The 72,089-nt window shown below is 38.0% G+C and overlaps 1 pseudogene; it reads left to right on the forward strand.

Moving 5' to 3' along the window:
* Positions 1–16,926: 16,926 nt before the first annotated feature.
* Positions 16,927–43,578, forward strand: LOC149181581 (uncharacterized; annotated as a pseudogene).
* The last annotated feature ends 28,511 nt before the right edge of the window (positions 43,579–72,089 follow it).

The raw sequence follows: 72,089 nt of genomic DNA on the forward strand, positions 1-72,089 counted from the left end.
ATATAATCAGCTAATTCTGTCATACGCATTTGATAGGTCAATTTTAACTATCAGGTCTCTTATTCTTCTCCTCTTTATGTTATTCATCGATTCCTGAGAAACCTCGATGGCTCCATGAATCTGTTTTCCATCAAGGAACCCAAATTGTTCCTTCGATATATGGCTTGAAAGAATTGGTTTCAGATGAACAACAATAATTTTAGTGATGATTTTATCGATACAGTTACAAAGAGAGATATGCCTGAACTCCTTAAAGAATGAAGGGTCATCAGTTTTAGGGATTAAATCTAGGAAAGTGGTGTTGAATGGTTCATAAACATAACTTCTGAGTCTATATTCCTCCACTACCCTAGTAAGTTCTTCCCTGATTAGATAAAAAAAAATGTTGGAAAATTCCACAGTCCAGTCATCAAGCCCTCAACTCTTATCTTTCTGCATATATTTTATTACACCTTTGACTTTTCCTTTTGTAACAAGAACCATTAACATCTCATTTTCTTCCTCCTCCGCATATCTAGGGAACAATTGAGCCACCCTTATAACCTCTGCAATTGAAGCCTCTTATGGGCTCTAACCAATTTTTGAAGTGGTCCCTTCCCATAGTTGTTGATTCATCAAAATATTTTGCAATGCCCCCATCTGCCCAATTCATTTCCTGGGTAGCATTTCTATTTTTCCTTCCCTTTGCATAATTTTGAAAGAATTTTGAGTTCTCATCACCAGTTGAAAGCCATATTTCTCTGCTTTTAAGTCTCCACTGTTCTTCAATATCATTAAGAATTTTCCTTCTTCCTAACTCCAATTGTTTTATCCTTTCCCTCTTCTCCTTAGTCTCATACCCATCCTCTTCTAGGCTCTCCAAGGATTCTAGTTCTTCACTAATAGGATTTAAATTAGCTTCATCCCTTATCTTTTTCTCTTTAGCCCGGCCTATCATTTCCTTTTTCATTATTTTTAGATTTTCCATGAAATACTAAGCTAAAGATGAATCCTAGTGTCTATCTAGTGGCCTCCAGGAGGATTTGACTAAAATGTTGAATGAGGGCTCTTTAAGCCAAGCTGGGTTGAATTTGAAGGGTGAATCAGGCTTCCTACTGGTCTCTTTCAGCGCCAATAGAATAGGAAAATGATCTGATTCTCCTCCTATTCCAACCCATTACCTGAAAAATGGAGGTTGATTAGCCATATCCTCTTTTAATAGGAAACAATTCAATCTCTTCAGCACCCTAGCTTCCCCTACACGCCTGTTTCTCAAGGTAGGTCTAGATTTTATTAGGTTCACATCAATAAACTTTCCTATATGAAGCTCGTTCGAAAAAAAATCATCCAGAGGGTTGGCTTGGGCCAAAGGACCCCATGTCTTAGACATTTGCAATGAAAAATTGAAATCCCCCCTTGACCATATTGGGATTTTTCATAAAATATTTAGAAAGAAGGTTATTCCAGAACATAACCTTGTCCTGACACAACCCATAAATGTTAATGAGAGAAACTTTTGAGCATAGCTCTGATGAGTAGACCTCAGCCCCCAACACCAGATCTGATCCCCATGAATTTAACAACTTCATACTATTATCTTTGAAACCCATGGCGAAACCCCCAAATCTCCCTTTTGCATCAACATCACAAAGGACCAACTCGACATCATTTTACTAAGGGAATTCCTCATGATTTCACCAACTCCAAGAGTTTCTTGAAGCATAATAACATTAGGATAGTAATTTTGAAAAAGAGATTTTAGAGATAGCTTCTTACGGGTGCTAGCAAACCCATGGCGATTGAAGGACAAATTAATCATTAAATAACCCTAGCAGGGGACTACACTGCTCTAAGTGCCCCTTTAGTGATAATTGTTTTCCATCAATAATTTCTAATTTTTCTTTTAACTGAGCCATTGATAGGTTATTCTTCCTGCCTCGAGTCTTACGAGGCAATAAGGGCTCCTGGATGCCCCCTAGACCTCCTACAGATGCTAAAGTGTGAAGCAGGTAAGTTCCCTTTGTGGACAGAGGCAACCCCTCTAGCCCTAGAGTGGGTCTAGTCACAGCAAGAACAATATCAAAGCAAATTCCCTTAGATAGTTAATGTCATGAAGGCCTACCTTCAAATCCTTGTTTAATTAAGTTCTCGTTGTGTTGCTCCAACACTCTTCTAATCACTTTTGTACCTGAAACAACATACAGAGAACGGCAATAAACATAATAGAATACAACAAAAACGATCTACTTAAAGGTTCAAGGAACTTCAAGCTATTAATATGAAATTTTGACACAATATATAGGAAATAATTAATTGATTTGTATTAACATGAACATAAGTAAAACTTACAACCATGCCTTGATGTTGTAGGTCTCTTTGAAGGGTCCTGTTAGCATGTCTCTGCAAGCATTCACTCATGAATTGTCTCCCAAGAGGATGAATAACTCTCTCTCCTACCCAAAAGGAAAAATTATGATGCTAGAACACTCATACAATCAAGCCAAATCCACACAAAACTATCCCAGGATAAGTTACATTAGAAGCTACTTCCAAACTCTACTCCAACTCCCTCTAACCATCTAACTCTCACTAGCAGATCTTAGCTATGAAGGAGGTATTTATAGGAGGAGGAGCTTCCATAAAATATGGGAGAAATAGCTTATCCCTTCGGGAATTTACACAAAGGGTGGAACAACCAGCCCAAAGGAGAGAGCCGAGCTCATTTGATCCAACAACCAACCCTAGGACCGCCACTCAGAAGCTTCAACACTTTGTTAAAAACAAACTCGCCAAAAGTAGCTCGTCGCGAGTGAAACACAGGGACAAGGCGATGACATTGCTAAGCTTAGTTAAATCTTAGCCATCTTCACAGGTGGAATAACTAATGACCTGTGCTGACCCAAAAACAAAGGTTAAAAAGGGTCTGCTCCAAGAGTAATGAACTGAGGTATTCTTCCTTATATGACAAGGAAGACACTGACACATATTTTGCAACATGACACAAAGAAGATGTCAATAACATGGACTAGCAGTGTCCAAGATCAGGGAATGCAAGGTCAGTGACAAACTACTGTGTAACATATGCCCCCTAAAGCATGAAGGCGGAGAGAGTGGGAGGGGTGAAATGCTTTACGAATCCATAACTGAAACAAAACACCATCGTAGAGAACCTGCAAACGCAAGTACAACTGATATCTCGTATACATAATAGCATAGTGAAAGGAAACACATGTGCATAAGGCATGGGCGTAGCCATCCAAAAGATAAACATAAACGATCTGTGGTATGGATGCAGCCATCCAATCAGAAGGACCATATAAAAGACTCAGGTATGGTCGCAACCATCCAATCAAAAGAGTCATGTATACAATCATGAACCAATCCATGCAACCTGGACTTGTGTAATATGAGCCCAGGGTCTTGAATCCCAACCCAATCAAGGTACAAATTCTAATATGTGAATAGATGTGTTGAAGTCGAGCATACTAGAAAATCGCTTGATTACCGGTCAATGATGTAAATTGTTAACAAGCGCGAGAGAGACCACCAATAATGTCAATGGTTCTCAAGGTACTGCTAGTACAATCCATGAAGTGTGAAGAATGATCTGAAGTTGAACACCCATGAAATCACCCGATCAAAGGCAAATAATGAAAGCCTGTTATTGAATGCGAAGAACTTGCCATTAAAGCATGCAAGATCCAAGGTACCAGAAAGGAGTCTCTAGATCAACGTCCCGGATAATGAGATAAAGTCGACAGGAAGCGATCGGTCGAAGGAGGGCCATAATGTTTCCCACATCATCGACACGAGACAAAGGAACAAGATGAATGTGGATGAGATAGAGAATCTGAGGAAGGTGTGTAAGGATACAAATTGCAGAAGAATTATGCTCTTGATCATATCGATGACACAACTCCGGTGTTTGGCAGCATTTTGGTACCAAGGGATCAAAGGTCATGATGATGCAGCAAGGATCATATGGAATGAGGCAAAATGGATAACCCAAAACCTGGAAGGCCAACGATTAAGTGAGGATACCCCAACCCGACACGAAGTAGAAACAGTGTCGATGTTCAAGAGTGACAACCTACCGTAATAATTAATACAACTGACAAAATACTTTCAAATTCCCCCACACCATTTCTGGTGAGTAACCCAATTATTTCTTATCACAAGCTTGAAGGGGATAACATATGCTTGCCCTGTAAGTTCATCCTTCGGACGAATCCGGCCTAGTAAGTTTAATGAGCCCTAGGAAGGAGAAACTTGTGTTCGTCATGGTGATGAATCTAATGTCATTTAATAGTTTAAGGAGTCTGACAAAGGTGTAACTCGGTATCTTTTTCGTGTTTAGAGAGTTTGAAAAAGACATGTAAAAGAAAACTCCACATGGTCCCTTTTCATATGTTTGTGTCTCTCAGGCCTGAAAAGGTAGAAAGCAATACTTGAGAGAACCGCTTGACCATGTCAGCCAAGGAGTACCTTTTTCATAAATAGTGCCTCCCAGCCCGAAAAGGGGTAAACTTGTATTGGGTGCATGACGTTTCGCATCCGTTAACGAGTTTGAAACGACAAGGGCTCGGCCATCCTTTTGTTTTTAAAGGGTCGAAAAAGCGTTGAAAGCGGACCCCCCATTTTTATTCTCTTTAACAAGTCAAAAAGGGAAAAATAATCAACAAAATTTTCATCTTTTACGAGTTAGAAAAGAGCTTAAAGGTGACTCATCCTGGAGGAACGAGTGATATAAAGGGTAGCAACTAGTTCTGACAATGGTGGAACTGCTCAAAACCTATAAAGGTCAAGAGGCTGGCTAATAAAAGCATTCATTGCTACAGTCCCTCAAGAAAGGAAAAACAACCAAGTGAAAGCATATGATCGACCAAAGAGATGGTGGCGATGGAATGAAACAACCAAGGCTCATGTAGTAGAAATTAGTCGATTAAAGCAGCAATCATGAGATGTAAATCGCATGGGTTCATTTTTACAGAAGCTTGAAATGAAAAACTATGCTTGCTATAAGTGCACGTGCCCCCAGCATAATGAATCAAATCGAGGTACATGCCCCCCAAGCTTCATGTCGTTCAACTAGGTGAATGGAATGAAGGTTCACTTGTGAGATCTTGGAAAGACTCAACTAGGATTTTACGAGATATTAATCAAAGACGTTATTTAGAAAGGGAGTTTTTTCATTTTTTTATCAGGATGACATAGTAAAAGAACTATCCTCAAGACCCTTGTTTCATTTTTTAACGAGCTTGACACAAGACAAGGAACTATGCTCCAGACCCTTGTTTCATTTTTTAACGAGCTTGACACAAGACAAAAACTATGCTCACACCCTTTGCTTCATTTTTTAACGAGGTTGACACAAGACCATGAACTATCCTCATCTCTTGTTTCATTTTTAAATGAGGTCGAAACAAGACCAAGAACTCTCCTCATCACCCCTTATTTCGTGTTTTAACGAGGTTGACACAAGACCAAGAACTATCCTCATGTATTGTTTCATTTTTAAATGAGGTTGACACAAGACCAAGAACTCTCCTCATCACCCCTTGTTTCCTATTTTAACGAGGTTGACACAAGACCAGGAACTCTCCTCATTTCTTGTTTCATTTTTTAACGAGGTTGACACAAGACAAGGAACTCTCCTCATCCAACTGTTCATGGACCATATGAGAACATGACTCCCAAGAGGTCTTCACTAGATGGAAGGACCACGATCCGAGAGGAATACATGTCATTTGGTACCAAAGACAAATCGGGTTCCAATGCCTCTAGTACATAATGTACTATACTATCTGTGTGATCATCAGCAAATGTGGAGATGGAACGGGTAGCCACATAATTAACCTGTGGCAAGGAAGGTACTGCTTGCAAACAAGAGCCGATAGGGGACGATGGTTGCAAAGGAGACGCTTGGTGACCAATGAACAATAGTTGATCAATAGTCACAATTATTCCTTCATGTGGAAAACAAACCACACAGAAAAGTGAAGAAACAAGAGCTCCCATGACATACACATAGTCGTGTCCAAGGAGGAGATTGAAATATAATGGACCTTGGACTACCATCACGTCTATATAGACGGTCTTTCCTCCCAAAGTAATAGGGAACTGTGGAAGGATCCCTAAGGGTTGACTGGTTCCTTATTTGAAAGCCAACAGATTCTGGGTGACAGGCACAAGCTGTGGGGAGCCCAAAGCTTGCCAAGTAGTAGAAGATATGATGCTAACACACGCACATCTAATATAGTGCCAGGTACTACCATATTACATGCTTCTACTGTGATCTGGAAAGGCACATAAGATGGGAGGCAGAAATTCGTCAATGGACCCCAATCAAAAGAGACGACAAAACTACTTGGTGGGGGTATCATATGATTTCCCCCATGCTCTACAGGAATGGACGGGAGGGTCACTCTTTGATTCATGAGAATATGAGGAGACAAGAAGAATCTGGGCAGTAAGATCACCACACTCTTCTGGAATAGAGTGAGCAACTGGTGGCGAAACCAAGTCGACACTCGTTTCGACCAATGTTGGTCAGGAACAGTCACAAGAGATTCATGCTCAAGAAGAGCAAGATGGGAAAGAGATGAATCCAAGTCAATCTCTTTACCAACTGGGAGAGGGTTAGAAGAAAACCTCTGTTAACCAATAGGGACTTGGGGTTGAGGAGCTGTAAGGTTTTCCAAAAATTTGGAAGCTTTATCCATAAGAGGACAAAGGTGAAGAATATGCTCTCCTTCACATAGCCTACAGGGGAATCTAATCTTCCCTTTCTTCTTACCATCACTAGCCAAGAGTGTAGCATCGACATGATCTCCAAAGGTCGATGGGGATGGTTGATCCAGATTTTGAGACCATACCTCTAAGACTCTGGGAATGCCAGGACAGTCTTGGAGGAGATGGTCACCCTTACACATCTTGCAAGGGAATCTGACCTTCCATGGAGGAACAAAAGGTTTGCCTATAGGAGGTGCATTTGGAGTAACAGCCACACAGTTGGCCTCTTGCTTAGCTGACTTCTTCTTCTTCGTCTTCTTCTTCTTCTTCTTAGCCTCCTGGTTACTAGATTTGAAACTTTCACCAAGCGAAGTAGAAGAGGAAGGTGAAGAAATAGGGGAAGAAGGCGAGGGGTCAACCTTGGAATCATCGTGACGCAGTTCGAATGAAGGAGACAGCAAGGCAGGAGTTGGGACGCTTGGGATCACTGAGGTTGAAAATAACCAGACAGGTAAACCAATGGTTAACCTAGGAGGGACAACATTGCCATATAAGGAGCACCAACATTTCCAAAAGAAGGAAAAGGACCAAGATTCTCTTCCGATGGGAACCCTTGATTGGTGGACTCTGGAAATGTTGCCATTGGAATCGACTCTAAATAACTACCAAGGAAGATAACTTTTACCAGGAATATTTCGTGGGAAGTTAATTTTATAACATTGAAACAAAACTTTGCCTTTTCATGTTTTAAGAGTCGAGAAAAGGACAAAAGGTGACTCTATCACTTTCGATTGGAAACGAGCTCGAAAGGACAAGTGCTCAAACAATCTTTTAAGTTTAATGAGTCAAAAATATCAAATGACTGCTCTGGAACTCTAGGCAAAAGGTTTACTAGACAAATCGTAAAACTGCATATACACCTTGGTATTAAAATGAAAGAGAAATGACCAAGGACTTCTCGTACGGCAACTAATCTTCCCGAATGTTGTTTTCGGTGTGTTACGATTTGTAAGGCTGTAGACTCAGCTTCCTATGGATAATAGGATTGCAACCTAGTGGTGTCTCCCATCATATACGCGACGGTACAGGGAGCACAAGTCTGTACTAGCACTTATCGAATCACAAAAGGAGGAATCACCCAACCTTAGTGAAAACAACAGCCACTAGGTTTAAAGACGCCAGAACACGTCTCTAGCCTAGACCTCTATATATATGAGTGTTAAGTTCCAATGCATTTTTAGATTAATTCGATAAATTTTAGCAGTTTATCTTGAATTAGATCTTGGTTTCAAGGCCCTACCGAATGTATCTTCAAAAAACTCCTAGAATGCAATGAAATGAGTAAAGAAATCATTTCTTTTCAATGAACAACTAACTAAAGAAAAGTGATAGGTTCATTTCAAAGCAATCAAAGCAACAAGAAAGCAAATGCATGAATGGCACTTTTTGTTATTTCGCAGGAAAACCAATCAAGAGGAAAGAGAAAGGCTTCTATCTTTCACTAACTTGCAAGCAATCTAATTAAGAAAATGAAAAATACGTCCTTTGCTTTTCAACGTCTAAATGTCAAGAATTTACTAATGCAAAAGATTGTTCTCATTTCCTAATTCAAAATGAATGCGATATTTTGAGTTTTCGAATAGATGACAAGCAATCAAATGCAAAACTCAAAACAATGCTAGTTTTAAATCCGTTTCAAATGAAATCATTCAATAAGTAAAGAGAAACATTCCACTCAAAAACTAATCAAAGACTTAAAACAAAGAATATGTTTCTTTTTTCAAAAACTTGAAAGCTTTCTAACTGACCGAGAAGCAATGTGATCTATGCCAAAGTGATGGAAGGAAACCAAACAAAAAGGACTTGAAAGTTTTGGTAACCAAATGTGTCATACCAATCAGGAAGATGAAAGAACAGTCAATAAGGAAAAGCCTCAAACAAAGAAAGGGATCTTTTCAAACACAGCTTAAAGGTCCAAACGAACAAGCAATCAAAGAAAAAGCTAATGCTTCAAAAAACCCTAAGGTGAATAGGTCACACAGTTCAAAAGGATAAATATCAAGGGAGTGAAACCAAGAGTTGAATATTCTAGAAAACAACAATTTGACACAAAAAATAGGCAGAAGACAAGCTTAGAAGGATAGGACACACTGGCTAATCAACAAACAAAAATTCAAAATTAAAACCTACAGGAATCTTCACGAGCGTCAAACTGACAACATGCGTCGACAATGAAAAGTCGCATCCCCTTAACTAACAACTTTGCGATGCCATCACAGAAGTACACCAGAGAATAGCTCCAAGCGTAAATCAAAGCTTGCCACGACTGTGAGGCGATTTAAGCATGCCAAACAATAGAAAGCGCAACTAATTAAATAGAGAAAACGCAACCATCATCGCGACTGTCATAAAATAAAAAGTGACGACCCCAAATCAAATGAAAATTTTAAAAATTCAACTGAGGAAAGGCCAGACCTATCACTTATGATAGAGGGAAGACTACCAGGAGTAGTCAAACAACCCACAATATGGAGAATTCTACCCAGAAAGTAAAGGAGACAATAAACAAGCAAAGCAAAATCAAATCAAGAGACAAAAGACACAGTCCCCAGTATGGTTGCCAACTTATGATGCAGGTAAGTTCCCTCTGTGGACAGAGGCAACCCCTCTAGCCCTAGAGTGGGTCTAGTCACAGCAAGAACAATATCAAATCAAATTCCCTTAGATAGTTAATGTCATGAAGGCCTACCTTCAAATCCTCATTTGATGAAGTTCTCGTTGTGTTGCTTCAGCTCTCTTCTAATCACTTTTGTACCTGAAACAACATACTGAGAACATCAACAAACAAAAACAATCTACTTAAAGGGTCAAGGAACTTCAAGCTATCAATATGAAATTTTGACATAAGATATAGGAAATAAACCATTGATTTGTATTAATATGAACTAAAGTAAAACTTACAACCATGCCTTGACATTGTAGGTCTCCTTGAAGGGTCCTGTCAGCATGTCTCTGCAAGCATTCACTCATGAATTGTCTCCCAAGAGGATGAATAACTCTCTCTCCTACCCAAAAGGAAAAATTATGATGCTAGAACACTCATACAATCAAGCCAAATCCACACAAAACTATCCCAGGCTAAGTTACATTAGAAGCTACTTCCAAACTCTACTCCAACTCCCTCTAACCATCTAACTCTCACTAGCAGATCTTAGCTATGAAGGAGGTATTTATAGGAGGAGGAGCTTCCATAAAAGATGGGAGAAAGAGATTATCCCTTTGGAAAGTTGCACAAAGGGTGGAACAACCATCCCAAAGGAGAGAGACGAGCTCATCTGATCCAACAACCAATCCTATGACCGCCACTCAGAAGCTTCGACAATTTGTTAAAAAAAAACTCGCCAAAAGTAGCTCGTCACAAGTGAAACATAGGGACAAGGTGACGATGTCGCTAGGCTTAGTTCAATCTTGGCCATCTTCGCGGCTGGAATAACTAACGACCCGTGCCGACCCAAAAATAAAGGTTAAAATGGGTCTGCTCCAAGAGTAATGAACTGAGGTATTCTTCCTGATATGACAAGGAAGACACTGACACATATTTTTCAACATGTCACAAAGCAGATGTCAATAACACAAACCGACAGTGTCCGGGATCAAGGAATGCGGGGTCGGTGATAAATTACTGTGTGGCATAAAGTAAGATCCCTCTTTTCCCGAGATCAAAGATTATAGTGAGGTTTCTTAGCGGAGTCCATAGGGAGAGAATAAGCCATAGGGCTGACCGGAGGAGACTTGGCTAAGTTAAGTGTCGGGATATATGTTATTATATTGTCCAGGGCAAAAGACACAAAGCTGATAAAAGGATATTCTGACATGAAAGGCTTGGAGGGACCAGGGCTAGGGAGAACATTTAATAAAAATTGAAGAGAATCATTTAAAGAGGAGAGGGGGAGAGAATAATTACCCCCTAATTGGGGTGCTGGATTGATGGTAACCACCTCATCCTGAACCTCCTGATGGTGTTCCTTCTCCAGTAAGACTTGTATCCCCAACCACACAATCTGATCTTCTTGTATCTCCATCGGTACATGTTCACCATCCTACTGATTCCCTGTCTCCTCTAACTGTGCATTGTCCTCCTCTACAACCTGTGGATGACCCTTTTTCCCTGGATCACCTCTTTTTCTTCTTCTCCTTCTGAACCCCAAAGGACAATCACGCGCTAGATGACAATGTTTATGGCATCTGTGGCATCTAAAGGGTTATTGATCATAATCAATGATCTAAGCGTAAGAATAACCTTAAAGTTGAAGGTGATTTTTTATGTCAAACACTCCCTTAGGTCCAATCTTACCAAAATGTGTGCCCTACTCCTGTTTCTTGTCTCCACAAATGACATTTTTGCCACCAGGAAGAGACCCAATGTGTTACCTATGTCTTTGAAGACATCCTTCGTCCAGAGCTACAAGGGCAAAGGCGGAACACGAACCCATACTAAAATCTCTTCTACCTTTTCTCTCTATGCATCAAACAGAGGTGTCCACCTCTTGAATAGGATTGGCACTTTCCATAAGCACCAGTTGTGTTCCAAAACCCATTCCAACATCTCGCCCTTATTGAATTTGACCATGAACCAACCCCTAGCCAAAATAGTCACTTCTACCTATTTATTCGGTGCCTCACCCCATGCCTTGGCTTTCCATTCTAATATATACTTTGTTGAGTAGTGTTTCCATTTTTCTCTTCCAACCAATATTAGTTAAGAGGCTTCCATGGCCTTGTCTAACTGGATATTGACCCTGAGAACCAAGTTTGGGTATGCCGGTTTCTTTCTTTTAAATTTCCCTTCTTTCTCTTCGAACCGGTGTTCTGGTCATTCTCGGATGTTCCTGAAAGTGACTTCCCCTCTCGCACATCGTTCTCTTCCTCAGAGAGTGGCCCTAACCACTCCTCCATTGAAAAATTCCAAGGAAAAACCCCATGTGCTATATGTTGCCCCACCACTTTTGGGACGAAGTTTTGAAACCGCTCCCCTGCCTCTTGGGAGGAAAAACCTTGAAACCCTTCATTTTCAAGTACCAGCAATTCTAAAGAGGGGCCACAAGCCCTTTCCTTTCCACTATTTCCGGGTAGGTTTGTTCCTGCTCCTTCTTTTAGTGCCCAAATCTCTTAAAGAAACCCTTGTCTTGTCGCCACTTCCGGACTGAAATTCAAATAGAGATTAGACATCTCACTAGCCTTCTGGCTCAAACAAATTTTACATGCATGAGATTTGTTCATCCTTTTACCCATGCCCAATTGGCACCAGATCCTTAACTAGGCAAGATTTTAAGCCCTCATTTCCCGCAGGCCACTGCTTATGACAATGTCTTCCAATCCTCCCGAAAAAAGACTTGAGATAGGAAACAACGAGAGGGTTTTTGAGCTTACTAGTATCTCCGCTAACTCCCCTACAACCTGACACACCGATGCTGCCATTGACTCCCCTGCAACCCGATCCACCAATGTCGCTACTATCACCTGACCCTCCAGTAGATTGATTCAGTACCCCATCCGTCTGCTTTTGAAACGTAGGGTTTTCCTGCATCTAGAAACCCTGAATTGCGTTTTGTGTTCTAACCTAGCATCTTGACTCCCAATTTTCTAGCTAGGGATCTAGTTGGACGAATCACCTTGGTTATGTTTTTCTAAGTAGGCTCTAGGCCCCAAACCGATAGGATGTCTTCCAACTCGGGCTCCAGGTCGAAACCGTCCCGGGGGTTCACCATATTTGTTGTCTTTGTTTGTAGGGTAAAAAGATAAATGTAACCGCTCCTGCTGTTGAGCTCCTGAGGCGGGCATGTTCAGTTGAGGGTGACCACCAGGATCAATATTGAAATACACAGTAAGACTTTCCTATGAAACTGCTTGTCTATCCTTTTTTGTTTCCAACCAGCGTCGTTCCCTAGGTAAAGTGTAATGTTTCCATGTACGGGCCATGTGTTGGATGGTCCCTGCCACCGAACGCCATGCATATAATGCTCTCTTCTGCCCATCCTCCTTCCCGATCCGACCCTCCACTAAAGCCCTAATCGTCATTACAACGACAAAAATAATCAATATTGTTGGGTCATAATACAACTTTGAGCCAATTAATTTCATTGTGAGATTATTGTCTATTGTTCATATGTTTATTCATAATTAAATTGTAATAGTATAGTGATAACACTTAAAACAATGAAATAATTTGAGAATATAAAGAAAATAGGTTACAACAATAAATTTACCACATTATTCACATAATGAATTCAAAAAGGAAAATCTAGTTATAAGTGTTATAAGTGAGTTATTTTCTTATCATATATAATATGCAAATACATTAATAAAAAGAAAAAAAAAAGAAGAAAGAAGAGAAGAAGAAGATGATCAACTGAGGAACAGACAACTCAAAATGAGGCTACAAAGCCATCTACTTTCTCTCTTATGTTAGTAATATCATGGTGCTTACATCCACTTCACAATGTAGTGATTAAAGCACATTTTAATTTTATGGAGTTAACTCTAGATTTTTTTTGGAAATAATTGAATAAATAAAACAACATTGAAGAATTAGAACTTAGTTTACAAAATTTGGCTACGAAATATCATTTCAATATTTAAAACCAATGTTTTAAATCCAAAATAATTTTTACATTTATAGAGATCTATAATATTGCTCTAAAATGATTTCTACAAACTTATATCCAAAATCACCAAGATAATCTAATTTTACAATGAAAATGAAAATAGTACTAAAATAAATAATAAATAATACAGTAATGTAATAAATAATAAATTATATAGTGATGTATTTTGGATTAAAATATCACTCTAGACAAATAAAAACATGACCAGGATCATTTTTTAACTTCATATGTAACAAAGCCCTATGAAGGCACTCAAATGAAAAGTTGTTAGCATAAATTTGATGATGCTAAAGACATTTACATGCTTAAAAAAGAAGAAGTGAACGTGTGACGTTATGTTGGGGATGGTTTGCTTTTTTATTACGCCCGAAAGATAGGTGTTATGCGGGGTAAAGAGCCGCTGCCAACTCAGAAGGTAACTCTTTTGAATGTAAAGAGTCAAAAAGTTGAAGTTGGCCGGGTAACCCCACTCATTCACTCTTGCGGGGGACCCGAGCAAGTGCCATCCGATCTGACATGCAGGGCACAGTTCAGTTCGGGGAGAGATGAACTAAGTTTGAATTTATGTGGAGTGTAAATTTGGATATTTAGATATTTCTTATACTTAATATGATGCAAAATATTTTTATTTCGCCTTATTGGATACACAAAATCTGCAATTTAAATCTCTAAACGGATTCATAACGCCAACCATTATATTCTATTTTGTAATGTTTGCAGATGAAAATACGATGTGGGTGGACGTGGAACATGCGTTGTGGGTCTACATGGTAATCTTATCACATGGATAAGGTTTGGTGCAATAAATACTGCATTTGACTATCTCTTTTATTCTGTCTTTACATGCGAAATCGTCGTCATTCAATTTATAGAACTTCAACAAATCTAATCAACTATTCCAATATTTGTGACTAGATTTTGAGTAAAAACTCATCAAAATTACACCTGCAAATAAAAACATAAAAACTGAACTATAGTGATTTGTTTGTTCGTTCGTTCAGGTTTGAATATCGAAAATGATAATTTATTTTCCAAGAAAATTACAATTTAAAATAAAAATAAATATATCTTTTTCTCTTATCCAAAAGAAAAATTGAATTAAAGCGATTTGTTTGTTTCTCATCCAATTTTCAAGTTTGAAAATGATAGTTTTTAATTTTAATTTATTTATTTTTTTACCTTTTTTTCTCTCGTAAGTCAAGTTTCTATTCATTTATCAAAAATGGAATACATCTATATCAAAATGCAAGTAGCCTCGTCCCGATTAGATTTGTTAACCACTGCTAGTAGCATATGGAAAATAAATAGAAGCACAGCTAATGAAACAATCCACAACTTAGTAGGCCAAAAGCACCAAAAAAACAAATAGAACGAGTAAAACACATGTAACCATGCTCAGTCATCAGAAGTAATAGACCCAAGATTATCCAGTCCAATCCCTGGAAGGGGAGGGGCACGATAATTGCACTGGACATGCTGCTCAAAATGAGCCATTCATGTTTCCAGTTTTTCCACCTTTTTAGATAGCAGATTCTCACCGCACCATACCACCACGATCCTCTCCCTGACATGGCATTGAAAGTAATGCAATTGGTTGAGTGTAGCAATGGTAGCTTCATGTTCTTCCTTCCTAGCCTTATCATGAATTTCTAATCGATCCAAAACAATCTGGACTAGGTCCCAACAAGTCTCAGAGCAACGCCGCCGACCAGCAACCCCTGCATGCCTAGACCAATGCGTCCTGCCTCGACCACCAGCTTATCATTCCCCATTGCATGCCCACCTTGAGCTGCTCTTGAGCCACCCCTGCCACCACAGGTGTTAGGCCCTTGAGACGAGTTGAGCATGCCATGTGTGCAACAGGCACTCGAGTTGGTTTTATGCGACGAGAAGACACCATCTTCGGTTATGCGCAACAAGTCAGTTTTATGCAACGAGAAGACACCATCTTCGGTTATGCGCAACGAGTCAGTGTTATGCGACGATCGCACAGTTCAGTTAAAGAGATGGGCTAGCGCACCCAACGAGATGCGAGGAGTGGGAGCATTCGGTTAAACGCGCCCCAATGGAATGTGCGATGGTGCGAACAAGTTGGAGGAGCACGCCGGGGCGACCCATGTGTTGAACACCCAGGTGAGCATGTGCAGACGAGCCACAAGAGAGTTGAAAAACTGGAAAATATGATTCGACTAAGTGTGGGAGCACCACAACGAGTTTATATGGTGAAGTTGACGGAGCTTGGGCCAACATGCGAAGGAGGACACTTGGGCGAGCCTACATGCAAAAGTGGACCTAGATCGGTTGGGCCACCAAGTTGATGGGTGTTTTGTGTGGAACAAGTGGTCGGCCTAGAGGTAGGTTGACCCACTTAAACACTTGGACAACGGCTATAAGAAGAGGAAGGCGACTTGAGAAAAAAACATCAAGTCATCTCAAGCAAGTTCGAGCAATCAAGTCACTTGGGCAATAAAAAGCAAAAGGAAATAAAGCTAGGCGCAGGCGCAGGCAAACAAAGGGCCTAAGTGGCCGAGATTTATGAAGAGAAAGGGCGAGCTGCGGAAGGGCGTGGGCAGGCGTGCACGGAGAGGCAGACAAACTGCGGAAGGGCGAAGGCAGGAGGAAACGAGCACACGAGCTGTGGTGGGCGCTGTTGAGCGAGCGACCCGACCAAGTGGGGTAACTCGACAAGCGAGCGCTGTTGAACGAAGTGATCGGGTGGGCACTGCTGAACAACGCGACTGGGTTGGGCGTTGCTAAACGACCTGACCTACAGACGCTGTTAAACAACCGGCTAAGTGGTTTTGCACGACAACATTGGGAAACCCTACACAACAAGGTGACCTTAAATGACCTGTGCTACGATGGGCACTACTAAATGAAGGCTACCCAACCCAGTAAGGTGGGCAACCGGACACGAAGCAGGTGAACAACAGTTTTTTTAGAAGGTTTTCTACAAGGAAATTTGGAGTTTCCAGCAATGACTAAATTGTACTTATACTTGTAAGATTATTGAACTATTATATTATTGGGCAGGCTCTATACTTGGGAGTTGCCCCTCTCATTAAAAGAAAAGTATTTCCGTCGTGCATACATATGAATGATATGATGATGATGTGAATGTTTATTTCCGTTGTTCAATGATAATGCTTAGAAGAATTGAAGAAAATAACTAAGTGTTGAATGGTTAGGCGTATTTTGTACTCATAAGTATTGGTGAAAAGAAAGTAGGTAATGGTGCCACACCTGCGTGTGTGCGGTTGAAAGACCACCGCCGGGATAGGGGCGTGACAGTTGATATCAGAGCTTGATTCAGGGTGAGTCGAGTTTTGATTGAAGTGAAGCATATACCACTGCACTTCATGACAGTTAGTTTCAGAGCCTGGATTTGGAAAACGAAATAAGGCAGATACTTCGTCATAGTTGATATCTCTTGGTGATAGTCGATATCAAACTTTCCAGAGGGCTTTGGAAAGTTCGAAAGGGGCAAGTGAAGGGCCAAGTTGAACGATAAAAGAAGTGTATTGTCTTTACTAGATCACAAGCAAAGCTAATGGCTGATCAAGCGGAAGAACCTCAAGTTATGATGGGGGAGTCTAGCAGGGATGCGGAAACAATTTTCATGGATAGAGTGTTGGACAAGATGGAGGAGTTAGCTTTTGAAGTGGCTTCGATGAAGGCCAAGAATGTTGAATTTCGGGATGGGTACACGAAGTCGAAGGAAGAATTTGAAGACCTCAAAATCTAATACGAGTATACAGAGTGGATGTATACACATATAAAGAGAGAAGTCAAAGATATTGGAACTGCGAGAGATTAAGGTTTGGCAGAAATCCCGAAGTTGCAGAAGGAACTTGGCGATCCTCGAAATGAGATAGTTGTTTTGAAGAAAGCAGTTGGGCAAGGATCTATTGGAGGAGTTTCCCATGTGAAGGTCAAAGAACCCAAATCGTATGATGGGATGAGGAGTGTGAAAGCTCTTGGCAATTTCTTCTGGGATATGGATAAATACTTGGAGTGTTTGGGTATAGCTGATGATGAGGCCAAAGTTAAGGTAGCTGCTCAATTCTTGATGAAAGATGGACTAGATTGCCAATGGTGATGCTGAGGAAAAATCTTCTTGGGATGACATGAAGAAAGCTTTGCAGACTCATTTTATTACACAAGATGAGACTTGGGATGCAAGGACGAAGATTAAATACATGAAGCAAACATGAATCCTACAAGCATATTAGCGGGAGTTCTCAAGTGCGATCTTAGAGTTACCTGATATGGCAGAAAAGGACAAGGCATTCAATTTCATCATAGGATTGAAGCCTTGGGCAAGCAATGAGGTGAAGAGTCAAAAGATCAAGACACTAGAGGAAGCATTTGTAGTAGTTGATCACTTGGTATAACATTATGATGAAGGAACCAAAGAGAAAAAGAATAAGACAGATAAGCTGAAAGAGAAGTCTACAAAAGAAGAGCTTTCGAGATCGAATGACAAGTCGAAGACGAAGAAGCCTCTGAAGTGTTGGATTTGTGAAGAACCACATATGGTGAATAATTTTCCTTTAGGACTGAAAGTGGCAACAATAGCACAAGTCGATGTGAATAAGAAGAAGAAAGAAGAACCATCCATTAGAGTGATGCATATTCTAGGAGCTGTAGTAGCTACAAAATCAGTCTCACGACAGGATCCTGAAAGGAACAAGTTGGAGTATGTGGAGATGAAGATTGGGCAAGGCACTGTACTCACTATGGTGGATAGTGGTGTGACTCATAACTTCATGAGGGAAGAAACTGTGAGGAAGATTGGGTTGAGGTTTATACCAACTCAAGCATAGTTGAAAGCAGTGAACTCTCCACCAGATTCAGTGATTGGTATAGCAGAGAAAGTGGATGTGAGCATAGGTGAATGGATTGGGAAAGTTGAATTCACGATTGTGCGAATAGATGACCATGAAGTTGTACTGGGTATGGAATTTATGAAACAATTTGAAGCTATGATGGTGCCACACTTGAAGAAGTTATATATTTACGACAGGGGTGATGATGATCCCATTGGTGTACAAACAATAGGGGCTATGACAGCCGAATGTAAATTGACAGCGATCAATGTGGAGGAAGTCAAGTGAGATGAAGGAGTCTACAAGAGGTTGTCTTGTACAGAGGAAAAAAGTATGGAGCAATCACAAGTGATTAGAGCACTGTTTAATAGTATCTTGGATCTATCAAGTAGACTAGAGGCAATGGAAGGAGATGGAGATGCTAGACTCGAGATTCGGACGGAGAGTTGGGAAGCATACATGCAGAGATTGGAGGAGGAAGATCCAGATAGGTGGATTGAGCTACTAGCTGAGGAAGAGGGAGAGCCTTCGGCCTCCACTTCCTCCCTCTCTTCTTAGACTAACATGGATATGAGGCTCATTGTTAGCTGCTCATGGCAATGAGTCTCCAACCTTTTTTAGCAGACCTTGGAGTGATATGGACACAATTGGCAATGTAGAAATTTTGAATAATTTAACACATATTCACAGAGATTATCCTGATCATACAATTATAAGCGGAACATGTATAATACATAATCTCCTCTACGTTGATCATCAATTTACAGAAGCAGAAACATTCACAGGCACACATAGAAGCATCAATCAAACTCATTAACACAGTATGTATCCCGGGGAAAGCATCTCGCTAAAAACCCCACACTATCTGTATATTATATTGATTGAATCATGTAACAATACACAACATAATACTTCTCACAAGTATCTCCACCTGTTACACACAATACAGCTCAGATTTGATCTCCAAATCTCCCTCGCTGCTTGCCTGCCTCCACTGCTCAAGAATTGATGAGAATAGCTTCCCAAACTCGATTTTCACCTCCAAAATAGTCACTCACTCTTTGTGGACGTGAGAAAAAGCTAAAATGTGGGCCAAATACGTGAGCAAACTCATTGGCATACTCAATCCATTGATTGTGCAAGATCTGATGCACAATTATAGTCACAACTGATAGCAATCTGATTCTCTACCACCTGTCCCTGTTGAACTGAACATGCACTGACATGCAACTGAGTTAACTGATGTATTCTATAGTTGTATTATGAGTTAATAACTTGTGAATTAATTAATAACTAATTCACCCAACTCATCTCTAGTCTATTGATCAGTTAGACTAAATACAACTAGTTTAACAAGGCTAAACTGAACACAACTCCATCAACTGCACCTCCAGTCCACTAAACTCAACTCACTTGAGTTCTAACTGAAGTCCTGCATGCAAATATTAGTCATCCCATAGGTAACCATGTATTTCCTTGTGGGATCTGCATGTACCACATCCGTAGCTCATTCTGAAGTGCTCCAAGAGAATAAGATCAAGTTTATAGTCCAAATATTATTATGAGACAATAATATTTGACTTTTCTATTTTTGACAGCCAGTCTAAAAATAGACTTTGATCACTCACACTGTGATCATTCACATTTTGATCAAAAATAGAAGTCCATCTATTTTTCCCAACTTGACCAATCATCCATAAACAGCAACCTGCAATCCATAGACATGATCCATATGTCTAAAAATAGACATAGTCTAAAAATAGACTTGCGCCAAAAATAGCCTGCGGGCCCACTTAGTGAAGGCGACTCTTTTCACTAAGCTCCATCATCTTGTTGCAATCTCAACAAGCATTTCTTGTTGCACACTTTTCAACAGGAAATAGTATGCAGAGATGAGTCATGATGATGTAGGGAGCATGTGTTCTTGTTGATGCGATGCATAGTTGGATTAACTACCCAATTAATCACCAACATGAGGGGTACTAACACATGATTTCTTACAGAGTTTGGCGGATTTATTGAATGAAGCGGGTCATAGATGGAGCTATATGGATGCCCACACATATATATGGATGTCTTGACAATAGATTTTGTTGGGATGGTGTTGTCGAGCACGACCAAATTTCTAGAGTGGTGGAGGATGTCAGGCTCCCGAGATGAGATGGGTGCACCATGTGTGCGACGAGTGCCTGAGTCGGTTTTATGCGACGGGGAGAAGCCATCTTCGGTTATGTGCAACGAGTTGGTTTTATGCAATGATTGCAAGGTTCAGTTAAAGGCGACGGGCAAACGCGCCCGACGAGATGCGACGAGTGGGAGTGTTCGGTAAAACGCGCTTTGATGGAATGTGCAATGGTGCGGACGAGTTGGATGAGCGTGTCGGGACGACCTGTGTGTCGGGCACCTGAGTGTGCACATGTGGATGAGCCACAGGGAAGTCGAAAAACTCGAAAATGTGATTCGGCTAAGTGTGGGAGCAGCACAACGATTTTATATGGTGAAGTTGACTAGAGGTTCGACCGACGTGTGGAGGAGGACGCTTGGGCAAGTCGACATGTGGAAGTGGACCAAACTGGTTGGGCTGACGAGTTGATGGGTGTTTTGTGTGGAATAGGTGGTCAGCCTGTAGGTAGGCTGACCCACTTAAACACTTGGACGACAGCTATAAGAAGAGGAAGGTGACTTGAGAAAAAACATCAAGTCATCTCAAGAAAGTTAGATTAATCAAGGCACTTGGGTGAGAAAAAGGAGAAGGAAATAAGGCTAAACGAAGGCGCAGGAGGACAAAGGGTTGAAGCGGTCGAGCCGAGATTTCTGAAGTGAAAGGGTGAGATACGAAAGGGCACAAGCAAGCGTACATGGAGAGGTGGACGAACTGCGGAAGGGCGCGGGTAGGAGGAAGTGGGCGCACGAGCAATGGTGGGTGTTGCTAAATGAGCGACCCAATCGAACTGGGCGACCTAACCCATGGGCACTATTGAACAACTTAAAACAGTTGGCACTGCTAAACAACGAGGCCGGACTGGGCACTATTGCATGACACGACCGGCCTGGGCATTGCTAAACGACTTGACCCACAGGCGTTATTGAACGACCTGCTAGGCGGTTCTGCATGACGGCGTTGGGAAACCCTGCACGATGATTTGGGCAACCCTGCACGACGGATTGGGGGACCCTAAATGACTTGTGCTGCGATGGGAACTGCTGAAGAAAGGCAACCCGACTCGATGAGGTGGGCAACCCAACACGAAGCAGGTGAACTGTAGGATTTTGAGAAGCTTTTCTGTAGGGAAATTTGGGGTTTCCAGCAACGGCTGAATTGTACTTGTACTTGTAAGATTATTGAACTGTTATATTATTGGGCAGACTCTATACTTGGGAGTTTTCCCTCCCATTAAAAGAAAAGTATTTCCGCCGTGCATACATATGAATGATATGATGATGATGTGAATGTTTATTTCCATTGTCTAATGACAATGCTTAGAAGAATTGAAGAGAATAACTAAGTGTTGAATGGTTAGGTGTATTTTGTACTCATAAGTATTGGTGAAAAGAAAGTGGGTAATGTCGCCACACCTGCCTATGTGCAGTTGAAATACCACCGCCAAGATAGGGGCGTGATAATGGGCCCCCAAGGTTGCCCAACCCATGCTACCAATGGTTCTACCTCCCCACGCAAAATGCTCAGGCACATGGTCTGCCACCGCCACTTTCAAATTCTTACGACACCCTCCCACTGGCCAGAATTCCCCTCATTTGGGGTTTGGAGCAGTAATTACGTGGCATAGGTCACATTATGAAAGCCAAGGTGAACTCTTCAGAGACATGAACACCAGCAAACAACGTCACCTCCCAATGCACCAAGACACATAACCGAGTAACAGACAATCCCGAATTAGTCAAGAGACTTCGAAAATGAGGCACTGTCAGCCTACTATCTCCATCTTGATGAATTATAAATGAGACCATAGCTAGGAAACACACCAAGTATACCAAAGTCTTACCGATGCCTATGTTAAAGGAAGCAATGAGAAGCCAAGACGCAGGTCAGGCAAGAGGAGATCCAACCACAAACACACTAGGAACAAGCCCCACCTGATAACCAGTTGTCGTAGATGCCTTGGTACAATTTTTCCCTTGCCAACCCCAATATTTGTTCACCCAACAGTGGGTCACTGGAGTCCACAAAAAATCCACAAAAATAAGGTACCCTAGAAGAAGACCAGTTATCAAGGCACACAGATGCCCCCACAAACTCATAGGGGATCTAGGAAGAGAATTAACTAAGAGCACACAAAAGGGCTCGAGGGTTGGCCCGATAACCATACACAATTCACTTAAACCTCTGAAAAAACTAGAAACCAATACACAAGGAAAGGAACTTAGCGTTTTTGTAACTCAGACGCCGAGGAGGAGAAAACGGCTATGAAATCGCTACCATTCCCAAACAAGCCACTGACTAGAGAAACCTGTGAGACCACCAGAGCTTGATCCTCGAATAGCTAACCACCAAATCGTCACAACGTAAATCTAAACCTGGAGATCGACAATCACCATACACCAACGACCCTCACTCACTCGCAATCCTGAAGAGACCGATTGAAACATTGCACGTTGCACCGTTCATTCCCCCACACTGCAAAAGAAATGGGATGACGAGGTGACCGAACTTCACACCATCCACCAAATGTTCACCGTCATGACACACACGTCGGGGTAGCATTGATGTTTGTCACTCCCATCGGGGATTGAAAATGATAATTTATTTTGAATATAAATCACACTTTAAAATAAAAATAAATATATACCTTCTCTGAAATCCACAAAAAAATATTATCTACATCAAATATCACTGTAGAATCACAAAAAACCCAATAATCATTTAGATAACAGTAATATTACACATTACAATTTTCACTGGCCTCTGTCCACTTAGAATTAATGGAGAAATAGAATGTTCCAGATTATATAAAACTCGAGTAAATTCTACACTGTGTAAAACTCGAATCTTAATTGTTCTAGATTTTATAGAAATCATTATTTTCAGTATGAGTTAGTTGCAGCTGCGTTATAGTTAAGTAAAGTTATTATCCTTTATAAGAAAACCTATCACATATTGTCCATCATTTTTAAACCTTAGACAAATTTAATAAAATCTTATGTGTTATATCATATTTTTGTTCCAACCATTTATTTAAGTTGCCCAACTACCACACTAGTAATACTAAAGATGTGTAGCAATGTGTACCAAGCTTTTGATTATAGTCCTAATAGTTAATTACTTCTTTGAAACATTATACATTTTAAACAAGGACATTTTTTTTGGGAGGGTTCTTCAACAACAATTCCATATCGTAGATATCAGTGACGAGAAAAATATTTTTCCATCTCCAACAAACAATCCACTTCATAGATATCGGGGATCACGCTTGATGGCTATGTAAACACCATCACCACTGTTTTAACAGTGCATATTGACATCTCAGTGAGTATCGTCTTAAATAAAAGGGTTGAGACATCTGCTTCAAAATAAAATGTGTTATTTAATTACCTTGAATGTAAGGTATATGAATTCTTATAAAATGTCTTTAAATTTTAAAAAATAAAACTAATTTGCCCATGCTGCATTGTATGAGCGGATTCATAACTTTGACAACATCTCTTCGTATTAATTTTTTTTTAAATTAAAATTAATAAATATATTAATATTCTAGTTTTTATAATTGAGCCGTGAAGTTTATTCTACAATCCAGTATGAGGAACATGTGTAAATATGTCACGTCCTCAAAAAATAATAAAAATAATTTTCGCTATGTCAACCAAAAAGAAAAAACAAAACAAAAATTAGATAATCATATAAATAAATAATTAAAAACAGTGGAGAGGGTCATTGCCCGGAGAGACTCATTCTACAACCCATCATGACCCCGATGTGTAAGTATGTCATGTCCTCAAAAAATAATAAAAATCATTTTCACTAATGTCAACCAAAACATTCACTTGAATCTTAAATCACTAATGTGTTTAATAGCTCTTTTATCATACATGTGAATTTGAATTGATCATAAATTTAGTTTTAACAAAAAAAAATTACCACATTAAAGTTCCAAGTTAAGTAAAATTTTAAACATCTTTATTCTTTATTCAAGCCAATACCATTTCTTAAATCAAAAGAAAAAAAAAAATTAATTCAACACAAAAAAAATGTTTTAAGGCTTCTTTTAATTAAATATTTATAAAACGAATCTTTAAAAAGAAAAACCATATATATTAATTTGATGTAGGTCTATTACAAATCAGGTTATCATGCTATGTAAAAAACATTATTAAAGCTAATATTGATACTAAAATATTAATATTAATATTAATATTAAATATTATATTAATATTAACATATTATAATATTAATATTTTTTTTTTTAACAAGATCAGATACTTATATATTATAAAAGAGAAAAGTAGGATTAGGTCCTATTACAAAGCAACTGCAAAAGATCTAATTTGGAGGTGCAAAATGGGAGCGCAGTCCCTACCTCCACATAATAGATTTTGTTTCTAAACAACAGATAAAGGAAATACTTATATTGACGAACATATTGGCCGAGTAGCAGAGAAACTTATAAAGAATATAAAGGAAGGAGAGCTAGAGGGTCACCAAAATTGATTAACAGATTTCTCAGGGTAATGCCCCTTCTTTTTGTTGTATCTAGAAGAGGTTTCCCCCTGCTCACTTTGGTTCAGTGAATTAATGTAATCCACAGCATCTTCGAGATGCTTGCACTTATCTTTCAAATCTTCGATCTCAGCTTTTTGTTTCTCTATTTTCAGTTGTTTGTAATTGTTCATGCTCTTCATTTCAGAACAAAAATCTTTCAGTGTTTGGATGAAACAGCAGATCATGGACCTATTGGCGCGGAACAGTGCACAGCTATCATTTTTCTCACCCTTTTCTAAGGGGTTGCAAGAACTTGTTGAGTGGCCTGATGTCCTTGCTGGTCTTCTGCTCACTATTCCTCTGCTAGCTGCCTCTTTGTTTGCTGTAGAAATAAGCCACAACGCTTGTTCTATTGTCTCTGATTCTCCCTTCTAATAGAATCCTTTTGAAATGCCCATAGTTCTGAGAACTCTCACTGGCTTTGTAAATAGGACAGGTCTGCTTTAGAATGGAGGGGAGATGCGAGGAGAGGATAATAGGGCCAGGGCTCTGAAGCTTCCTGCTGGTTGAACTCCTTATGAAACTGACGGGATCAGCAAGATGCTTCCAATGACTTAATGACTCACAGTACAAGAGGAACGAAACAGGAGCCCGAATTAGGCGAAAGAAGGCCGGGGACAAGAGGAGAGCACACTGGCTAAGTTGAGAAAAGGGATGAAAAGATAATAGCTGAGGGCAGGGTGACTGAGAGTAGACAATGCGACTAGGCAGAATTGGAGAGAGCTGCCTAAGGAGGAGAGACTGAATATCTATGATCTTAGCTGATAAGCTATAGAACTGAACCCAAAACAAGACAAACAGAAAATTTTCAGAAGAAACTCTACTGAAGGCAATTAACTTAAATTTACCCCTCCTCGGCCCATGAAAGATGGTGCTACTACAAGCTTTTCTCCACTCACTTGCTCCAATATTCTAACTAATCCCATGCACTTTTCTACAACGATGCACTCTCTCCTTAACAGCACTGAAATGGATCTGCTGATGAAGAATTTTGCACTGGAGCTGCTTCTTATAGACTTGGCTAAGCATACGAATCCTGTGATTCTGCTCGGTAATTTCGATAGAGTTCCCCAAAGCGCCATCATTACCCAGCTTGTTGTTCAGAGAAGTATGGGCTCTGTCGATGCTAATATGACTTTCATCTACCTTGTGATGGTCCCTGAGATGGATTGCCCTCTGAAACGAATCCCTGAGCCGGTCATTCCTACTGATATGAATTTTCCTTACTACGCTAGGAGGATTGTTTGAGATCTTTTTGTCAGTCCTGTGATGGAAATTCATATTCTTAATCTTTGTAGTAGCCTTTTTCTCTTTTTGCTTGATTTGAGTGACTGAGCAATGTACCTTGCTCCAGTCCAGATGAGCTGACAGCTTAAGGGATTGGTTTTTCATATATCACTTGATTTTCTTTTGCCAACCCAGCTCTCCTTTCCACAGCCTTATTGGCGAGAGTGTCTGCTTTTTGATTGTGGAGTCTCAAAACGTGCTTGTAGACAACATTTCCCAGCGTTTTAGTGAAGTCCAAAATTCTTTGTCTTATTTTGTTTAGGGCCTGATTTTGAAAAGCTCTGTCTGCAACCACAGCCGCAATGATTATTGCTAAGTCCCCTATCATAATTGGGTCTTTAATCTAAAGTTTGTTGAGGATGTTGATTCCCATGAGCAGGCTGTAAGCCTCTGCTTTATTATTTGACATAGTCCCAAGCCCCCATTCATAAGAGGAGATGATTTCACCTTTCTGATTAAGAATAACTCCACCTGCCCCTGCTCTTCCAAGGTTATTCTTTGATGCTCCATCAAAGAAGAGGATGTTCTTGTTTTGATTTTGGATCCAATTTTCTATTTCCTTTTCATTTCCCCTGAGCTTCCAATCTCTAAGATTTCCTCGAATTTTCACTGAGGGGTGCATCCTTATAACCCAATCAGGGAGAGCTTTTTTGTACCACTCTTTTTCTTCATGCTGCCAGCTACTTTGATCCTCAATCGAAACTCCTTTCGCACTAATCATCTCTGCAACTAGAGCCCAAGTTTTGGCTATTATGGACCCTGAGTCTGGCTTTTGGCCTTTAAAGATGCAGTTATTCCTTGCTAACCAAATTTTCTAGCAAAGGGAGGAGGGGAGACACTTCCAAATACGAATTATAGCTGATTTTTTTTTTTTTTGCGAATGGGTAGCTTTGCAGCCAATTCTTGTTTAAAGTTGAGAGCTGATCCAGGGTGCCCATGTTCATCTTCAGGGGACTGATGATTTGGTTCCAACAATGGTTAGCCAAGCTGCACTGAACGAAGAGATGTTGGATACTTTCTTCATCCTGTCTACACAAAACACAAACTGAGGGCCCATGGATGCCTTTTTTTCTTAAGTTTTCAGCTGTGAGGATTTTCCCTTTCAAAAGAGTCCAGGCGAAAAAATTGATTTTGGGGAGGCATTCATTATTCCAGACAGCTGACCAGAGGCTCCAATTTTCAAGATCGTTGTGATTTTGGAGAAAATTGTAGCCAGATTTGACTGTGAAATTTCCTCCACTTGGGTCCCAGATAAAGGTGTCCAGGGTGTTCTTATTAAGAGGAGCTGAACCAGCCAGAATAGACTTCAGCTCTTCCCACTGAGATTTCAATCTGAAAGGGAGGGGTAGCTCTCTCCAAGCAATCCACTTGTTTTGGTCCCATTCAGAAATATCATATAGGGAAGTTATCCCTTTATCTTCCATCCACTCCTTCAGACCTTTTAAGTGATGATGTTGATTCAAGGCAGCTGCACCCATTATTCTATCCATCCAAATGGCTGTATCTTTCCCATTTCCCGGATTCTTAGAGATATTTTCTCTGATTTGAGGAATTATTTTTTTTATGAGCTTCCACACTTGGGTACATGGTCGATCAGAGATTGGATCAGAAAGCATCCTTAAGCGTTGTCCATTAAGGTATTTTTTAGCCAAAGCTTCGGCCCACCAGTGATCCTTCCCATTTAGCATTCGCCAAACAAGCTTGATGCCAAGAGCCTTATTTGTAGAACTTGGGATCCTGATTGAGATACCTCCTTTTTCGAAAGGGAGAGTCACTTGATCCCAACGGACAAGACTAAACTTTTTGGAGTCTTGTTTCCCTCCTTGCCAAAGAAATCCTCTCGTAATTATCTCCATTTGCTTATGTATGTTGGCTGGAGCCAAGATTATGGCATACTGATAGATTGGTAAAGTTGTGAGGAGAGCTTTAATTAGGGTAGTTCTACCTGCAAGATTTAACCACATCATCCCCCAACTTTGGATTTTTCCCCTTATTTTTTCGATTTGTTTGTTCCAAACTTCTATCTTAACCACTTCTTTTGCCAATGGCAACCCAAGGTAGGTGAAATGACCCCATTTCCGCTGAACCAGAATATCCATAATTTGAGAGATTCTCTGCATTATATTTATAGGCACATTCCAAGTGTAGATTCTACATTTTTTGTTATTTAAAAGATGTTGGGTCCCTATAATACTAGTGATTACCCCATTACTATTGTAGTTATACCCCTTATTAATATTGTTGTGCCCCTATTACCCCCATATTTTTATTACTGTGCCCCATAGAATCCCTCTATTGTTATTTTTGTGGCTTTATATTATTATTGTTAGGTCGGCTAGATTATATTGTGACTCCTTAGACTCCTATATATAGAAAGGAGGTTTTGTCATTTGAATCATCCAAGAATTGTTCATTTATGTAATGTAAAGGAGGTTGCCCCCTCGAAGAGGCTGAATTCTAAGAAGTTGATCTATCTTTTCTATCTTTTCTTGAGCTGGTTTCATAACATTTGGTATCAGAGCTTTGGATTCTAGGGTTTCGCTGCTCCAAACAGGTCATCGTGGCATCTTCGCTATAACTTTTTTCTGTGATGTTTCAGAAGTCGCAAAAAAAACCCATTTGAGAAGAAATCGCGCTGAACCTTGGGTCCGAATTTCAGAGTTTTTCGCACTATATTTACGGAGATATGATCTGAGGAATTTGGTCTTTTTGCAGACTTCTGAATTACATTCCAAACAGGTGACCTTGGGAAAATCGTCATAACTTTCTCTCTGGGGGTCGGATTGAAATTTCGTTAGAAGGTACAGAAAGAGGATAGATTGTAGTTTCTTGTATGCGTTTTTCAGATCCAAAGGTCGAAACAGTGACTCGTGGAACGTCGTACAAGTTCGCTCTACTGAACTAGTCTATAATCACGTCACTGTGGGAGATTTCGCATAAATCTTCCTTGGAGAATCCAATTTGGGTCAGACTTGTGGCATTGGAAAGAGGACACAGAGGGCTACTACATGTCACAAATTTAGAACTAGATGATTGGAAGGTAAAAAGATACATCAGAGGCAATATCGAGCTCCTACAAAGTGAAAAACTGTGTGTAGATTTTCTTAAATTTTTGCTTAAACTTGGTTTGAAAATTTATTTTGAAGGAATTCAAAGGGAATAGTAGAGCATTATTATCGGTAACTGATGCCCCAAGGAAAGAAAATGCAAACACCTAGTAAGGAACTTGAAAGCTCTAGCATGACTCATGAAGAAGAGGAAGAAATGCAACATGATATATCAAAATTACAAGACCAAGTGCAACAACTGTCCCTTACACAAAAAGGAACAGAATCTAAGATGGATGGTTTAAAGAAAGGTGTAGAAGCTAAGATGGACTGTTTAAAGAAAGGTGTAGAAGCTAAGATGATTGACGTGGAAGCTAAGATGGATGATTTGAAGATAGATTTGAAGACAGACATGGACGAATTGAAGGTAAATGTGAATAAGTTGCTACAAGAAATGGGAACTAAGGGTGAAAGGGTACTAAAGGAAACTCATGATGAGAATAAAAAAAATGTTAATCATGATTCCGTAGATGCTAATGTTGGATCGAAGACTCACCATATTCCAAAAATCGATATGAGGAAGTTTGATGGCAAGGATCCTGCCACATGGATATTACAGATGGAGCAATTCTTCGATCTCAATAATGTGAAAAACACACAAAAGGTACGTATGGCAACTTTATATTTGGAACCAAATCAGTTTGTATGGTATCAATGGCTTTGCTCTCGTAAAAAATTTATCACTTGGGCAATTTTTACGGAAGAATTGGTAGCACATTATGAGGATACAAAAAGCAACACTTTTTTTAGCCAATTGATAAGTCTCAAACAAAAGGATTCAATAATGGAGCACATTGAGGAGTTCCAAAAATTGAACATAAGGGTAAAAGATATTCCAGAGGAGCATAGGATTGATGTGTTCATAGGGTCTTTAAAGGATAATATCCAACATGATGTTCGCCTTTGGGAACCTGATTCATTAGAGAAGGCATTCAGGTTAGCAAGATGGAAAGCAAAATTATGGCAACGAGGAAGCATACCACTCACAACTATAAAGACGGAAGTTTTGTTGCCCCTAGTCTTCCACAACCTATAAGGTTGACACCTCAACAATTGGAAGAAAAAAGAGCAAAAGGGCTTTGTTACAGTTGTGATAGCAAATACACTAAAGGTCATAAGTGTGCTGAGAACAAATTATTCTACATAGATTGTGAAGAGGAAGAAGAAAAGGAGCAAGAAAGGTCAAAAGAAGAGGATATACTCCAGGAACAAAGCCTAGATGAAGAACAAATAAATCCGACCATATCTTGTAATGCATTGACGGGAATTACCACTCCTCAAACCATCAAGATAGAAGGACAAATCAAGAAGAAAAAGGTAATAGTTTTGATTGATTCAGGAAGCACCCAAAATTTTATTCATTGTAAGGTAGCAAAAGAATTGAATTGCTTCCTATATCTAGCACCAGAGTGTCAAGTGATGATTGCAATGGAGGAACAATAAATTGCTCTGGAAAGTGCCATAATATCAAGCTATCCATGGGAGAATATGTATTGACTAGCCCAATGCTTTCTATTCCAATGGGAGGTGTTGATGTTGTATTAGGAGTCCAATGGCTACAATCCCTGGGTACAATATCCTTTAATTTTCAAGAACTTTTCATGAAATTTTCTACGGAAGGTAAGGAAGTTGAATTAAGGGGTATTGCAGGGAAACCAGGAAACATAATCAGCTCTAATGGTATGACAAAGCTTCTAAAAAAGGAGCAAAGAGGTGTAATTGCACAATTATGCTCGCTAGATGTTTCCACATCGGAATCATCTATTTCTCCAGATCTCCAAAAAGTCTTGGACAACCATTCCAAGGTATATGAGACTCCCAAAGGTATCCCACCTATGCATGATCATGATCATGCTATTCATTTGATTCCAGGAAGTGTTCCTCCAAACATCAGGCCGTACAGATATCCCTATGTCCAAAAGAGTGAAATTGAACGTATGGTTGCAGAAATGCTAGAGGCTGGTATAATTCAACCAAGTCAAAGTTCTTTCTCTTCTCCAGCAGTATTGGTGCACAAGAAGGATGGATCATGGCGCATGTGTCCGGATTATAGGGAGCTCAACAAGCTCACTATTAAAGATAAGTTCCCCATTCCTGTCATTGATGAATTACTGGATGAATTGCATGGATCAATTTACTTCACCAAGTTGGATCTCCATTCAGGATATCATCAAATCAGAATGAAGATTGAAGACATTCCGAAAACAGCATTTAGAACTCATGAGGGTCATTATGAATTTTTGGTCATGCCTTTTGGCCTTACCAATGCACCTTCAACATTTCAAGGTTTGATGAATTCAATTTTCAAACCATTCCTTAGAAATTTTTGTTAGTATTTTTTGATGATATACTAATCTACAGCAAGTCTTGGAAGGATCATGTTGAACATGTTGACAGGGTGCTACAACTATTGAAGGAGAAACAATTATATGCAAAAAGATCCAAATGTTTCTTTGGAGTCCAGGAGGTTGAATATTTGGGTCATATTGTATCTCATGAAGGAGTTAAGGTAGACCCTAGCAAAATTAAAGCCATTAAGGAATGGAAAATCCCCACATCCATAAAGCATCTACGAGGATTTCTTAGGTTGACAGGGTATTATCGCAAGTTTGTTAAGAATTATGGGAGAATAGCAGCACCTCTAACAACATTATTGAAGAAACATGCATTTTCATGGACTCCGGAAGCAACAAAGGCCTTTGAACATCTTAAAGAGGCAATGTGCCAAGCACCAGTCTTAGCTACACCGGACTTCACGAAAACCTTTATTATGGAATGTGATGCTTCAAGAAATGGAATTGGTGTTGTTCTAATGCAAGATGAAAGACTCATTGCTTTTGAAAGTCGTCCAATCAAGGGAAATTTTTTAGGCAAAGCTATTTATGAGAAGGAAATGTTGGCAATACTCCATGCACTTAAGAAATGGCGACCATACCTAATGGGAAGACACTTCAAGGTAAAAACGGATCATGATAGCCTTAAATACTTTTTAGAACAAAGATTATCCTCTGAAGAGAAACAAAAGTGGTTCACAAAGATGTTGGGTTATGACTTTGAAATCATCTACAGAAAAGGGAAGCAAAATGTGGTGGCAGATGCACTCTCAAGAAAGGATGAGGATGTGGAAGCATTGTTGTGCGCCATTTCTATTATCCAACCAGATTGGATAAACGAAGCAAGGGAGGAATGGAAGAATGGCGAAGAATTGTGGGCACTTATTTGAAAGTTACAACAAGATTCCAATACGTCTGATACATTTAGTTGGAAAAATGATTCATTATGGTACAAAGATAGCTTATACCTTTGTAAGAATTCCCAGCTAAAACAAAAGATTCTTATGGAATTGCACACTTCTCCCTTCGGAGGGCACTCAAGATTTTTAGAAACTTACCACAGAGTTAAGAAGGAATTTTTTTGGGATGGCCTTAAATCAGATATTCAAAAGTTTGTGGCGGAATGTTTGGTTTGCCAACAAAATAAAGTGGAAACAATTAAGACACCAAGTCTATTACAACCTTTATCCATTCCAAGCCAATGTTGGGAGGAGGTTTCATGGATTTTATCACAGGTTTACCCAAGTCTAAGGGAAAGAGTGTCATCATGGTGGTAGTTGACAGACTTACCAAGTATGCACACTTTTGTGCATTATCACATCCATTTAAAGCCAGTACAGTTTCTAATGCATTTATGGAAACAATTCAAAAGCTACATGGAAACCCGAAGATTATTGTAAGTGATAGAGATCCCATTTTCACTGGAAATTTTTGGACAGAATTATTTTCTTGCCTTGGTACTTAGTTAGCTCATAGCTCATCTTATCATCCTCAATCTCATGGGCAAACTAAGATAGTAAACAAATGTTTGGAAGGATATCTTTGTTGCTTTGTATCTGATAAATAGACACAATGGGTCAAATGGTTGCCTCTGGTTGAATGGTGGTATAACACTTCCTTCCATACAGCAACAAAAATGACCCCATTTATGGCACTTTATGGGTATCAACCACCATCCATCACATCATATTTAAGAGAAAATTCTAAGGTTCAGGCAGTGGAACATCACATCGAACATCAACAACAAGTCCTCCAACTCTTAAAGGTTAACCTCGTGTTGGCACAGAATAGAATGAAACAACAGGCAGATCAACATCGCAGTGAAAGAAGTTTTGATGTAGGTGATTGGGTATTCCTACGGCTACAACCATATAAGCAAATGTCCCTCAAGCAAGCTAAGAAGGATAATAAATTATCACCAAAGTATTATGGTCCGTACAAGGTGTTGCAAAAGATTGGTACTATGGCATACAAATTGGAGCTTCCTGCAGCTTCTCGATTGCACCCAGTATTCCATGTTTCATGTTTAAAGAAGGTTATAGGCGACAAGCTCCCAATTCAAACAATATTGCCGGAACTTGACGAGGAAGGAAAAATTATATTGGAACCGGAAGCAGTCACAGAAACAAGAACTCGATAACTACGAAATCATTCAATTTCAGAGTATCTTATCAAGTGGAAGAACTTATCCGCTGAAGATTCCACATGGGAGGATGAGAATTTTATGCAAAAGTATCCAGAACTACTCAAGCGTTGAGGACAACACTTTTTTGAAGGAGAGGGGCATGTTGGGTCCCTATAATACTAGTGATCACCCCATTACTATTGTAGTTATACCCCTTATTAATATTGTTGTGCCCCTATTACCCCCATATTATTATTATTGTGCCCCATAGAATCCATCTATTTTTATTTTTGTGGCTTTATATTATTATTGTTAGGTCGACTGGATTATATTGTGACTCCTTAGACTCCTATATATAGAAAGGAGGTTTTGTCATTTGAATCATCCAAGAATTGTTCATTTATGTAATGTAACGGAGGTTGCCCCCTCGAAGAGGCTGAATTCTAAGGCGTTGATCTATCTTTTCTATCTTTTCTTGAGCTGGTTTCATAACAAAAGACCTCCTGAAAATAGCAAGAAAATCATCTAAGGTTTTTTGAACCGCCTTGCAATAATGCTAGAGGCACCCCCAATGAGAAGAGTATCATCGGTGAACAGCGAATGATTAATTTCTTTAACCCCTCTGGCTATTCGGATGCCGGTGATTTCCCCCTTTTTTTCTTTGGCTTTCGAGCTGGATACTTAAAGTTTCTGCCATTAAGATATAGAGGAACGGAGAGAGCGGGCATCCTTGCCTCAACCCTCTGGAGCTGTGAAAATATCTGCTAGGCCTTCCATTAATCAGCGGTGCTATCCAAGGATTGGAGATACAGGCCATAATAACCTCTATGAACTTGAGAGAGATCCCGAACTTTTGAAGAACAACAACAAGGTATTGATGGCTAACTCTGTCAAAGGCATTGGCCATGTCAAGCTTAATAACCATACCCTTTTCGTTTCTGAGAATGTTACTATGAATGGCTTCCTGAACAAGAATAACATTATCTGTTATCTGCCTTTTGGGGACGAAACCACCTTGATTTTCAGATATGAGACACAGGAGAATTTGTTTTAGTCTATTGGCCAAAAATTTTGTGATGATTTTATAAGAGGTATTACATAGAGAAATGGGGCGGAATCTATCAAAGGAGATAGGATTTGGCTCTTTCGGAATGAGAGCCAAATGGGAAGCTTTGGTGTTTTCTCCCATTTTGTTTTTCTTGAAAACGTTTTTGATCATTCTTACAAGATCTTTTTTTATTATGTCCCAATGATTCTTGTAAAAGGCAATGGTGAAGCCATCTGGCCCAGGGGCTTTGTTCGGGGGCATGCTCCAAATTACCTCTCTTATTTCCTCGTCTGTCACCTCTTTCTCAAGTTCATTGTTTTGTTGTTCGTTGATTTTGCTACTGATTTGCTGAAGGAAGTCGTTGTTGTCTGCTTGCTGGTCCCCTGCTGAGAGGAGGTTTTTGAAGTAGTTGTGGGTTGCCTCTTTTATTTCCTCCCTCTCCTTTATTTCCTTTCCGTCCACATGAATTTTATCTATTTGATTGCCCACTCTTCTAATCCTCAGGTTGTTGTGAAAGAAGGCTGTGTTTTTGTCTCCCGCCTTAAGCCAGAGGCATCTGGACTTTTGTCTAATTTCCTCCTCTTCTTGTCTGTTCTGCTTGTAAAGATCCAAAAAAAATTCCTTTTCCTGAGCGTAGTCTTGCTCATTGTTTTGCTGATTTTCTTTTTCTTTGCTCCAGATTTCGAGTTTCTTCATTAGCTCGGCTTTCTTATTTTTGTCTTTGATGGCGTTCTCTCTAGCCCAATTTTTTTTTTTCTCTTAAATTTTTTAGTTTGGATTCCCAAACAAAATGTGGGGAGCCTATGACCTCAGTATCCCAACTCTCCTTTATTAACTTGCGAAAGTCTTCCTTGTTGTCCTAGATTTTATTGTATTTGAAGGGAATTGGTCCAAGGTTCTCCAGACTGGCCAGCCTTAGCACAACCGGCTTGTGGTCAGAGGCAGAAACATGCACTATCATACTTTTGATGGACGTATATCCGGCTGCTAAATTCTCCTGAATCAAAATCCTATCAAGTCTTTCCTTTATATTATGAACTCCTGTTCTTTTGTTACTCCACGTGAATATCCCATTACTTGGGGTAATATCTAAAAGGATATGTTCTTCAATGAGAGCTTCTAGGGCTGCTCTTGAGGGATCGTTAAAGTAATTACCACCCAACTTTTCTTCTATATTTCGGATCAGATTTAGATCCCCACCTATGACTAGTTTGCTTCCTTGGCGATCTTGTGCTTCTTCTTTAACAGAATCCCAGCAAAGAGCTTTGTCTCTATAATGATTCGGAGAGTATATATTGATAATAGTGAGCTCTTCATTTGTGTTCTTATTTTTAAGGTCTGTCCTTACCCACCAGTTGTTGAGTTTTTGTTTGATGAGTTCCCACTTCCACTTGTTCCACAGCATGCCTATGCCTCCTGATGCTCCCATGGAGTCTGTGGTTGTTCCTTCAAAAAAAATTTGAGTTTTGATCAATTTTTGTAACTCTTGGCTACTGACTTTGGTCTCTTGAATCATAAGAATGTCTGGTTGTTCCTGCTTTATTAGATCTCGGGCTGCATTGATTTTGAGAGCTGAGCCCAAACCTCTACTGTTCCAAGAGACCATAATCATTATTTACTTGATTTATGGTGGATTCCGCCCTTGTCCTTCTGCTGATTTTTTCCCCACTTCCTTTTTGTTTGCCGAGGAATGAGTCCATTGGCTGTTGGGTACCAATAGCCATTTCCTTTGCTGCTGCTTCATCTCTAATTTCTTTGTTGGATTTCCTTCCTGCTTTTTTTGGTTGTTCTGAAAAATTGTTGGATTCTTTGACTTTATTTCTTGTGAGAATTCTGTCAATGGTGGGAGGAGGAGATGGCAAGCTTTGGATGGGGGAAGAGATGATGGCTAGGGACTTGTCTTGGATAGGGGAACATGGGGATGATGGTTCTTCTTCCAGAAGTTTGAAAGGGTTAGATGTCAAGTTTATTAGAGGAACCTTGTTCAGAGGAGGGATGGAGGCTGAGGCAATATTTTCGTGGGCTTGTGTAGGGTTAGGGGTGGTTTGTTTGCTATTTGTCTTCTTCCTTTTCACTTGTTCCCATGAGGGTTCAGGAGCTTCTCCATTATCAGCAGTCTCTGCTTCTTTAATTTTGCTACATCTATTTGCAAAATGACCATATTCATGACATACCTTGCACTTGAAAGGAATTTGCTCGTAATCCAACTGCTGAATGTGAGTCCATTGATCCACCTTGATTTTAATTGCCTCCGGCATCCCTTTCCCTAGATCAACTTCCACGCATATTCTAGCACAAGCATGCATATTGTCTTTTGGCTCGCATCTGTCTATATACTTGCCAACCGCGTTCCCAATAGCTTTGACCGACTCATCGCCCCAACAGTGGAGAGGGAGGTGAGGAAGCCTGACCCAAACTGGGACAACGCTTGGGATGTCCATCTCGGGGTCGAAGTTTGGTGACCATCTATTCAAATACAAGCCTCTTGAATCCATAAAGTAAGGTCTGTTTCTGAAAATTAAATTCCGATCTTCTTTAGTTTCAAAGAGGAATGTGTAATATCCCCTTCCATAGAACCTGATAGCTATTTTCTCCTAGATGTCGGCACTCCATTTTCTCTCCACCTATTTTTGGACTGCTCTAGGGGAGGGCCACAACCCTGTGAATTGACCCACCATTCCCCGCTCAGCTAAGGAGATGGCAGCTTTCCGGGGGAGGCTAGGAGGTAAAGAAATCTCATGTATGTCTGCTAATTTTTTCACAAATTTACTTGCTGTTGGCCTGACTTTAGGAGCTCCATGATCGACTAAAAGAGAAGCAAATGCAGCTTCTTGATCCTCAGTGCCTTGCTGGGAAGAAGAGTCTTCCCCTGACTGAATAGGCATGGTGGGGCAAACCCAGCAGCAGGAGGCTTCCGAGAGGGAGAAAAAAGCTGGAGGCAGCCCAGGTTAAACTACGAACGGGAAGAAGAACGAGGGGGTCGAGGGCGAGCTTGGGAAGGCCCAGCAGCAGGAGGCTACTAGGCGGGAAGGCTGCAGGAGGCAGCACAGGGGATGAAGACGGCTAGGTCAAGCCTGCGCGGTCCTGGTCGCCTCGAAAAAAATAATCAGATTTGTTACAATATTAATATTATTAAAGTTAATAACTTTGGATTAATACAATATAAAATTTAATATAATATCCTTTTTTATATTATAATATATATTAATATATCATGATACATAATTAACTCTAGATATATATCGAAGAACAAAGACATAGAGTGAAAGAGGTGGAGAGATAAAGGGAGTGACAAAAGAGAGATGGAGATAGAATGAAGGAGAGGGGAGAGGAATAATGAAGAAAGAGCGAAAGAGAGGAGTGAGAAAGGGAGAGAAGGGTAAGAGATAGAAAGGGAGACACAAAGATTGAGATGGAGAGAGGAGGAGAAAAGGAGGGAGATAGTGACAAGGTTGGAGGGTGGAAAGAGAGAGAGAGAGATGGGGGGAGAGAGAAGGAGGTAGGAGAGAAAGGGAGAGAGGGGAAATACTAGAGAGAGGACTTGAGAAGGAGGGACAAAGATATGAAATTGGAGGGGGAGAGAGGGAGTGGAGAAGAAATACATAGAGAGAGAGAGAGAGGGAGTAAGAAGAGAGAGATGGAGAAAGAGTATGTATGTTTTGGGTTGAGATAGAAAGACAAAGAAGGAGAGATGGAAGGAAGGGGGGAGAGAAGGAGAGAGGGAGGGAGATAGTGACTAAGTTGGATGGAAAAGAGAGAGAGAGAGAGGAGCAGGGGAAAAAGGGTGGTGGGAGAGAAAGGGAGAGAGAGGATGTGAGAGAGAGAAGGAGAGAGAGAGATAGAGAGAGGGAGAGAGGTGGTGGGGGGATGAGAGATGGAGGTAAGAAGAAATACAAAGAGAGAGAGAGAGAGAGAGGGAGATGAAGAGGGAGGGAGAGATATATAGATATGGAGAAAGAATGTGTATGTTTTAGGGCTGATATAGAGAGACACAGGAGAGGCAGAGGGAGATAGAGAAATAGATGGGAGGTGAAGGGATGGAAGAAGAGAGGGAGGGAGAGATAGATAGATATGGAGAGAGAGAGTGTGTATGTGTTTTGGGGGGGTGACATAGAGAGAGAAAGAAGGAGAGATGGAGGGAGATATATATATATATGGAGGAGAGAGAGAGGGAAGAAGATTTCTTATGCTAGATACACTGATTTCAGTATAGATGGTTATTCATAATCCTATTTGATTGCTTGCACTAGACACATTGATTTCAATGTATATGATGTTTTCTAATCCTATTTGATTGGTTGCACTAGATGCATTGATTTTCAATGTAGATATTGATTTCTAATCCTATTTGATTACTTTCTCTAGATGCATTTATTTCATTGTAGATGGTGTTTTCTAATCATATTTGATTGCTTGCATTAGATGGATTAAATGTTGTTAATATTGAGGTTGTAAATTATTTAAAATATTTTTCAAGATTAGATGGAGGGGGAGAGAGGGAAGAATATTTCTTGCACTAGACACATTTATTTCAGTGTAGATGGTGAATTCTAATTCTAATCATATTTGATTGCTAGCACTAGATGCATTGATTTCAATGTAAATGTTGATTTCTAATTATATTTGATTGATTGCACTAAGATGTATTGATTTTAGTGTAGATGTTTATTTCTAATCCTATTTGATTGTTTGCACTAGATGTATTGATTTCAGTATAGATGTGGATTTCTAATCTTATTTGATTGGTTGCACTAGATGCATTGGTTTTAGTGTAGATGTTGATTTCTAACCTCATTTCATTTCTTTCATTGGATGAATTGATTTTAGTGTAGATGTTGTTTTCTAATCCTATTTGATTTCTTGCTTAGATGCATTAGATGTTAACCTTGAGTCTATAAATTATTAAAAAAAATATTTAGTAATACCTAGAGGGACACTATTAAGAATTAATTAGATGGCAAAAGTTGTGATACCTAGAATTAAAATGAAATAGATGCACAAAATCAATCCTCATGCAAAGTTCAAATTAATCTTTGACAATATTGTCTCACGACTTTATCGCCAATTAATTACTAATAGACAATTACATATATTCAAAATTACTAATAAATAATTGTGACAACAATGTATTCCAAAAATATATATGAAGAAAATACATATTTATAAACATTCAAAACAAATCAAAATATTTTTGAAAGAGATGTGATAATTGTTTGGATATAAATATTTTATAAATTTGGTCACTCAATAAAAAAATTCAAAGTACATTATTTCTTGACTTTGCAAAATAGATTATAGATTGAAAAAATAATCAAAATATTCTTAAAGGAAATAAATTATTTCAAGAGTAATATTGACGCAATAAATTATTAAAACTACTCATCAATATATATTAAGTAATACATAGAGGGACACTATTAAGAATCAATTAGTTTTCATAAGTTGTGATACCTAAAATTAAATGTAATAGATCTATAGTATCCTCCTGCAAAATATTGAAAATATTGTCTCTCTTCTTCATCACCAACTAGTTATTAATAGATAATTACATACACATAAAAATATAACACAACAATTGTAACATTCACAAACACTACCATCCAAATCCAAACATATAATCACACAAACCACTCAAATCATTCAAAAACAAATGTACACACCTTTAAAGGAAAACTAAATTAAAGAAGAAAATGATATGGTCATGCTAAGCAAATAAAACATAACGTGAATTTTGGAGTTAATTTCAAACATATACATAATAATGATGATCTAAAAATGTGACATTGTTTCCCTCAATTGGAACCATCTTAGATCCATCTAACACCGGATTTATCATGTGCCAAGATGCGCCAAGAGGGATCAAATCCATCAAGGTGCAAATCTTTCCTTGTGTTCTACACTCTAAAAAGAAATTTTGCAACTCAAGAGATTTGATCCCTCTTGGCACATGATAGATCCGGTGTTAGATGGATCTAAGTTGATTCTACAATCTAGTATGAGGTACATGTGTGACGGATCTAAGCTGATTCTACAATCCAGTATGAGGGATGTGTAAGTATGTCACGTCCTCAAAAAATATAAAAATAATGTTCGCTAATGTCAGCCAAATCAAAAATTAAATAACCATATAAATAAATAATTAAAAATGGTGGAGAGACTCATTTAGAGAGGCTCATTCTACAATCTAGTATAAGGACATATCACATCCTCAAAAATAATAAAAATAATTTTCGCTAATGTCAACCAAAAAAAAAAACAAAACAAAATTAGACAACCATATAAATAAATGATTAAAAATGGTGGAGAGGCTCATTTTACAATCCAATATAAGGGTAATGTGTAAGTATGTCAGGTCCTCAAAAGATAATTAAAATAATTTTCACTAATCTCAACCAAAAAATAAAAATTTAAAAAAAAATAATCATATAAATAAACAATTCAAAATCAACTAGAGGCTCATTTTACAATCTAGAGTTTCACTTTTATTAGGCTGATAGGCCTTCCTATGAATGAACATAGTCGTCTACACTTTCATTCTCTGAATGAAATTTGGATCTTCTATTGTTTGACATCTGGCACAAATTTTCCTCTTTCCGCTTGACATTTGTTTCCCACATGCATCATTATTCTGGGTTTCTCATCAACTTGGGTTAGTTATGGCCCTAACCACCTCACCCCTAACCACATTCTCGCCTCATTTGCCTTCTGCGTGCCCAGAGGAGCTCTGCTCACGACCGACGACATTGATGATTTGTGGCAACAATCGCCTGTAAGTACTTGAATCATTCTAACATTAACCTGTTGCTCTATTTTAGTTTTTTGCTACTTGAAAGAGAAAAACTCGTTGCTCTATTTTCTTTATTTGCTGTTTGACAGTTTGTTCGTAAAGAATCTGTAGGTAATAATGGACGTGCGGGGAATTAGGATGGTTCATGTCCTTAGTTATTTCTATCACGTTCAGGAACCAGAATCAGACGAAGAAGTCACATGGTTCAAAAATTGGTGTGATGAGGTTTTGGGAAATTGTCTGAGGAAGTTGATTGACCCTAAACCATATCATTTTAGGAAGTTACAACTTGTTGCAACTAAATATCATCATTTAGAAAGCATACTGAGGAGGGTAAAGTCACAAAACCCGATATGGCTATGCTAGAACAACTGTCCCTTCTCTTGCCTTCCTCCCTGGATTTCGATGAAGAATATAAGAGTTTTAGAAGTGGTATGAACCAAATTGAAAAAACTGTGGCAAGCAGAATATTAGGTTAGGGCTAAAGACAATCTTGTATTTATTCTCTTTTTTTACTTTGCTGCCCTAATTTATGGTAGATTGTTGCTGCAATTGCTATACTATCACAGGCTCTTGAATGCATTTGAAGGGTTTTGTAGATAAAGGCTATCATCTCTGTATTTTTCTTACTATTGAAAGATGAATATTGCATGGCAGGCACCTCTAGAGTTGCGGGAGCTACATGTTTATGCTCCTCTTTCAATGTTCCCAAAGTCCATTAGACCGATGAAGCACATCGAAAAGATTGTGGTGACTTGTATGTCATATTTGATTCATCTCAAAACTTCACCATAGGAATTCTGTCATTTGATCGACCCTAAACCATATCGTTTCAGGAAGTTACAACTTGTTGCAACTGAAGATCGTCATTTAGAAAGCATACTGAGGAGGGTAGAGTCACCAAACCTGATATGGCTATGCTGGAACAACTATCCCTTCTCTTTCCTACCTCCCTAGATTCTGATGAAGAATATAAGGGTTTTAGAAGTGGTATGAACCAAATTGAAAAAATTGTGGCAAGCAGAATCTCAGGTTAGGGCTAAAGACAATTTTGCATTTATTCTCTTTTTTTAATTTTCCGCCCTAATTTATGGTAGATTGTTGCTACAATTGCTATACTAGCACAGGCTCTCGAATGCATTTGAAGGGTTTTGTAGATAAAGGCTATCATCTTTGTATTTTTCTTACTGTTGAAAGATGAATATTACGTGGCAGGCACCTCTGGAGTTGCGGGAGCTACATGTTTATGCTCCTCTTTCAATGTTCCAAAAGTCCATTGGACGAATGAAGCACATCGAAAAGATTGTGGTGACTTGTATGTCGGATTTGATTCATTTCAAAACTTTACCAGAGGAATTCTTTCATTTGTCCTCACTGCAATACCTGAACCTAAGATGCCCAGATATGAAGTTGTTGCTTGATTCTTTTGGGTTCTTAACAAATCTCCAGCACCTCAATCTCTCTCGCTACCGGAGTTTGCATGGGCTTCCAAATTCCTTCGGGAATTTAATTCGACTTAAATATCTGAATTTGGAATATTGCTGCGATTTGACCTTATTGGAGGAAACATTTGCAAATATCAGGACACTTGAATATCTAAACCTTTCAGACTGCAAGAACGTGGAAGTGTTGCCTCACCAAGTTGCACATCAACTGTCCCTGGAAATATTAATCTTGTCATAGACAAATTTAAAAGAATTACCTGGGGATATTAGAAACCTAAGCAGTTTGGAAGAAATTTCTTTGGGAAATGCTTTGTTGGAAATGTTTCCCTGTTCTCTAGGTCACCTGAGCAGCTTGAAGAAGTTGTGGGTTTGTGATTGCCCAGAATTGAAATCTTTGCCCCATTCGTTGGGACTGTTGACTCAGTTGTCAATGTTGTGGGTTAGAGGCTGTGGAATACAGTTCTTACGATCAACAAATTCGGCCTCAGTCTTGATGGATCTGAGGCATCTAATCATGCAAAGCTGACCAGTAGATGAGTTCCATTTTCCGTCAGCGGGCAATGTTAGACCATTAAGGCCTGATCGTTCTATAGCCACTGTCTCTGAGAAGGAGGAACAATTCGAAAAACAACACTAACATTTGTAATACCTGATTTAGCAGCACTAGAATCAGATGGATCTATACATCTTATATCCTGCACAATAAGCTTTGTATTATTAAAGCTGCCATCGGTGCGCTGAACTTTGTCATCCCTCATGAATGTACCCAACTTGCTACAAAAGTCATCTGTGCCATTACATTGCCAATTGGGAACCACATCCAAAATCTAGCCAGACGTTAGTTGCAGTAGAGTTGAACATAATTGTTCCCCTCTATATATTTCAATACATTTTGACCGGAAATTGTCGCATATGGGTAAGGATCACAAGCCTTTGCCAGCAGGTTCCCGGAATCAAATCCATAATTCGAATAAGCAGCCGATTGTGAATAGATGTCAATTCCATCAAAGTACCTGGGATTGGAGTGCCGGTTGAAGCTTGTCAGCTTTCCCCAAATTTCTCTGGTAGTCAGAGAAAGTTTGCTTGGATAGTGCAATAGTAGCAAAATGTTATCATCTTCTAGCAGATTTGGCGACAATGACTCTGACTAGTCCCAAGGATTTGCAGCATTCTCCCCACAGGAGGGTAAAATACGTACTGCCCAACATACATAGAAACCGCTCTTTTTGTGGGTTTTTCAATTGTAAGTAGACTCCTTCAAAACGAATGCTGAGAGAAGAGAATCCAGGATAAATCTCAAAGGCCTCAGGGTTGCTACCCATAAAAGAGATACTTCTATCTGGGCACATGGCCAACTTTAATACCCCACTCACATTCACCATTTTGCCAGAAGTCGTGTTTGGATCTACATCTGTGATCCAGAAAGATGACAAACTGATAGCCGAAAGGTTTTGGGGGAGGGTGTTATTGGAATTAATAAATGGAATGACAGGAGCAGAACCCTTGTCTTGCTTCCAATCCTTGTTTACAAAAGAAAGCTCATTCTGAAAGATATATCTTAGGTTTGGATCGAAAGGCAGAGCTGAAGCCTCTGATAGAAAAGAGAAACATTTTTCCTTCACTTCATTAAAACGACTGTAAGTGGGAGTGGGGATATAATTTTTGTTAGTTTTGAAGGTAGATAGAGCATCGAATGCCAGTAATTTGTAAGGGGATGAACTAGCCTTAATGCAGTTGTTGTGGTCTAAAGTGGTTGTCAGCTATTTTTGTGGTTGATGTGAGTAGTTTTGTGAGCGTGGCCTCAATGCAGAGTGTTATTTGTCTTCTATGCTTTTATTGCATTATCTACAAACCCATTCTGGTGAAAATTGGGCTTGCTAGGAATTTAATGTAGGACCTGCTCTACCAATGAGCTACCTGCCCTTTTGATGATCGACATCTTTACCGGTTTGATATCAAGGTGTGAATTGGTACCTCCAGCATTCCACTGGGTTCATATGTTTACTGTGTTTTCTATTTTTCATTTTTGGTCTGCCAATCATGTACACGAGCTTTTTTTTCTTATCTTCACAAGATAAGATAATGCATGCTATGTACGTTTAGTACTTAATGCTTGCAATGAGTAACTTACACAAGACATGAAGTGAAATTCACTGTTATTTTAACAAGTTAAAAATCTGTACCCTATGCACTGCATCTCGCAAGCATGCACTGCACTTTGACTGTTTTTTCCCATTCTTTTATGTCCTTTCAATCGCATGCATGTACTGGATCAAGCTATATCTATAGGTTGTGTTGTAATGGTTCAGCCTTGAAGTGGAAAAGCAATATTTCATTAGGGTCTGCCCGTGAATGGTTATTTTCTGAAAGGTCTTGAAAGCTCGTCTCTTTGTTACCTGAAAGCCTTTGGCATATAATTCAGTAATTCAATTTTCCTTTCTGTAATTTAACTCTCCTATCTCCCTCATCGGATTGGTATACACCATTTTTATGTTACTTTTGTGTTTTAAAGTAAACACATGTTTTTGTACTTAAAAAAGACATAGAAGCCACTTCTATGTCCGCTTGTATTTTCTGGTGTCCAAAACTTCTAACCAATGTTGCAATATCGGTTGAGTTGCCACAATAGGATTGCGAGTAACTTTTCAGTTGTGGTTGTAACTGATTGTTCTTCGAAGTGGTTCTCTCTATTAACCTTTTCACATCTTCCTTAATTTGCTGCACTGGCCACTATCTTCAATAGTCTTCAATCTCTCTTAGCTTTGACTGTACTATGTTCTTTTCACCTCTGAGTTCTGCTATGCATTGAAACACTTCTATGGTCTTGATTGGTTCTTTAGCTACATGGGTATTTGGACATGTTCTTCACTTCTCTAGATCGATTCTTGGCTCCGTGGCATGGCTTCATCTTCAAGATGGGTTTCTGAGCAAGATGAGTTCTTCTCAAGTGAGCGTGTTCGAAGATATCTACATGGATCTTTGGACATGGTCTTCAATTCTCTAAATTGGCAATTGGCTCCATGGTATGTTTGCATCTTCAAGATAGGTTTCTGAGCAAGATGAGCTCTTCGTTTTGTCATTTTTCCAAGGGAGCGTGAATCATTTCTTGATTGCATATCTGCTTCTAATCAGAAGATATGTCTGAATGTCTTCCTTGCCATTTATTGAACTATAGGAGCCATAGAGGTGATTTCATCCTCTCCAGCTCGTCTAGGTTGCCTTCTATGAGTCAGGACATATAATGAATGTATATGAATAAGCACATATCATGAATGTCTACTAAGGTGGCATGCAAGTTTTGTAAGGGCTGCCTTTTATGATTCAAAGAGATGTCTGAATATCTTACTCACCCTTTCTCTTAAATGAAGAAGGTGACATGCAGGCTTTTATATTTTATAATTTATTGCGAAGTTAATTGTGGCTTCCTGAGGGTTGATTTTCCCATGTTTTAAACCTGTCAGATCATTGGACTGTCATAGCTCCTGGCGTGCACATTATCGTTGTATCTATGAATGGGTTTTTCTGCTTCTTGGCTTCGATCATGACCATTTGGGGTGGCCTTCTGCACTAATTTCCATCTGCCTTCAACATCATGAGCTAGAGAGTCTATGATGTGTTTTGTCTTATAAGTTGGCATGTGTTATGTTTGATCATTCTTTTGTGTCTTCGATCATGGTTTCAGTATTCCTGGATATAGTCTTCCAATTGAGGTGTTATATTTGTTAAAAGATGTTCAGATTTTCTCATTTTATCATGTGATGAATCAGTGGGGATAATGAAATGAATGAGTTGGGATATCGGTTTTATGTTGTCCTTCATGAAATGTTGTTCAAGTCGGCATCTTTGAGACTTTCCAATATATCACTGCTTCACCTCATTAGCTGATCGGAATAGTGTTCGGTGTGTTGTTCCTCCTTTTAAGCGTGTGTGTTCATGTTTAGATGGTTTTCTTCAGGCATGGTCATCTTCAGGCGAGCGTGAGATCACAATCAGGAAGGCATCCATGGGGAAGAAGTGCTTCTATTATTCTTGCTACATGTAATGTTAGCAACGATTTGGTATTTTCTTATTTTTGTTTTTTCCTTCCAGCCTCCTAATTTGGCATTAACCATGGTTTTTTAACGTCTCTATAGACATGGTCTTCGGAATGGCTGTGGTTATTTAATTTCCAATTGACATTTAAGGTTTGTAATGTCATATTTAGCATGGTTTCGAATATTATATTTTGACTTTCTAATCGCAATATACAATTATGGTTTTCAATGTAGTATCATTCTATATATGTATATTATTCTTTATAAAATATAATAATAATATCATGGTTTCTAATGGAATTAACTTTTTAATAGCAATATATCAACATGTTTTCTAATATTATGTTTTGACCTTCTAAATGCAATATACAGTTATGGTTTTCAATGAAATATATTAGTAGGGGATAGTCATGGTGGTTATTGCCTTGGTCACTAGCTAGCTTCAATATGCTTGGCCATCTATAGAGGTTTCTTGATTTTGGGTAATTAACTTAACCTCTTGATTTTTGGTAATTAACTTACTCTAAAATGAAATAAGACATTCGATGTGTTCCTTGTAATATAGATATAAACAAAACATCTAAAGAAAAGTAATTGCACAACGATCTAGTCCAAGAAAACAAGGTTTTCCACAAACCAATTAAGCCTTTCAACCTTTTCGGCTTATTTGCTTATATCAAACATTTGTGCAAGGTTTCAACCAATTAACATTTCATTGAATATGTATTTACAAATCAATGATTTTGGGATCAAATCCCACAAAGCAATTCTATACCTGCTCTTCAAATTCCTTCAAGCTTTTAAAATTAAAACCAATGAATTATCAATATAATTTTACCATAATAAAAAACAATTAGAAAGCCTTTAACCAACTCAAATTGCTCATTCCCTAGGCTTGAACCAACATCTCTTCTAGAAAAATTCAACAATTCCAATTTAATAATCCTATTGGCCTCTCTTTGTACCTTTTGGGACAATTGCTAGTTCTACTTGGTCCTTTGATATTTCATTTTCACTCTTCAAGTAATAAATAAAATATTTCCATGTCTATCTTAAATAATATAACTTTATAGAGATAAAGTAATTAAAAAAAATTATGTTTCTTTTATAAATATTTCAACATATAACTTAAATAAATTGTTTGAATATTCATATTACCTAATATATTTCAGTATGAACTCTTTCTCTCTATTGATGATGATGATGATGATGATGATGGTGGTTAACGTCCACTGAGACCAAATTGGTCTATCGGACCTACAATTTTCTTAATTTCTAATTATCTGGCTCCTCGTCTTTCTTGGCGAGATTCGTGTTGTAGCTTTCTTTTTTTTCTCTACTGTCTTCCAACTTCCTTTATCTTGCATCTCCTTCATCTCTTTTGGTTCTTGGGACATTGGTGTCTTAGCTTTGCGATCTATTGTGTTCGTTCTTTTAAAGATAGTCGGACAAGAAGTTTGGTCTAGGAGATCTGCTTTGCTGTTAAATGAAGATTTATTTTGTGCGGTATTCGAATCCTCATAACTGTTGATTTGTTGGGCGGGCCTTTCTCCTTGCTTGTCTTGAGAGCTGTTTCTTTCTTCCCTGATTTCTTGTGATTCAGAGTCTTCTCTAGAATATTCTTCTTTGATGGCAGTGTAGTGTTCCTTTTGTGCTCCTTCCCACCATGTAGATCTGTGGTGGTTTTTTCTAGCAAAATTTTTCTCAGAGGCTTTTGGGCAATTTTTGGCTAGATGCCCTGTCTCAAAGCAGGACCTACATCTGAAGAGGACACTTTCATAATCAAGTTTCTAGTTCCACGCATAGTCTTTACTTGTTAGGTTTATTTCAGTTGGGAATCCAGCGCTGAAGTCCATTTCAACACAGATGCGTGCATAGGTGGTTCTCGCATATTCCTCTGTTTCTGGGACCTGCAGTAAAATTTCCCAATTGCATTTTCGATAGCTTCTAGCGAGGAGAGATTCCAGAGATGCAAGGGTAGGCTTGGCAATCTCACCCAAACTGGTGCTGAGGTTATCAATGTTGTAGATGGATCGAATGATGGGTTCCATGGTTTCATGAATAGGCCTGATTTTTCCCAAAACCAAGGGCTGGAATCTAGAATACATTGTCTGCTTTCAGGATTTTCAAAATCTACTATAAAGAAACCCCTAGCACAGGGGTAGATATTAATTTCATCAGAAATGACAGGCTTCCATACCTCCGAGATCCAATTGTGGAGCGTTGTCAGCCGCGGCCAAAAACCATTGAACCGGCAGATTAGGGCACTTTCGGAAAACTTCAAAGCCTCATCGAGTGAGGCCTGGACCACTTGGATAGTGGGAGCTGGGGCTTCACTGATGATATGGGCAGGAGCTTGCCCTCCAGAGGCGGATGAGCCACCAGCTATTTTCGCGAAGCTGGGAGCCATATTTTACTTGCCCGTAGAACCCAGCCGCAGAAAAATAAGGCAGAAGATAAGATTAGATCTAGATCTGGCCGCAGAAAATTAGATCTAGAACCTAGCCACCTAGATCTAGATCTAGCCGCAAAAAATTAGATCTCAAACCTAACTGTGAAGGGAAATGGAATTACCTTCAAAAATACAGCGGGACCTGCAAAGCATCAAGGAGTGGCCTGCGCATTGGATCAGATCTTGCCGCAGTATTTGATCAAATTCAATATTAAGTCTCTCCTCTGCCGCAGGTCTCGCTGACTTCAGATCTACGGTGCTGTTCTTTCTTAGTCTTTCAAAAGCACATTCAGTTCTAGCTCCGCAGTCTCGACTACCACAAGGTATTGGTTCTATTTTTGCTTGGCTTGGGCTGTCTTCGATTATAGTTCAAACCTTTCGTCTGCTTTAGTGTGAGGGCTCGGCCTGTTCAGAATTGCTCGATGACTCCCGATTTTGTCTGGAACATCAATTGTGGATACCTCGCCTGGTTGGGTAAACCCTGGGAGACAGATTCCTCCGTCGCATACCCTGAAAATTGTAGGTTCCTCCGAAGTTCAGGAACACACAAATCGGTTGCTCGGCAGCTTCAAGAGGCGGTTAAGGTTTCCTTACAACCAAATTACAGAATTCGTTCAACCATCCTTTCATCCAAATCTGACTCCAATAAAAATGTCTTACGATGACATAGAGAGGGTATGGAGTGGAACGAAGAATTACAGGCCTTCTTCCACAGAAGATCTGGAGGCGATCGCACAAGAGGCGATCTGGAGCCGTAGAAGAAGAGGCGATCTGGAGCCGCAGAACAAGAGGCGATCTGGAGCCGCACCTTGGACACTGTATTAATGTGTGTATTAATGTTTACCATAGTAAAAGAAAAAGTAATTAAAGATAAAATAATGTAGTTATTTGTTAATTAAGGAAAATGTGTAACTCATTCAATTTTTAATATAAAATATTGATAATGATAAAATATTAAAAAATACAATAATAAAAAATTACCACTATAGATCTATCTTAATCAGATATTTACAAAGCTAAAGAATTAAATTTCTTAACATATAAATTATTTTTCAAATTTAAAATTTGTAATTAAAATAAATCTATACCAATTTTATAGTTCATTTATCTGAATGTAATATATATTTCCATTTCAAAAAACTAATATAGTAGCAGATAATGATGTTGAGATTGGCTACAGCTGTCATTCCTTGTGGGAAAAATCAACACCGGACAATGACCTTTAACATTTATCCACATAAATCCGAAGATTAATGAACTTTTATCTTTTTTTTCTTTTTTTTGTCGATTAGTACATAAGACGGAATAGTCACACAAACCTTCATTGTTGATCGCATTAAGTTTGGTTGGAGTTATTTGTAGGGCAACTGTACTAACATGAATTCCACACGCACGGTAATTTAAATTACAAAACATGGTTATTTTACTAGAAACCATATCCTTTCTAATTAGAAAAGGGTTAAAATTACTAAATAGCGAAGAAATTATCTTATTCACCATCTACTAAATATCGAAGAAACTATCTTATTCCCCATTTAAGGTGTCAACTTGCAATCATCGTTGAATGCATTAAGTTTGGTTGGAGTTATTTGTAGGGTAACTGTACTAATATGAATTCCACATGCACAATTATTTAAATTACAAAACATTGTTATCTTACTGGAAATCATGTCATTTCTAATTAAAAAAATTAAAATTATTAAATATAGAAGAAACCATCTCATTTACTGTAACACCTACTTCTAATAAATTCAATAATAACATAATATATATATATATATATATATATATATATATATATATATATATATATATATATATATATATAAAAAATCATTTGTCGGGTTATATATATATAATCACTGATATGATTTATGGCTGCCGTAGAATCAGTCAGCTCACAATTAGTTGTATGTGCTTAATATATGCACAGATTACCATGCTACCATGGAGGTTAGTGTTAATTGATCACATGGCCTCCAGTACCTTGGCATTTACTGCCTATTCTTGGCTTAGTTGGTCCTCGTACGTTGGGATACATGGCGTGATCTCAGCCGAGGATGCTACATGCGATCGCTACCTGGTTCAGCATTCCAGTGCCATCTGTCCCGCCTCACCTCCGTTGATTCTTGTCTGACGATCTTGTGGGTTCAGTGTTACCTTTGGTTTGCGGCTTCTTGCTGCTCTGCAATGGCGAAATGATTTGTTGAGGGTTACAGTGGGGCAGTCCCTCCTCCTGTGGCTTGCCCTGGTTATGATGGCTGGTCCAGAGAAGGCGAGTGTTATTTGATACTGAATATCAATAGTTTCTTTTATTTTTGTGGAAGACATTGTTCTTGCCGAGGCTGACGGACTGCTGCCTTTGTCTAGGTTGGGTCAAGGGTATCTCAGAGTGATGGGAGCAGTTCTTCTCCAGGATTCGAGAGGTAAAGTTCCTTAACCTGGAAGATTCATGAATTGTTCACAATTTCTTGAGCTTAGAAAGATTCATTAAGGGTTTTGGTGAATGTGCAAGTGGTCGCTTGGAGAGGACATCCTCCAGTTTCAGGTATAATCCTTTTTAAAACTGAAATATGTGTCTTCACGGTTTTTATCTCTGTCAGATAGCCTTGTAATAATCTTATGTTTGAATGCGGTTTATGACAGGTATTCTCTTTCCCCTGCTCTGCTCGTGCAAGCTTGGAACTTACCCTTCGAGATTCAAACTCTTATGGTTTCATTGGTCATTTCCAGGTTGGCATTCTGGTCCTCAACAGTTTAGTTAAAGAAGGGTTTAATGCTCCACTGAGTCGAGCTCAGAAAGCTGCCTAGATTACTTGTACTCCTTAATTAGCTAGTTGTTTAAGAGAGTCGACAGACTCGGTGTATGTTTTGAGCAATATGGGGAAGATTTACCAGTCCCTGAGTCGAGGCTTTGTGAACATATTTCTTTTTGTTGTTGTATCTTGTTATTTATGTCAATTAAGTTATTAGTTAAAGAACTCTGAGGTTTTGGTCATAATGACTCGAAGGCGTCATTCTAGAACTGTGACTGTTTTTTTTCATAGTAGAGTACATGCTTGTATATAATGCATTTCTAATTTAACTGATATTCTGGGTATGCCGTTTCATATTTAGCAAAGGGTCGGATGCCTCTGTTCTAAATCTCAGAATACTATGATTTATTGAATACTACTCGGTCCTTGAAGATTAACTGTTTAATGAGGGTTTATACCAGGGGTTTAATCTTCGATAGGCCTGAAATATGTATGCTTTCTATCCTGTCATAGACTGATATATATTGCATGGGTGACATATGAGGTGGTACCTATTGCATGGGTGATAGAGGAGGTGGTACCTCTGCTCGTTCGGCATTTCCGAATAGATCTTTATTATGTTTGCTAGTTGCATATTGTAGCTAAATTATGGTGCATTAACATATGTGTAATTTGGAAATGCATATTCCATGAAGGGTTTTGCATAGTTCGTTCTGAATACTTAAGAGCATAATCTTATTTTTTTTAATACTATGTTAAATCTTTTATATATGAAAATTATATACAATACTCTTTGCATATTTTCGTTAGAGAGTTTTTATTGCATATTTTAGCCACAGAGTTTTTACTGTGGCTTATACTGAAACAAAATTAGATATACTCCATCTACTGTTCTTAATATATCTTTTTCTAAAGAATTTCCTTGCTCATCCGTACTACATACAATGAATTTCTTTATACTAAAACAAGTAAGATTTTCCTACTTAATCAATTAAAACATTACTCTACAATACAGTACCAACTCTTAATTAAGCATTTTGTGGTACTTATTTGTTTAATAATAGCAACCGCTAGCAAACAATCCTCTTTGGAAAGTCTCTCCTCCCCGCCACGAGTTCTGGCAATTACGTCCACCAACTCTTAATTAAGCATTTCATGGTACTTATCTGTTTAATAATAGCAACCACTAGAAAACAATCCTCTTTGGAAAGTCTCTCAATCCTCTTTGGAAAGTCTCTCAATCCTCTTTGGAAAGTCTCTCCTCCCTGCCATGAGCTCTGGTAACTACGTCCAGACTCTCCCCCGAGCACTTTCTGTTGTTTAATAATAGCAACCACTAGAAAACAATCCTCTTTGGAAAGTCTCTCCTCCCTGCCACGAGTTCTGGCAATTACGTCCACCAACTCTTAATTAAGCATTTCGTGGTACTTATCTTTTTAATAATAGCAACCACTAGAAAACAATCCTCTTTGTAAAGTCTCTCAACCACTAGAAAACAATCCTCTTTGGAAAGTCTCTCCTCCCTGCCAAGAGTTCTGGCAATTACATCTAGACTCTCCCCCAAGCACTTTCTGTTAGTGTTACAGTTAATTAATTTCCAGCTACAGCAAGTACCTTGGGTTCCTGGACTACGATCTTGCCTGTACTCTTTCGTCACTGTCTTTTCTTGAGAGTTCTCCCACTAGTCTATTTCATCCAGCTCAAGGATCTCTCCTGGATTCTTTTGCTCCCCTCTAAATCTCCCTCCAGGGCAGATTGGGTAACTGTCTTTGTAACTGTTTCTTTTAATTCTTGTAAACAGTTTCTATTTTTTGTTAAGGTATCATTACCAAATATTTAGGTAACCATAATTTATTTTTCTTGGCCTTCCAACCTCAATCACTTATTGTTACACAACATAATGTAATAAAACTTAAAGTAACAGATAATAAAATTAACTTATTAACCTTAGTAATTTCATGCACTTTGGGTGTTACATTTACCATTCACAAAATTTCCATATCATTTCTAATTAAAAAAAGCTAAAATTACTAAATATAGAAGAAACCATCTTATTCACTATTCACAAAATTTCTATATCATTTCTAATTAAAAAAAAAAACTAAAATTACTAAATATCGAAGAAACCATCTTATTCACCATTCACGAAATTTCCATATCATTTCTAATAAAAAAAACTAAAATTACTAAATATCAAAAAAACCTTCTCATTCACCATTCACAAAATTTCCATATCATTTCTAATTAAAAAAAGCTAAAATTGTTAAATATCGAAGAAAGCATCTCATTCACCATTCACAAAATTTCCATATCATTTCTAATTAAAAAAAAAAAAAGCTAAAATTACTAAATATCCAAAAACCCATCTCATTCACCATTCACAAAATTTTCATATCATTTCTAATTAAAAAAAAAAGGTAAAATTACTAAATATCAAAGAAACTATCTCATTCACCATTTACAAAATTTCCATATCATTTCTAATTAAGAAAAAGCTAAAATTACTAAATATGCAAGAAACCATCTCATTCACCATTCACAAAAATGTTAAAGAGATTTCATGTCACAAAGGATACTTGAATTTGAGTAGGAGTTTATCATTAAACCTTTCCAATCACTTGGACACACTCATTTGATTAGATATAGATTATATATAAGTTATTGATTAATTAAGCTACTTTATTTAATTTGTTAATATTAATTGATAGTTTTTTTAGTTAATTAAGGTTTTTTTTGTTAGATATAACACAACGGAAATTTAAAACAAATAAGACACACATCATTCAACCATGAAAAACACAGAGATTTTAACGTGGTTCACCCAACCAATCTGGGCTACGTCCACCAAGCAAAGGCACCGGCAATCTTATTACTCAACAGGAGATTACAACAACATAATTCCTCACACCTTCTCATCACACATATCCTCTACGGGCTTACATTTTTATAGTTAGGAGTAGAAAACTGAATCATAAATTCACTCACAACAAATATAGGATGCAATAACTCCTCATCAGGAATAAATGGAGCTAATTTAGCAAAAAATCCTATTGTTGTCACATTCATGAGATTTTTTCCAAATTTAATTAACAGAAAATCTCAACAATCTCCACCTTGACAACAATTAGCTTGATACCCTGTTCCATTATTATTTTATCTTTTCTGCAAGCCAAGAGAAGCCAGACACCAACGTAGCTTCTCTAACAAAACTGGTCTCGTGAACATGTCTGCACAGTTTTCCTTTGTATGCACTTTTTCAAGAGAGACTCCCCTTTCAGTGATAACCTGTCTTACAAAATGGCACTTGGGTATATGCTTTGATTTACTATGATAGGCCAGATTCTTAGCCAAAAGAATTTCACTTTGACTATCACAAAATAACTTGATGTTGTCCTGTAACCTACCAAACTCACCAAACAAACCTTTCAACCAAATCTTTGCAAGCATGTGAAGCAGCTATGTATTCTGCTTCAGTAGTGGATAAAGCAACAATGTTCTGTAGCTTTGACATCCAGCTAATAGCTCCACCTGAAGAGTAAAGACATACCCTGATGTTGACCTTCTCTTATCCAAATCACCTACAAAATCAGAATCAACATATCCGCAAACAAATTCACTACTCCTGTTATAAGTGATACAGTAATCACTTGTGCCTCTCAAATACCAAAGCACCCATTTCACTGCTGACCAATGTTCTTTTCCTGGATTTGCCATATACCTGCTGACAACCCCAACTGCATGTGAAATATCTGGTCGAGTACAAACCATCGCATACATCAAAAAACCTACTACATTGGCATATGGAATTCGAGACATATATTCTTTTTCTTCGTTTGTATTAGGACATAAACTTGAAGAAAGCTTAAAATGGGAAGCTAAAGGGACTGAAACATGCTTCACATTGTTCATACCAAACCTCAAGAGTATTTTCTCAATATACTTTTGTTGTGATAGCCACAACTTACCATTGCTCCTGTCTCTGAAAATCTCCATGCCCAAAATCTGTCTGGTTGCTCCTAGATCTTCCATATCAAATGTCCTAGCCATCTGAACCTTTAACCTGTTGATCTCTGTTATGCTTTTGCTTACTAAAAGCATATCATCAACATACAACACTAAGATAATGAACATGCCATTACTTAATTTCTTAAAGTAAACACAATGATCATATTCACTTCTTATATAGTTTTGACTCATCATGAAAGAATCAAATTTCTTGTACCATTGTCGAGGCAACTGCTTTAGACCATACAATGATTTCTTGAGTTTGCAGACAAATATTTGTTGCGATTTTGAACAAACCCTTCCAGTTGTTCCACGTAAATCTCCTCATCTAAATCTCCATGTAAAAATGCAGTTTTAACATCTAATTGTTGTAATTCTAAATCAAGTAAAGCAACTAATGCTAACACAATTCGAATTGAAACAATTTTACAACTGGTGAAAATATCTCATGAAAATCAATGCCTACTTTCTGAGAAAAGCCTTTTGCAACCAGCCTTGCTTTGTACCTGTCCTCTGTATCATCAACACCCCTTTTCAATTTGTAAACCCATTTACATCCCACAGTTTTTCTGTCTTTAGGAAGTTCTACCAGATCCCATGTGGCATTCTTGACTAATGCCATCATCTTGTCCTTCATAGCTTCTTTCCACTTTTCACTTTTAGAACCTTCTACAGCTTCCTGATAGCACAAAGGTTCATCATCATTAGCGGTTAAAGCAATTGAGGTAACATAATCATCATACCTTTTAGGAGGACGTTTGATTCTTGTGGACCTCCTTAAAGATGTTTCTGGTACTTCCACAATTTGCTGATTATTACTTGTAGGAACTTCTTCATGATCTGCATTTGAAACATGTTCATCTTGACTATCATTAGTATTTGAACTGGTTTCAAACTGAATGTGTTGAAGCTTAGATACATTATCCTGTTTCAATTTATCATCTACATTTGGATTTTCAAGTGAAGATTCATTAAATTTAACATCTCTATTAATGATGATCTTGTGAGTAGTAGGATCCCACAATCTGTATCCCTTAGTCCCATCACCATATCCAACAAAGATATATCTTTTTTATTTAGGATCTAATTTAGAACGCTGATGTTTCGTAACTAGAGCATATGCATCACAACCAAAAACTTTCAGTTTAAAATAATCACAAGGATGACCTTTCCATACCTCTTGAGGAATTTTGCATCCTATTGCAGTTGATGGTGATCGATTTATCAAATAAAAAGCTGTAGAAACCGCTTCTGTCGACAATTCCTTCTGCAAATTGGCGTTACTAAGCATACTTCTTGCTCTCTCTAAAAGAGTCTTGTTCATGCATTCAGCAACTCCATTTTGCTGAGGAGTATATACAGTGGTTTTATGTCTTTCGATCCCAACGTCCTTGCAATAATTATCAAATTCCTTTGAAGTAAACTCACCACCATTGTCAGTTCTTAAACATTTAATGGTTCTTCTAGTGATGTTTTCAACTAATGCTCTAAACTGTTTGAAAACTGTGAATACATCAGACTTCTTCTTTAACATGTAGACCCACACTTTTCTAGAGAAATCATCAATAAAAGATACAAAATATGATGATCCTCCATATGAGGTTGTAGGAGAAGGACCCCAAACATCAGAATGGATATAATCAAGGATTCCCTTACTAGTATGTTTTCCAGTTTTAAACTTCTGCTTGCTTTGTTTCCCATATATACAATGTTTGCAGAAATCTAACTTAACAGACTTTAAACTAGGAAGTAACTTACGATCAGATAAAATCTTTAAACCTCTTTCGCTCATATGGCCCAACCTTTGATGCCATAAACGAATAGAATTACTGTCGTTTTCAGATACTGTAGAAGCATGATCTGATTCTGTTCTTCCTTCTAACTGAAAAATATTTCCAACCTTCTTTGCTTTCATTACTAGTAAAATTCCTTTATAAACTTTCATTACTCCACCTTGAATAAAGGTTTTATATCCATTAGTGTCTAGTACTCCTAGTGAAATGAGGTTTTTTCTTAGTTCAGGTACATGTCTTACATCAGTTAGAATTTTATTTGTCCCATCAAACATTTTAATCTGGATACTACCAATTCCCACAATGTTACATGTGACATCATTTCCCATGTAAACTACTCCATCATTGATTGATTTATAAGTTTTAAACCATTCTCTATGAATGCACATGTGATTTGACGCACCAGAATCTAACAGCCAATGTTGATCATGATTAGACAAACTAACTGATAACACTTCATCACTCATACCTGAAATGGATGCCGAACCTGTATCTGTCGTGTTTGCTTCTTTCTTCTCTGTCGAAGAGTCTTCTTTGGATGTTTGCTGTCTCTTCCAACAGTCCTTCTTCAAATGTCCCAATTTGCCACAAAACCAGCACTTTACCTTACTCTTCTTCCCTTTCGATTTTGAACACAAGTTGTTGTGCTTACTGAAGCGTCTTTCTTTAGAACGACCTCTGACCATCATTGCTTCTGATGTAGAGGTTTTTGAATTTGACCTCTTCCTTGTTTCTTCAGACAACAGAGCTCCAACAACATCATCAAATTCAAGGGTTTCTGATGAACTAAGACTTATAGAAGTAACAAAATGATCCCATGACTCGGGCAACGAGCATAATAAAGTTACAACTTTATCTTCTGATTCAAATTTTACTTCTATACTTTCTAACTGCACCAGGAGAGTATTAAAGGTATTCAGATGATCAGTTATCGTCGTACCTTCCTTCATGCACAAGCTGTATAACTGTCGCTTCAGAAGAATCCTATTGGTTAAGGATTTTGTCATGTACAGCTTTTCAAGCTTTGTCCACAAACCAGCAGCAATTTTTTCTGACACGATGTTAAACAAAACATCATCCGCCAAACACAGTCGAATGCCACTCAGTGCTCTTTCATCCAAGTCACTCCATTCATCATCTGTCATGGTGTAAGGTTGTTTGGCTTTTCCCAACAGCGCCTTCGCCACACCTTGTTGCACAAGTAGATTATACATCTTCACTTTCCAGATCTCGAAGTTGTTTTTGCCATTGAACTTCTCGATCTCAAATCGAGCACTTTGAGTTTTTGCCATGTTGTGTCACACAAAATCTCCAATTGCAACTTTTAATAAATGAAGTTTTTATTTAAAAAATGCCCTTCACCAATAAAATGCCTTTGCCTTATAATATCATGGCATATTACCATTTAAAAAACGAAATATGATATAAATATAATATCATATATAATACAAATCGTTTCTTTTTGTTTTGTAAAAAAAAAGGCATTTCGTAATAGCTTTATAAAAACTTCAAATCGACTTTTTTTTAAATGTACAAAAGGAGACCCATTTGAAATCGTTTTTTTTAAAGACCCATTTCAAAACGTTCCAAATCAAATATCGTTTGTTTTCAACGGTTCAACGGCATTTTAATAATCGATGTAAAAAAAAAAAAACTTGAAGACACCGTGCAGCTACCTTTCACCGCTGCAAATTCATCATTCAACGTTGCTTTTAACGCAGCCTTAACCAGCCAGAGATCACCGTGAAATCACCGTCCAGTTCACCTTTCACCGCTGCTTTAGTTCAACACCAGTTAACAGCTTCTCCAAACTCCGCTTTGCATAACTCTGGTCTTCCATACGCAGATCTCACTTCAGCTTGTAATCATACACAACACCATATGTATGCTTAAAGGGGTTGTGCTCGTCATGTAAGGACCCACAACAATCGGCAGCACAATGCTCAACACAGCAAGAGGAGGGTTTTCATTTCCAAACTGCAACGCAGCTTTCTCTGCAAGTGTTTTCACCTCTGCGTAGAACCGACCATTGTCCTTTGTGTGCCTGATGATGTCCAATGAAGTCCAGCAGGATTCATCAATAAGTGAACACGACACGCCGCACGCTTTGTGCTCTCTTGCACGATTTCAGAACGTTCAGAGTCCCTTGGATTGCACCATCGACTATCTTTGAAAATGCTGTCAGATTGAATCACTGCAACAGGCAGCTCAACCTGCTCTGATACCAAGTGTTAGAGATAACACAACGGAAATTTAAAACAAATAAGACACACAACATTCAACCATGAAAAACACAGAGATTTTAACGTGGTTCACCCAACCAATCTGGGCTACATCCACCAAACAGAGGCATCGGCAATCTTATTACTCAACAGGAGATTACAACAACAGAATTCCTCACACCTTCTCATCACACATATCCTCTACGGGCTTACATTTTTATAGCTGGGAGTAGAAAACTGAATCATAAATTCACTCACAACAAATATAGGATGCAATAACTCCTCATCAGGAATAAATGGAGCTAATTTAGCAACAAATCCTATTGTTGTCACATTCATGAGATTTTTTCCAAATTTAATTAACAGAAAATCTCAACATTTTTCAGCAATAACAAAATTTACTAATATTTATTTGAATAATTTACTATTTTAATTTATTAATATTTAATTGATAATTTAGTCAATTAAGTTTTTTTTTATTAGTAACAAGAAAATTTATTATAATTTAGTTAGTTGTTAAATGAGTAGTTGAGACACATATCTTTGTATCAATTCAGGTTGACTCATTATTTTTTATTTATTTTTTTTATTTTTTAATCTAGGATAATCGGTAACTGGTGAGAGTTATCCTGAACAGGCCCAGGATCAAATCCAACTGGTTGCCACTATAAACCTAGGCTAAGTGCAACAGCCTGCAAGCCTCACACAATAGCAATTAACTTATGCCTCAACAAGAGTCGAGACGTCCGCTCTAGGGTCGCCTACTCTTCTAGCCAAGACACAACAGGCCATATACTCAATGAGAAGGTTGACTCGTTATTATTATTCAAGGAAAACCATACCACCTAAAATTAATGGATAGTGTTCCATAAGGGAGTAAGGTTTTATTCATATTAAATGCCTTTGGGTATTGAGCATTTAATCTCGTTTCCTTGTATCTAAAGAATATGTGTTTTAGGTAAATAGAAGTAATTTTAGGGCATACTATAAGCCCACATTAATTAAAGTACTTTTTAATTACAGTGTAATATTTTTAAAATTTTGAACTATTTTGGAATAGGGCTTTCAAAATTTTAGTCTAATTATCAATAATTATTAGGTGGATGGTATGAGTTTAGCCACCATAGAATATTCTTAGTAATATTCACAAATCAAAGGTTGAGATTTATCTCCAAAGTAGTTATGTCATTTTTCCCCTTTTTATTAATTTCATTAATTAAAAAAAGTATACATCACATGAGTAAGTATCATATGAAATGAGTTATGGTTTTTTCGCCATGTGGTATTGATAAGCCATGGTATTGCCCATGATATTATAACAAATTTTATTTACACATTAAAAATCTTCATGATAAAATAGAGCGAATCTCTATGGCTAAGAATCTTGCTTTTTTAAATGTATATATGTTTAACTTATATATTAATTGTTTTTATCATTGATAATAATAAAACTAGCTATTTCCATGTTATGAAGTATTATGTAAAGTGTGAGAATCAAGGTTCAAGTCCCCAATAAATCAAGGCTACAAAAAAATATAATAATTTAAAATAAATTTCTACTATAGTCAAAACCCCCACCAACGCCTCAAGTGTGGATGGCATCAGGATGCTCAGTCTTGGCTCAACCTGTGGGGATTAAGGAGGAGATCATCACGGGAAGCAAGGACAATATCAATGATCTATTACCTCTAGTTTTAAGGACAAGATGCGGGTGGCATCAGGATGCTCTATCTTGGCTCAACCTGTGGGGGATTAAGGATGAGATCATCATGGGAAGCAAGGACAATATCAAATATACTATTACCTCTAGTTTTAAGGACAAGATGTGGGATGCTAAGGAGCTAGAGGGTAAAAGGAAGCTAAGGTACTATAAGGAGGTGATCAACCCCACCCTTGATAACCAGAATTATCTCTCTATGTTGACTAGCACTAAGAAGAAAATGAACATCGCTAGGATTAGAACTAACTCTCATGAGCTTCGAAGTGCGAGACGACAGTGGTCTACTCCCAAGACTCCCTCGGACGATATAATCTGATAGATTTGTGATACTAAGAAGGTGGAACATGAAATCACTTCTTTTTGGACTACTCGACTATTGCCCACATCGGTTCTCAATTCCCTATCATCAGCCACACCTACAATCTTCTTGACTTATTAAGTCAGCCCAACTCCTTGATTGTGCTTATTTCTCCACTCCTTGATTACAAAAACAAGATTTTGAAAAATGAAAATTAGACTCTCTTTTCTTGAAATCAGATAAACCACTTTAAATTTAGTAGACGTTAATCATCATCATCAATTAAAAATAATAATAATAAATTTATAATTAAAAAAAATTAATTCAAGTAACTTTTAATTTAATCATAAAAATTTAAATGTGAAAATGTACATACTCATTTTTAATTTTTAAATACATCACATCATCAAAATTTAAATGCGCAAAGGAAATTAATAAAACTTTTCAGGTTCATATATAATCTAAAGATGAAAATGGCAATTCCAAAAAAGATACGCACCTTCATCAATTTAAAATTATGGTTTGCGAAATTTCAAATCCAATCAAATTATCAAAATTTAATTGGTTCATCGGATTGTAAGATTCGCAGCCATAGTAATAATTTTAGGAGTTGTCTATAATGCGATTTTTTGGAGATTCCGGTGACGGAATCTGGCGGAAGAAATTGAGGCTAAATCTTGATTTGTTGCAGTGAAAATGGTTTTTTAACTGCATATTTGGATTTAGCACCCTGGAAAACTCCTGGGACGCTTTCATTGTGCAGAAACTAGCTATCAAACTTACAATTCCTATAAATTCCTGCCGGATTTCGACCGGAAAAACCCGCCAGAAAAGCTTTCAAAAAATCGCGTTATAGACAACTGCATAATTTTACAACAACAAAAAACGTGAACATCACTCATAATAATTGTTTAATAAGAATAATGAATAGATGAAAATATGTTAATATTTTTTATTCTTAATTATAAAATTAAAATTTTGATTTAAAAAACATTAATGCTTAAAAGTTTAATATAAAAATGAACTTTTGGATTGATTTAAATATTTTTTAATATTAAAAAATAATTTGTTTCTGAATTGATTTAAATATTTATTTAATATTAAAAAATAATATGTATTTTAATTGATCTAAATATTTTTTCCTTCATATGTCGGAATTAGTTTTATTATTGAAAAAATAATCTGCTCCCTTGTGTAAGATTATTATTAACATTACAATGAAAACAAATAATTTTATATAAAATAAAATACATTTTATCTTTCACAAACTCACTCACACTTTTAATCTCTATTATATAAAATTTAAATTAATAAATTAATCTAAATCTAAATCTAAATTTATACTTATAAATAAATCTAATTTATATTTATATCATTAATTTAAAATTATTTCTTCATATTAAAATTGATCACCAAAATTTACTTATTAAACCTAAATGCCCTTCCCCAAAACCAAAAGATTAATAGACAATAGTAAAAGCCCTACTTTAAAATTATCTCTAAAACATTGACCTCAACATGACATTTCTTTATTACGAGTCCTGACTATCTTAGAAATAATGAATGGATGTATGAGGTTTATAGGACGGTTGTTTTGATGTATTAATAGTAAGGTAACATGATGAGGTTTATCACCCATGTTATATTGATGTATTGTTAGATGGTGGTCTGAAAAATAATAAAAATACTTAATTTATTTTTGTGTTTCGTTGTTATTTATATTGTAATATATATATAATTAATTAATTAATTTTATTTAATAATGAATTTGTTAATTATATTTAATTATATAATTGAAAATAAAGATATGAATAAGGAGTTTGATGTATTTTTGTTTATACTATCTAAATTTTCTACGTTTATTAGTTCAAACTTAAAATCAAAGTATCTATCTCATTTAACATGTAGAAGATAATATGTATTTTCATTATTTCATTAAATTTATATGTATGTGTAGGCATTTTTTACATAATTTCATTACTTTATAAAAATTTGTTTGAATTTAGTATTAGGACTTATTTTCGTCTTCTAAGCATAGTTAAGGCCTTTAAGCCCCTTCTATCTGTGCCAAACTACCTAATATAATTAGAACAAAAACCTTATAAAGAAGGTGTTTGTCACAATTAAAAAGATTTTTCATTTTATTTTTGGCCATGATATAAACCCCTAGATCCATCACTAAAGCCCAAAACCAATTAATGAAAATCATATCCCACTTACATTCCAAATATCCCATAAAAGAACTCGTATGTGGAGTTTCAATGCATCTTCAATCATGCTTCAAGTCAAGAAAATTTGTTAAATGCCTTGGGCCCTACTTATAATTCCTTGACCATTATCAAAATGCAAAGACCCATTATTGTTATTGAAAACATCATAATGTTAATGGATATACAATTTTGGATATGTTAATGTAAATTTAGATATTTCTCACACTTAATATGATAGCAAAATAATTTTATTTCGCCTTATTGGATACACAAAATCTGCAATCTAAATCTCTAAATGGATTCGCAACACCAACCATTATATTCTATTTTGTAATGTTTGCAGATGAAAATATGATGCAAGTGGACGTGGAACATGCCTTGTGGGCCTACATTGTAATCTTATCACATGATAAGGTTTGGTGGAATAAATATTGTATTTGACTCTCTTTTATGATGTCTTTACATATGAAATCATCATCATTCAATTTATAGAACTTTAAACAATACAATCTACTTTTCCAATAATTTGTGACTAGATTTTGAGTAAAAACTCATCGAAATTACAACTACAAACAAAAACATAAAAATTGAAGTAAAGTGATTTCTGTTGACACCTAATCCGAAACGGATGAGGTGAAGCCGGACAGTCATCTAGAAGATGAACTGATCCGTTGTGTATATGTATAAATAATGTGTTAGCTAATGAATAAAATCAATCAGTGTTTTCTCTCGCTCAATGTGGAGTTACCCTGGCCTGACATGGTATCAGAGCACAGGTCCCAAATTAGTTGTAACTCCTGGTCTGTTCTGTCCTGAACGCCTCTGGCCTGACACTGCTCACTGACTGCCAGAGACTGCGCCCTCAGACCTTGAGTACTGGCGCCCTGAGTTGATGCGTTCATTCCCTGGCGTTGAGGTCCGTTACCTATGCGTTGATGCTGTTGAACTGAGAACTGAGGTATCGTTTTCTTTTAATGGTGACTGTGGTATGCGTTCAAGATTTTGGCTGCCTTCTTAGTTTAATCAAGACTGACGGTGAATGCGTTGAAGACATGGTAGAACAGTTGTTGCGTTGGGTTTATTACTCTACCCCCATCTCACCTGAAATATGACTGCGTTTTTAAAGAGCTGTGGACTGAGTCTGCGTTTGTTATGACTGTAAATTGTGACTGCGTTTTTTATTAAGAACAGTGGTATTGCGCAGCAGTGATATATATAGTGCGTATGTTTCTGGAATTTATGATGCTTGAAACAATACGTATAACCGGGTATCCCTCTCTCTATATATGCTTACAAATATATATGCAAAGAATTTAAGAAATTGATGCACTGTATATGGAAATACAGTTATCAAAAAAAAAAAAAACTTGGTGTGATGCATTTCTTTATGCTCATATGTGAAATTCGATAGGCTGGTTGTTCATTTGAAAGCGTTCTGTGCATTCAAATCTGGGCTGGTTGTTCATTGAAAATGGCTGCGTGCGTCCTTATGACCACTGCGTTTAATGTTATGGTATCAAAGCAGTGATATATATATTGAGACCTCCGTTAATGGTGTGCTATTGAGACCAGCGTTTAATGCTATTGGTAACTGCATTTTTTTGTTAAACAGTAATATATATTGATATATGGAAAAGCAGTGAGCGCCCTCATTTTTTTTAAACAGTGATATAGTGATATATGTGAGCAGTATTTGAGCAGTGAACACTATTTGAGCGCCCTTTGATTTTTAAACAGTGATATATGTGAGCAGTGAACAGTGTATTGAGCGCCCTTTGATTTTTGAACAATGATATATATGTGAGCAGTGATATATATAATGCATAAGGCAATCATATAAGGATATTTTTACAGAAGTTTTTGACAGAGATATTTTTTTTTCAGAAGGATTTTGTTTACAAAAGTTTTTGGCAGAGATATTTTGTTACAGTATGCATTCAAGAGAAAGAAGAAGATACTTCAGAGGCAGGGGGGGCAGACACCCTCAAGAAGAAAAGGCAGACTTACATTGCATTCGCTGCAAACAAAAAGGATCTCATGATGCTTCTACATGCAAGCTACCATGGGAAAAGATTGAGCAGAGAAGAAATCAGCAGAAAGGTAAAACTGATGACTCAGACAAAGGTAAAGCACCTGAATCCGCTCACTATATTGAGGCACAATGTAACATTGGAGTAAATGAAGATATGTTTAATGCTTCACTTACTTCTTCGAAAAATGACTGGTTGCTTGATTCAGGAGCAACCTGTCATATGACTCATAGGAAAGATTTTTTTGAAGATTTCACTGATAATGTTGATGGAGCAGTATACTTTGTAGATCAGTCAAAAATCAAGCCATCAGGGCTTGGCACAATCAGGCTTAAACTGCCTGGTCTTCCAGACTTTCTTCTGGATCATGTTCTATATCTCCCACAGCTGAAGAGAAACTTGTTGTCCCTGGTCCACATCCGCCAGCAAGGTCACTCCATTCACATGTTTGATGGCAAGCTTGAGGTAAGAAAGGCATCTGACCACTCACTTGTCATGAGGGGTATAGAAGAAGAAAGACTTCTTAAACTGCAAGGAACCTCTGCTCATGCACAGCATTTTTCATATATTTCTCATCATGATGAAGGTACACTTCCATCAAGTTTATTATGGCATGCTAGATTTGGACATCTAAACTATGATAGTCTCCGCTTGTTGAAGAAAAATGGTGTTGCTGGTTTGCCTACAATTCCTAGAAAACATAAACAATGTGATGCTTGCATTCTAGGAAAGCATAGCAAACAGTCTTTTCATGATTCACATTCAAGAGCACATAGGAAGCTTGAACTTATTCATTCAGATTTATGTGGTCCAATGCCTGTTCCTTCTGCAAATGGAAATAAGTATATCATGACATTTATTGATGATTACACCAGAATGTGTTGGGTTTATTTATTGAAGAACAAATCTGATGCTTTTCAAACATTCAAGAATTTTCATAAGTGGATTGAAAATGATGCACAATCTCATATTGGGTCTATTCGCACTGATAATGGAAAAGAATATACATCAAATGAATTTGAACACTATCTTCGCCAACATGGGATTAAACATCAAACAACTGTGCCTTATAATCCTCAACAGAATGGTGTAGCTGAAAGAATGAACAGAACAATTTTGAATATGGTATGATCCATGCTTTTCTTCAAAAATGTAAAGACAATGTTTTGGGCTGATGCTGTTCTATGTGCTGCATATATAAAGAATAGATGTCCATCTAGTGCTATAAGAAACAAGACTCCTTATGAATTGTGGTATGGACATGTTCCTTCGGTAAAACATCTCAGGATATTTGGTTCCACCTGTTATGCTTTAATACCAAAGGTACATAGAAACAAACTTGGTGCTAGAAGTCGTAAGTGTATCTTCCTGGGGTATTCAAACACATCTAAAGCATACCGCCTTTATGATGAAGTAAATAAAAAGTTTGTTTTATCTAGAGATGTCATTTTTCTTGAATCATCCAAATCTGACAGTGTTGTTGAGCGGCAACTTGATCGCTTGGATAGATTCACAAAACCGAAATCATTTCAAGAGTTTGATAATCAGATTCCACATCTTGAAGGGGGGATTCCTATACTAGATCAACATGTGGAATCTTCTTCTGAAGAACAACCTCCCCTGCATGACACTCCAACAACGGATGATGCTTTAAGTGATGTAATTGATAGAATTGGGAGACTTAATCTTGATTCAGACCCAACTCAATCAATAGAACAGCCTGGACCATCTCAGAAAGGTCCCCCAAAGTGGCTGACAAAGACACTTGAAAGTGTTCATCCTGATGAAATTGGAAAAACAGGAACCAGAAATTCAAACCGACAAGATGGAGGTGATGTAGATAACTCTAATTCACCTGTTGATATGGATGTTACTTATGATTGTGAATTGAACTTGTCTACAGATTTTGAACCAACTTCCTTCAAAGAAGCTGCTTCTCATGATGAATGGAAAGAAGCGATGCAGAAGGAGTATGATGCCCTCATAAAGAATGGCACTTGGAAGCTGGTTGATCCTCCATTTGGAACCAACCAATTGGCTGCAAGTGGGTCTACAAGAACAAGTACAAAGATGATGGCTCACTTGACAAGCACAAAGCTAGGCTTGTGGCAAAAGGTTTTGCACAGAAGGAAGGGGTCGATTATGAGGAAACTTTTGCTCCCACAGCAAAATGGGCCACCATCCGGACACTCTTTGCACTAGCTGCTCAGAACGGTTGGAAAGTCCATCAAATGGATGTAAAAACTGCATTCTTGAATGGAGATCTAAAAGAGAATGTTTTTATGTCCCAGCCTGAAGGATTTGCTGTGAAAGGACATGAACACAAAGTATGCAAACTTGTGAAGTCCTTGTATGGCCTCAAACAAGCACCACGAGCCTGGTATGAAAAACTAACTGAGCATCTTCTGAAACTCAACTTCAATCATTTTGATCTTGATGATGCAACTTTATTTGTCAAGAAAGTTGGCAAAACAGTTGTATATCTTGTGGTATATGTAGATGATCTTTTAATGACAGGGAACAATGAAAGCTATATTGCATCCATAAAGAAAGAATTAGGAAAATTTTTTGAAATGACTGATTTGGGCTATGTTCATTACTATCTTGGCATTGAAGTAACCCAACACCCAAATTCCATATTTCTTTCTCAAAAGAAATACATTGGAGATTTGTTATACAGATTTGGCATGACAGAGTGCAATCCCCTTTCTACTCCAATGGAATAAAACTTGAAGCTCACATCTACTGAAGGAAAGGAATTTGAGGATGCAACTAAGTATAGACAGCTTGTAGGAAGTCTCATCTACCTCACTACTACCAGACCAGACATTTCATTTGCTGTTGGAATCCTCTCCAGGTTTATGCAAAGGCCTTGTGAGGGACATTGGTCTGCTGCAAAAAGAGTCCTAAGGTACTTGAAGGGAACTCAAGACCTTGGAATCAAGTATACACAGGTGGACGACTTCAACTTGATTGGATACTCTGATTCAGACTTCGATGGAGACAAAGAAACTGGGGTATCTACTTCAGGATATGCTATGAGTCTTGGATCAGGAGCTGTCTCCTGGAGATCACGCAAACAATCAGTACCAGCAGATTCCACAACAGAAGCATAATATGTGGCAGCAGCTGAAGCAACAAAAGAAATTGTGTGGCTCAGGAAAATTCTTGAAGATTTGCAGGTAAAACAAATACAATCAACTCCACTCATGATTGATAACACATCTGCAATAAAGTTGGCCAAGAACCCAAAGTTCCATGATCGCACTAAGCACATCAATACTAAATATCATCTGATCCGACATCATGTTGAGGCCAAAACAATCCATCTTCGTCATTGTTCCACAAACGAGCAAATTGCAGACATCTTCACCAAAGCGCTTGGAAGAGAAAAGCTTGAAAGATTCAGAATGATGCTTGGACTCACCAACATCCCTTCAGATTAAGGGGGGGAATGTTGACACCTAATCCGAAACGGATGAGGTGAAGCCGGACAGTCATCTAGAAGATGAACTGATCCATTGTGTATATGTATAAATAATGTGTTAGCTAATGAATAAAATCAATCAGTGTTTTCTCTCGCTCAATGTGGAGTTACCCTGGCCTGACAATTTCTTTGTTTATTCATTTAGTTTTGAATATGGAAAATGATAATTTATTTTCCAAAAAAATCACAATTTAAAATAGCAATAAATATATATTTTTTTCTCCCATCCAAAAGAAAAATTTTGTCTGCAAAAACATAAAATTGAACTAAAGTGATTTGATTTATTTCTCGTTCACTTTTCAAGTTTGAAATATATATATATATATATATATATATCTATATATTCGTAAATCAATTTTTTATTTATTTATCAGAAATGGAATACTTTTAGTTTTCAAGTTTAAAAATAATATTTTTTTTTCGTAAATAAAATTCCTATTCATTTATAAAAAAATGGAGTATATCGATATCAAAATGTAAGTAGTCTCACTCTGACTAGGTTTGTTGACTACTGCTAATAGCATATGGTAAATAAATAGAAGCACAACTAGAGACACAATCCACAACTTAGTAACCCAAAAGCACCAAAAGGCAAATAGAACGAGTAAAATACATGTAACCATGCTCAGTCATAAGAGGTATTAAAGGCCAGTCCAGTCTCTCAAGGGGGAGGGGCACGATAATTTCACTAGACATGCTACTCGAAATGAGCCATCCATGTTTCCAGTTTTTCCACATTTTCAGATAGCAGATTCTGACCGCACCATACCACCATAATCCTCTCCCTAACATGGCATTGAAAGTAATGCAACTGGGTGAGTGCAGCAATGACAACTTCATGTTATTCCTTCCTAGCCTTATCATGAATTTCCAATCGATCCAAAACAAACTGGACCAGGTCCCAGCAAATCTTAGAGAAATATTGCTAACCAACAACCCTTCACGCCCAAACCAATGCGTCCTGCCTCGACAATCAGCTTACCATTCCCCGTTGCACGCCCACCTTGAGATGCTCTCGAGCCACCCCCGCCACCATGGTCCCTTGAGGTTTCCCGACCCATGCTACCAACAATTCTACCTCCCTACGCAGAACGCTTAGGGACATGGTCTACCACCGCCACCTTCAAATTCTTATGGCGCCCTCCCTAGCTGGCCGAAATTCCCCTCAGTTGGGGTTTGGAGCAGTAATTACACGACATAGGTTGCATTATGAAAGCCTAGGGAATCTCTTTAGAGATAGGAACATCAACAAACAATGTCACCTCCCAATGCACCAAGACACAACAAAATAATAGACAACCCTGAATTAGTCAAGAGACTTCGATGACGAGAAATTGTCAGTTTACTATCTCCAGCTTGGGGAATTAAAAATGAAACCATAGCTAGGAAACACACCAAGCAGACCAAAGTCTTACCGACGCCTCTGTCAGAGGAAGTGCAAGAAGCCAAGACGCAGACCGAGCGAGAGGAAATCCAGCCACAAACATACTAGGAACGAACCCCCTTATAACTGGTTGTCGTAGACACCTTAGTACATTTTTTCACTTGCCAGCCCCAATATCTGTTCACCCAACAGTGGGTCGTGGGAGTCCATAGAATAGCCACGAAAATAAGAGAACTTAGAAGAAGATCGGTTAACAAGAAACACAGATGTTCCCACAAACTCATAAGGGATCCAAGAAGAGAATTAACAAAGAACACATGAAAGGGCTCAGGGGCCGACCTGATAACCATACACAATTCACTTAAACCTATGAAAAAAATAGGAAACCATACACAGGGAAGGGAACTTAGTGTTTTTGTAACCTAGAGGCTGAGGAGGAGACAATGGCTACGAAATCGCCACCATTCCCAAACAAGCCATCGGCCAAAGAAACCTATGAGACCACCATAGCTTGATCCTCGAACAACTGAGCACCAAATCGTCAAAGTGTAATGCCAAACCTAGAGATCGATAGTTGCCATATACCAATGGCCCTCATGTACTCGCAATCCTGAAGAGACCGATTGAAACATCGCACGACGCACAG

Source organism: Pinus tabuliformis, chromosome 3_2 (assembly GCF_031772625.1).
Source record: "Pinus tabuliformis cultivar Carrire ecotype Pingquan chromosome 3_2, CPIR1, whole genome shotgun sequence".
NCBI lineage: Eukaryota > Viridiplantae > Streptophyta > Pinopsida > Pinales > Pinaceae > Pinus > Pinus tabuliformis.